Source organism: Helianthus annuus, chromosome 13, assembly GCF_002127325.2.
Source record: "Helianthus annuus cultivar XRQ/B chromosome 13, HanXRQr2.0-SUNRISE, whole genome shotgun sequence".
Taxonomy (NCBI): Eukaryota; Viridiplantae; Streptophyta; class Magnoliopsida; order Asterales; family Asteraceae; genus Helianthus; species Helianthus annuus.
Window position 1 is genome coordinate 157,000,405 of NC_035445.2, and position 72,089 is coordinate 157,072,493.

General features: G+C 40.2%; 3 protein-coding genes across 3 annotated transcripts; all 3 read right to left on the reverse strand.

Annotated features, from left to right (window-relative positions):
* Positions 1–13,256: 13,256 nt before the first annotated feature.
* Positions 13,257–18,441, reverse strand: LOC110899975 (putative disease resistance RPP13-like protein 1). The gene is made up of 2 exons (XM_022146873.2): positions 14,298–18,441; positions 13,257–13,533 (listed from the first exon to the last, which is right to left on the reverse strand). Exon 1 carries the CDS (start codon positions 18,277–18,279, stop codon positions 14,305–14,307), a length of 3,975 nt encoding a protein of 1,324 aa, XP_022002565.1. The 5' UTR covers positions 18,280–18,441; the 3' UTR covers positions 13,257–13,533; positions 14,298–14,304.
* A 798-nt stretch (positions 18,442–19,239) lies between these two features.
* LOC110899980 (casein kinase 1-like protein 11) lies at positions 19,240–24,676 on the reverse strand. Its single transcript, XM_022146877.2, has 9 exons — positions 24,605–24,676; positions 24,007–24,068; positions 23,826–23,889; positions 23,202–23,286; positions 22,968–23,094; positions 21,965–22,050; positions 21,815–21,875; positions 21,217–21,338; positions 19,240–19,781 (listed from the first exon to the last, which is right to left on the reverse strand). The coding sequence occupies exons 3-9, from the start codon at positions 23,843–23,845 to the stop codon at positions 19,500–19,502; spliced, it is 783 nt and encodes a 260-aa protein (XP_022002569.1). The 5' UTR covers positions 23,846–23,889; positions 24,007–24,068; positions 24,605–24,676; the 3' UTR covers positions 19,240–19,499.
* Positions 24,677–26,862: 2,186 nt separating this feature from the next.
* LOC110899976 (disease resistance protein RGA2-like) lies at positions 26,863–31,968 on the reverse strand. The gene is made up of 2 exons (XM_022146874.2): positions 27,911–31,968; positions 26,863–27,024 (listed from the first exon to the last, which is right to left on the reverse strand). The coding sequence occupies exon 1, from the start codon at positions 31,878–31,880 to the stop codon at positions 27,924–27,926; it is 3,957 nt and encodes a 1,318-aa protein (XP_022002566.1). The 5' UTR covers positions 31,881–31,968; the 3' UTR covers positions 26,863–27,024; positions 27,911–27,923.
* Between the last annotated feature and the right edge of the window lie 40,121 nt (positions 31,969–72,089).

Consider the following 72,089-nt stretch of genomic DNA (forward strand, 5'->3'; position numbering starts at 1 on the left):
TTCAGCGAGCACATCACCGTCGTTACCCCATTCGTTTGGGCCCCATTCAGAGAACGGGCCCCATGGTTCGCATGGATCATACATACCATTGCACCAGTCACCGCACCAGCATCCAGCGCCAGCCTACCAGGGTTTGTATAACCCTAATGCTTATGTGGAGGAGCCAGTGGGCCATAACCCACTTGGACAGGAGGACCACTTTCCTGGTGGTCACGAGATGGACGTAGACGAGGAGACGGACCCTTCGCTCCCACCATCAGGTACACCAAACCACCCGATTGAGATATCGGATGGGTCGCCATACACAGGATCACCATTTAATGGTGTGGACAGCTTCCAGGAGAGGTTTAAGCAGCATGATTGGTACTTCACCCCTAGCCACAACTCTCCGATGCTTCAATCACTCCATGGTACTCCGATGCTCCAATCGCTCCATGGTTCGCCGGTGCACTCGCAGCACCACTCGCAGCAGCAGCAGCTCCAGCAGCAGCCGCCTCTACCGCAGGACCTATCTGAGGCCCTGTGGCGTGACGTGATCACTCCGTCACCACCGCCGCCGCCAGTTTTACCTCCTCCGCCTCAGAGGCCTAGGAGGAATGCGCGCATGTCTACGCGCGGAGGGATTCGCATAGGCACCCCTCCACGTGTTAGTAGCAGCCGCTACACGTCTCTACCCGGGGAGTCCGAGACAGGGGAGTCTCAGCATCCCGTATCGGAGGTTACTTCTGTTCCGATCCCGCCTCTGCCGCCGCAGAATTTTGGAGAGCCGATTCCGGCTTATGCTAGTGCCGCTCAGTTCAACCCGTTCGAGCAAGTATTCCCTCAGGGTTATGATTACACGGGAGACCCTTATTGGCAAGCTGTGAACTACAGCTCACTCCCACATAGTGGTCCACTTGGAGACCCTTGGGCTGCTGGCCCATCTACTTTTGGTTACCCTCCGGGTTACCAGCAGCCACCACAGCCGCAGCCTTACCAGCCGCCGCAGCCGCAGCACTACCAGCCACCACCACCGGCGCCTATGATGTCGCCGCCGCAGGTTCAGGAGATCCTGCAGGGGATTGATAGCATGCGACGCGAGTTTCAGCACAATATGCGAGAGGATCGCCGACGCACCAGTGGCATGTTTAAGAAGGTATTCGATTTGCTCAAGGGTAAGAGCAAGAAGGATCGTTGAATCCTTCGATTATTATTTCATGTACTCATGTCCCTGCGTGGACATTTATTCCAGTACTCTACCCCTGCGTGGGTATATCTATCTTTCTCTACCCCTGTGTGGGTATGTTATCCTGTTAACCCCTGCGTGGGTTTGCTTTATTTTGTTTTGTTATTGTTGTTACTTGTTTAGCCCCTGCGCGGGCCTGTTATTCATGTTATCCATGTTATTTCAAAGTCCCGTTTAGGGCAAATATGTACTGGTATTTTATTTGAAATTTGAAATGGTTAATTTGAATTTCTCATTTTATTTATATGCATGAATATAATATTAGAATAATGGAAAATATCAATTTTTATTTGATTTGCCATTTTATAAGAATCTTAGTAAGGTATAACCTAGCTTGAATGCCTTATTAACAGGCCTGGCCATGATGGTAAAACCTGGTTGAAAGGATTCAACTCCCTGTTAACATCTGAGAACATGTTAACATTCTGGCTAAGCGTGATCTGTAGAATCACACAAGCCACCCTTTTTAATGAATTATCTACAGATTCTATCTGTATACAAGTCTATTAATGACTTGATACCTTCGGGTTATGACTATGTCATATAGTGGCAGTTGTGGTCTATGACTCCCTGCCTAGTAAAGAAATATCTACAGATTTTATCTGTACACAAGTCTGCTAACGGCTTGATACCTACGGGTTATAACTATGTTATATAATGACAGTTGTGGTTTATGACTCTCTGTCTAGTAAAGGATTATTTGTTTAATTATACAATTTATAGTCCTATAAAAATCTAAATTTATAATTTAGTAATTGTCCACGTGACTAGGCCTATGGTGCCAATATATATATTTTCATTCCTTGATTGCTAAAAAGAGCCTGAATGAAATTTATTAAATTAACTGCTAAGGTTTTTGATACCATGGTTAATAAATCGTCTAGGACGATAATACTGTTAGGTTCTGAATAAGACCTTGTCCTTTATTGTAGCTTAAAGCTACGATGGCCAAATCGGAAGAAACCAACAGTCATTCTGGGGAACGCTCAGATAATGCAAGGATTCACGTTACCGGTGCAGAATTGCAAGCACTGATTGATAATGCTGTAGCCAAGGCTATGGATAGGCAGTTCAAAGAATCTAGTGGTACTCAGAGTAGAACCCGCTCAGTGACGCATGTCAAGGCTAAGACTCATTCTGGGGCTCATAGTAAGCCGCCGTCTAAAAAGAGTGAGCCGAAGAAAGCTGAGGATGATAATCATTCCTCCAACCACAGCAGCGTCCCAAAGCAGGAGATTGAGCTGAAACGTGACACGTACAGCAGGTCCTGTACGTACAAGTACTTTGTATCCTGCAAGCCCAGAGATTTCACTGGGGAAAAAGGAGCCGTCGACTGCATGACGTGGATTGACGAGATGGACACTGTAGTTGATATCAGCGGATGTGCTGATAGGGACGTCGTGAAGTACGTGTCCCAGTCATTCAAAGGAGATGCGTTAGCATGGTGGAAGTCACTCCTACAAGCTGCCGGTAAGGCCACACTGTACGGTTTGTCATGGGAACAGTTTGTGGCCCTGATTAAAGAGAACTTCTGTCCGCAGCACGAGGTCGAGCGAATTGAATCGGATTTTGTATCCTTAGTCATGAAGAACCTCGATTGTCAAGCGTATCTTACTACGTTCAACACGCTGTCTCGTTTAGTGCCTTACTTGGTGACCCCGGAGCCGCGTAGGATTGCTCGATTCATTGGGGGTCTGGCACCGGAGATTAAAGCCAGCGTCAAAGCTTCAAGACCCACTACATTTAGATCCGTAGCAGATCTATCCCTCTCCCTCACTCAAGACGTGGTTAGATTGAGAGCCATGAAGAGCTCTGAGGAGAACAAACGGAAACGTGAGGATGACACCTCACGAAGATCTGAAAAGCGACATAGAGGGAACAACGACCACAGGAAAGGGTCGGGGTCTAGGAAAAGTGATCATCAGTCGGGTGAGAAACCCAGATGCAAGATCTGCAGGAGGCACCACTTTGGGAGGTGTCGGTTGGAAACGAAATCCCAGTCTTTCGAGAAACGTTGTGGGATCTGCAAGTCCACAGATCATAAAGCTGTGGATTGCAAGAAGATGAAGGATGCAACATGTTTTGGTTGCAACGAGAAAGGGCACATTCGGCCCAACTGTCCAAAGTTTGCGAAGAAGGCCGAGGAAGGGAAGAAGACTAATGCGAGAGTCTTCAAAATGGACGCAAAGGAAGCAGTCCTTGATGATAACGTCATTACCGGTACGTTTCTTGTAAATGATATATTTGCTAGAGTTTTGTTTGATTCGGGGGCTGATAAGTCGTTTGTAGATAATAAGTTTTGTAAACTGTTAAACCTTCCTGTTAAAACCTTAAGTGTGAAATATGAGGTGGAATTAGCTGATGGAACCATAGAAACCGCCTCAACTGTTCTAGATGGATGTGTTATATCCATTAGGAATCATTCCTTCCCGTTATCCTTGCTTCCCTTTAAGCTAGCTGGATTCGACATAGTGATAGGCATGGATTGGTTGTCGAGTAACCAAGCCCAGATTCTGTGCAACAAAAAGCAAGTAATAGTTAAGACTCCGTCTGGTGAGTTACTTACTATTCAAGGAGATACCCAGCATGGATTGCCCGAGCAAGTGTCCATGCTCAAGGCATCCAGATGCATGCAAAAGGGATGTGTCATTTATATGGCACAAGTTACCATTGATGAGCCGAAGCCGAAGATTGAAGATATTCCTGTTATCTCGGAATATCCTGAAGTATTTCCTGAAGAACTACCCGGATTGCCACCGGATAGACAAGTAGAGTTTCGGATAGATATCATTCCAGGCACTGCACCTGTAGCAAGAGCACCATACAGATTGGCACCAACGGAGATGAAGGAGTTGAGGACGCAGTTGGATGATCTATTAGCTAAAGGTTTTATTAGACCTAGCTCATCTCCTTGGGGAGCGCCAATCTTATTCGTTAAAAAGAAGGATGGTTCGATGCGTCTGTGCATCGATTACCGTGAGCTTAACAAGGTCACTATCAAGAATAGGTATCCGTTACCCAGGATCGACGATCTGTTCGACCAGTTGCAAGGAGCAAGCTATTTCTCCAAGATTGACCTGAGGTCAGGTTATCATCAGTTGAAGGTCAAGGAGGAAGATGTACACAAGACCGCGTTTAGGACTCGTTATGGACATTACGAGTTCCTAGTGATGCCGTTTGGGCTCACTAACGCACCAGCCGCGTTCATGGATCTCATGAATCGCGTCTGCAAACCTTACTTAGATAAGTTCGTCATAGTCTTTATTGATGACATTCTTATCTACTCGAAGAGCCAAGCTGACCATGAGAAACACCTTCGTTGTATTCTCAAACTTTTAAATCAAGAGAAGCTTTATGCCAAATTCTCGAAGTGTGAATTTTGGCTTCGTGAAGTCCAGTTCCTTGGACATGTTGTTAGCGAGCGTGGTATCCAAGTAGATCCCGCTAAAGTCGAAGCAATCATGAATTGGCAGGAGCCGAAGACTCCTACTGAGATTCGCAGTTTCCTCGGATTGGCAGGATATTATAGAAGATTCATCGAGAACTTCTCAAGGATTGCTGCGCCCCTAACCTCATTGACCCGTAAAAAGATTAAATTTGACTGGGGCCCTAAGCAGCAGGAATCCTTTGACATTTTGAAGCAGAAGCTGAGCAGTGCGCCAGTATTGACGTTGCCAGATGGTATAGATGAATTTGTGGTGTATTGTGATGCATCACATACTGGCATGGGTTGCGTACTCATGCAGAAAGGCAAAGTCATTGCCTACGCTTCTCGACAGCTCAAAGTGCACGAGAAGAACTACACCACCCACGATTTGGAATTGGGTGCGGTTGTATTTGCATTGAAGCTATGGAGACACTACTTGTATGGGACCAAGTGTATAATTTATTCGGATCACAAGAGTCTTCAGCATTTGTTCAATCAGAAGGAATTGAACATGCGTCAAAGGCGATGGATGGAAACTCTCAATGATTATGACTGTGAGATACGATACCATCCAGGCAAGGCAAATGTGGTTGCCGACGCCTTAAGCAGAAAAGAAAGGGTTAAACCAATCAGAATCAATGCCAAGCGCATTGAAATAAGAAATAATTTGAATGAAAGGGTGTTAGCTGCACAGAAGGAAGCTGTGCTGGAAGCTAACTATCCTGCAGAAAGGTTGGGAGTAACTGAGGAGCAGTTATCCCACGACAAAGATGGAATGCTACGCCTAAACGGACGAATATGGGTTCCAGTATATGGAGGACTTCGGGATGTTATCCTCCAGGAAGCCCACAGCTCTAAATACTCAGTTCATCCTGGAGCTGATAAGATGTACCAGGATTTGAAATCAAACTACTGGTGGATTGGTTTGAAAAAGTCCGTGGCCGAGTACGTGGCCAAATGTTTGACTTGTGCGCAAGTCAAGGCTGAGCATCAGAAGCCGTCAGGTTTGCTTCAGCAACCTGAAATTCCCGAATGGAAATGGGAAATGGTGACAATGGATTTTATCACCAAGTTGCCGAAGACGAAAAAGGGAAATGATACCATATGGGTCATTGTAGACAGACTGACTAAGTCAGCTCATTTTCTACCCATCAAAGAGACGTATAGCTCAGATATGTTGGCTCAATTATACGTCGATAAGATAGTAGCACTACATGGTATACCTATATCTATTATCTCTGATAGAGATACTAGATATACGTCGCATTTTTGGAAGAGTTTCCAACAGTCGTTGGGCACTCGTTTGAATTTTAGTACAGCTTACCATCCTCAGACTGATGGTCAGAGTGAGCGTACTATTCAAACTTTGGAAGACATGCTTCGAGCATGTGCGATCGACTTGGGTGGTAGTTGGGATAAGCACCTACCACTGATTGAATTCTCCTACAACAATAGCTACCATTCCAGCATAAAGGCTGCGCCTTTTGAGGCCCTATACGGTAGGAAGTGTAGATCGCCCATTTGTTGGGCAGAAGTTGGAGATGTCCAGTTGTCTGGACCGGATATCGTCTTTGAGACGACAGACAAGATCGTTCAGATCCGTGATCGTTTGAAAGCTGCCAGGGATAGGCAGAAAAGTTATGCGGATCCTAAGCGCAAAGATTTTCACTTCGATGTGGGTGAAAAAGTGTTGCTTAAGGTATCACCTTGGAAAGGTGTAATGCGATTTGGAAAGAAAGGCAAGCTAAGCCCGAGATATATAGGACCTTTCGAGATAATCGAACGTGTCGGGTCAGTCGCTTACAAGTTAAACTTGCCTGAAGAGCTTAGTGCTATTCATAATGTGTTCCACATCTGTAATTTGAAGAAGTGTTTCGCTGACGATTCACTGGTTATACCGCATACAGATATACACATAGACGAAAGTCTAAAATTTGTGGAAAAACCTTTGTCGATAGAGGATCGACAGGTAAAGAAGCTTCGAAGGAAGCACGTGCCTATTGTAAAGGTCAAATGGGATGCCCGTAGAGGTCCCGAATTCACGTGGGAAGTGGAATCCACGATGAAAGAAAAATATCCCCATTTGTTTGAATAAATCTCGGGGTCGAGATTTCTTTTAAGGGGGTGAGGATGTAACACCTCGAAAAATTTCGTCCAATAATGTCTTGACACGTGTCATAAGGTTCCGTTATGTGAAAACATACTTTAGAGGGACTAAAAGTGACAAACAGTGAAAACTATGGAACGTAAGGGTCCAAAGTGTCAACAATGGATAAATAGGCTCTATGATAACCCCACATAACGTTTATAACCTTTAACGGATGGTTCATGGATCATACGACGCGGAAATTGCACGAAAGTGAAGTATTTCAAACTATAGGGGCCAAAAGTGTCAACATGTTTAATTTATACCTCTGAGTGAACTTTTGGCAGACCCGAAGCTTTGTATAGATAAAATATACTCACTAGAATATGTGGTAAAAATTTCATGAAGTTTCGTCAACGTATGAGAAAGTTATGGCCAAAACCGTACTTAAGGGACTAGAAGCGTCAACGTCGAATTTCAGGGTTTTTCGGTTGAGCGCAAAGTTATCCGAGGGCATTACCATGTTGGTAAAAGTCCTAAGGTTCTTAGAAACCAAGTTTGGGGGTTTACGGGTCGAGAAAAGTAGCCGAAACGGCACGTTCAAGCTCAGGGACCAATTCTGTCAATACACGAAAGTTGTTTGGCTGAAACAGGGGTCAGGCGACCCGCCTGGGAAAGCCCAAGCGGGCCGCGTGGGTTGCCCAGCGACAGAAATCGTGTTTGGGTCAGATTTGGGTCCGATTTTGAGTTGCTAACAACTGGTCTTGCCTCCAATTGCACCAATTAAGAGCCATGCATGCCTACCATCAACAGTAAACCTCAGAATCTCAGCTTTAAATCCGAATTTAGCTCATTTCTTGAAATTTACAATAGTGAACAAGAACACCAAGACTTGCAAGAGCTCTCAAAGCTTCTCTGGAGATAATCTGAGCATCAAGGCCGACTTCTAGTGTCCACTAAACATCCTTAGGACCATTGTAAGCATTCAATTCGTTCTCTAATCCATTCTTGTTGTGATTATTAGTAAAAGTCAAACTGGGTGTTCATAACCTTTGACTTTCTGATTAAACGGATTTCTTTCAGTAATTTCTCGAATTGAAACTTGTTATAGATTGGTATTTATGTGGGAAATAAACCCTCTAAAGGGTACTAACTGATTCCCACTACATGCATGCTTAATGTCGAGTCAAACCTAATTCTAAAAAGTCAACAGAAGTGATTTTTGTGAAAAATGACATGATTAATGATATAGATGACATGCAAACTGATTGATCATTAAAAATGACTTGTAATACATATAAGAATGTGTTCTAATCATCATCAACTCGACGATCTATAGTATAGCCACGAATCGGAACCGAAAGTCTTGTAAAACGATTATTTCGTAGACTATCGATTCGGATTCGTACATGCATGTTCGAGATCTGTATTGGATAGCATTTTTGACTATTTTTATTTTAGTTAAACTTTCTGGAATTTTCTTTGATTGAGTCTATGCTTAGCCTATTCGAATGCTTGTTTCCGGTTTATGCATAAAGTTGACTATTTTGCCCTTTTTGATTTAAAACGGGATTTTTGGAAAAGTGAAAGGATAGAAATCTTTATTTTTATTATATAAACTTGCACCGAAAGTTTCGGATCAGTTGGTGGTCCAGATTATGAGTTATGGCCATTAGCGTAAAACTATATTGTAAATTTACATAAACGGTCCTTTTCGCGTAGAACCCGTTTCTGGCCACGTTTTGGTACAAAACTTTTTACCAACTGATTATATATAATATTCTGGGAATTTTGATGATTTTTAAGTAATTTTTGGCTGAACGGATCCTAGATCACCTAGTCATTTCGGCTTATGTCGGTTTGGACCATTTTAGCCATAAAATGAGTTTTACACCTTCTTTTGACCCGAAACCTTTTTCTACTGATTTGGTATGATGAATAAATTATTATAAGACTTCTGGAAATATAAAAATCTCAGATTTACTGTGAAAACCCGAAAACGCCCTTAAACCGTATTTTTAGCGTTTTTACGCATAGTAAAGTGTTATACTTGTTTTAAACACATAAGACCTATACCTACTAATGTAAATTACATATTTTCATATAATAACAGTAAGTATAATATTTTGAACCCAGGTTTCCAGTTTTGGCATTTTTAGCCCTTGTGAAATTACTAAATTGCCCCTACGGTGCATAGTTTGGTTTTAAATGATATATTTGATATATGGGTCATACCCTACTGATATAATATGTTATATTAAGTATATCTACTGTATGAACCAGACCCGAAACTCAGATTTCTAATTTTACCCTTTTATTAACTTTTAAATGACCAAAATGCCCTTCTAAGGCATAAATTGAGTTTAAAATTATTCCGGGCAATATAGAACATAACTTACTGATATAATATCATATTCTAAGCATATTAATTCAGGGAACTTGCATTTGAATCTTTTGGCTACCCGTATCGCCCTTTTATCGCGTTCGGTTCGGTTTACGTAACTAGTTTGCGTAAATTGACCAAAACGGGTCAAACGATATCATTTTTACTTCAAAATCCAGAATGTATTTAGTATACCCATATTATACAAGTATTCAAACTTGTCGGGTCTAAATCACATTCTATCCGGTCTTTCGCTTAATCGTGCGTAAACCGTATCATTCCTAAAACTAACCGGTCAAAGCTTAAGCTTAAATAAAAGGCCGTTAGGAATCTAATAGGTTAATTATAAACCTTTGTTCCAGATTAGGAAGCCCGGTAAAAGCTACCACCACTTATCGTTTGTGACTTATACTTGCTCAGGTAAATACATTTTGACTTATTTTCCCTATACGGGCTTGGGGTACGGTATTTAAAATACCGCTTGATCGGGCGCACAAGTCCTGCTCCTTATAGGTGTTCAGTCTTGAATAGCTTGTGCGACTTCGTTTAAACAGTTTTGTCTTACTTAAAAGGCTTTGGGGGGTTGTTGACCGTGTCCCGGATATCCTTGGCATTATCTTACGAGATGGCCACGACCAGAGCACGGGGTGTAGGCGTACACCCGTCGTGTATAACTCTTTAATGTGGTGTGTCAATTAAATCTCTAGCCCGGACAGTAGATCCCGGGCCACCAGAGATATAAGTGCATGTAATTCGTTCACAAGTTCATATTAAATGATTATCCCAAGTTAATAAAAATATTTATGCCTTGTGCATTTAAATAAATTTTCAATCATTTTCAAAATGAGTCAGTCGATTTGTATTTACCAGTGTAAACTGACGTATTTTTCCCAAAAGATTAAGTGCAGGTACTATACGGAAATAGGCTGGCTGTTTCCTAGAGAGCGTCCACAATAGTCTCGCAAACTCGGACGACATTTATCTGTTGAACTATTTATTTCTATTTTTTTTATTTGATCCGCCTGTGGATCCATTTCAACTACTGTGATATTTATTATTACACTTTATTTAAAAGTTGAAATGTTTCTATTCTGCTTCCGCTGTGCATTATTATATTGTGTTGATTGTCTATGACGATGCCAACTACGTCACTGTACCCCACACCGGGCCCACCGGTGACACGTGGAAATCGGGGTGTGACAGCAAGTTAGGTTTGCAAGGTTGTCGTGGTAGCATCCGCCAGATCTGAAGCCTTTCATCGACCTTCCAGGTTTGCAGGTTGTGGTGGAAGCAGTCGCCGGATCTAATGGTGATGTTGGTGGAGTGTAGTAGAGAATGTCGAGTGGTGGTGATGATGTCGGGCGATGGTGAGGCGGTGGGTGGTGGTGATTTCGGGTAGAGAATGTCAAACGGTGGTGTGTTGTGGCAGTGATGTGAGGTGGTAGTGGTGGTTGTTGGCAAGTAGCGGCTAGTGGTGATCAATGTTGGCCAGTGTTGGTGGTTTACAGAGAAGTTAGAGAGGTAGAGAAAAAAATGATGGGTTATAATTGGTATATAAATATCAGGGTTTGGAAATTTGGAAATGACAGATTTTCCCCTCACATGAGGGGCACATGATAGTCATTTAACAGCTGAAATAAACGGCTTTTGAGGCGGGGAGTATAATAGAGATAGCTTGCATAGATCAGGGAGTAAAATGTCCATTTTTAAAGGTTTGGAGCAAAAGCGTTAAAACCACCAAACCACAGGGAGCAAAATAGAAGTTTACTCTTGGAAATGACTAAAATGCCCCTCACATGAGGGGCACATGACAGTCATTTAACAGCTGAAATGAACGGCGTTTGAGGTGGGGAGCATAATAGAGATAGCTTGCATAGATCAGGGAGTAAATGTCCATTTTTAAAGGTTTGGGGCAAAAGCGTTAAAACCACCAAACCATAAGGAGCAAAATAGAAGTTTACTCTTTTTTTTAATTGAGTTAGTGGGTTGTATGAAAATGGAAAAAATGACAAAGTCATGGACTAAAATGGCAGAAAACAAAACTATTTGAACTAAAATGACAAGAAAAAAACTATTTGGACTAAAGTGGCAATTTTGGTCAAACCTCAGGGAATAAAATGGTAATTTACTCAAAAGTATATGTGGGGATGCGCCATGTACAAGACCCAAAGCACTAACATGAAACCGTTGGCAAATAGTAAATAGAGTAAACTTCTGTTTTGCTCCTTGTGGTTTGGTCACTCTAACGGTTTTGCCCCAAACCTTTAAAAATAGTCATTTTCCTCCAATAGTTTTCTATAGTTTTTCCATTTTGCTCCCTGCAGGGAGCAAAATGAAAAAACAGACAACTTAGATGGAGTTAGAAGCGGGGAGCAAAATGGAAAAACCATAGCAAACTATTGGAGGAAAATGACTATTTTTAAAGGTTTAGGGCAAAACCGTTAAAGTGACTAAACCACAGGAAGCAAAATGGAAGTTTACTCTAGTAAATAATACCCAGCTGAATAATTTCCATACTTTGATTTTGAATAAATACATACAGCCCCATTCATCTGGAGATTTCTTTTATAATTGATTGAATATTTGCTACTCGGATTTGAGCCTATGAGAAATGAAAATTTCTAGCATAAAGCCAAAAGTTAGTAAATATATTAGCGTTTAAAAATTAACGATAGCCCAATTGACTGGAAGGAAGCCTAAGGGGAGGGGGTGGTCACTGGTGATAAAATTTCATCACTCATAATATCCAATTATGTTACGCCATGTCAGCAAGCATTTTTCCATCACGCACAACTTTTTTTAGTGGGGGTGGTCATCACTCACCACCACACCCAACAATTTCCCCCCAACCAACAATTACCCTCACAATAAAACCCATCATGACGTTGAAAAAATAACGAAATCATCAAACCGTGATTGTATCACGCGTTATACACGAGGTGGGGGTGGGATTTTGTGAAGTTCCACGCGTTGAGCATTGTTTCAGTGATTGTATCACTGACCGCCCCCTCCCCCTAAATAAAATACAAGTATGGGCTTAATAGGAAAGTTACTAAAGTGCAGCGGGCTTGAACTAGGTGGAATATTATTAAAGTTATTATGGTCTGGGATTGGTGTGATAATTTTGGTCGAAACACATATAAAAAAAGTCAAAGGTGGCAAACTAGCAGTCAACAAAGGTGGCTTGGTCGAAACACATATGGTTGGTACCACTTGTGAGTTTTATTGGCTCAAGTTCACACTTAAGGATCTTAGTGTCCTCATTCGGATTTCATGTTACTTTATCTTGACGAGGGCCCAAACCCTTATGAAAGACGATGACTTGGACTTGAACCCGGCTTGAGAGTGGAGCCGGTTAAAGAATAGTCAAACTTCCTAACCTGTTACTATTACATATTTTTTTGCAAACGAACCGGGTAACTAATAAACTTTATGAGTGTAGTTAAGTTGATTCAAAATGTTTTGACATAAGAAAACTGTGAACACAAAATATGCCTTACGAACTGAGTTGACTTTGTTACAATGTGAAGGATGTCTTGCAGCAGCGTGCATCCGAGCTCCTGCAGCTCTCTGCAGCTGACCAAAGCGTTGTTTACTAAGCGACAATACCAGTTGTTCGGAAAACAAAATTGCATACAAATTTAAGAAAATCTTAGCATTTCTTAATATGGAGGTGTGGAAAGGTTAACATGGTTTGATACAGTGGCGAAGCTTGAGATTTCCGACGGGGGGTCGAAAACGTATATACCCAAAAATTTCTATAGAACCGGGGGGTCGAAAACGTATATACCCAAAATTTCTATACGACAGCTACATATATAACACTACTACGCGAAAAGTCCCCCCCCCCCCCCCCCCGGGGCCCTTCTAATGGTCATTTTTTGTTTGGGGTTTGACGGAGAGTCATCATGGTTTGATAAACAAATTCATGATAAAACATATCAATTGGTTAACACTTAATGGTAATTTTTTGTTTGGGGTTTGACGGAAATGGGTACGGGTCGAAACAGGGCCTTTTGAAACCCAAGTATATTTTAAGCAAACATCACAATTATGTTTCTATCCCTACATGAAGAACAAAATATATATAGACATTACAAATCTGTTTTACGATGCAGCAAGTGGACATAAAATAGAATATTGGTACACAGTCTGATGAATCATTCATTAGATGCAGAAACACAACTAAGATGCAGCAACACCTTACCAGCAAAATACATCCGATTCTTTTATAATAGAAGGTTGAAATCGTCACATCTACCATTAACAATGCATAAATCACTAATTGGTATCCACAAAAAGAAAAAAAAAAGTGAACCCAACAGCGTAATCTTTAAATCAAATCTAAGGTTTTGCTCCCTGTTGTGAGTGTTGATAAATCTCTTGTAGAATGCTTCCTATCACGATTGAGTCTGCAGCACCAAATCAGCGACAGTCAGTTTACTCATAGATCAACTTGTGATATTAAATATGAAAGCTAAAAGATCATAACAAAATTAAAGTAACTGGGACTGCCATAAGGGTACAAACATAATTCAAGTATTTCATAATTTCTACATATTAAAATGTTTGGAACTCTGCAGTTCAGAGTCGTAGGATGGGATATATAACTAAATAATAATTCGCTCATATGATGAAATTATTGAATAACGCGTTAAAAGAAATGAGTTCAGATTTTGTGTTACCAAATAAAGAAAGAGAATGAAGATAATCACATAATGAAATTTAATGTCAATAATCAACAGATGTTACATTTCCCCTTTTTATCCACTTTATCATACCACAGACCAACATGGGATAATATTAAATGCAAGTCTTATTAGATTTACAAAACTTTGTTCAAAATAGTATTTGATTAGTAATAAGTCTTGATTAAAATCAAATATTGTTCTAAAAATATATATTTTTTAATAAAATATTTAGATAAACAGATGCATATCATATTTCATGGAAATTCGATCGAATAAACCCATTTGAATTTAAACAGGTTCTACAAACATTATCATACCAGTACAAAGAATACTTACATATTAAAAGTTGAACAAATTAGTAGACAATTTTCACAAAAGAAAGCAGCACATATATGAGATACATTTAAAAGCGTTTGTTTGAAAAAAAAAAAAGCAAAATAAATAAGTTATTTAACTTTTAATCATAAAGTCAGAGGGAGAGATACCTTCGTTTTAACTTCCTAGTATGTAGATATAGGGGATATGGGAGATGAGGGGCCAGTAACTCCCCTTTTTACTGCATCTTTCTTTCAGTTTTGGGCAATCATCCCTGATGTTTAAACTCAAGAGTGAAGGCAACAGCAGTTCTGGTAGATCCATCATCTTTGGGCATCTGTAAAAAGTGAGATGGTGGAGGAAGGTGAGGTGTTGGGGATGTGAAGACACTTTCTTCAGATTAGGGCAATACCAAAAAGAGAGATCTTGGAGGTGATGGAGGTCCGTTGTAAATGATTCCAATTTCTCAAATCCATGTATTTGAAGAGAAGTAAGAGATGAATGAAGAAGATGAGAAAATTCACTACAACTACCAGCTCCATCTTCACCACCACCGTATAAGGATAGTTTCACAAGTGAAGTTGGGAATGTCTGTGGACCCCACTCTGAGAAGGGCTTCTTCAACTTTCCTATTTCTAAGGAACGCAAATTGGGAGGCCAAACCCAACTCAAAAAAGGAGAATCCATACTTGAACAATTGATTATACTTAGTTCCTCCAACGACCTCAAATTTTCACCAACAAAGGAAACATCCAATTTGGGACAATTTCTTATTACCAGTTTCTCTAACGACGTCAAATTGTTCGGAAATGACTCAAGACTCTCACAATCGTGTATAAACAATTCAGTGATGTGAACCAAGCAGTTCAATTCAACGATTGATTTCAGATTTGGCCAATCTCTTATCCATACATGTTCAAGCATGGGCATGCTGCTGCTTCTGTTGTTGTTCGTTTTTTGTCCTCCCCACTCCCACTCCTTTTCCAATAGGTTCCTGCAATTCCATATTGTAAGTGACCTGAGCTTCTCCTGTCCTCCTTTTGGAAATGACACAACTGTCATTGAACTACAACCCTCAACAGTCAACTCCTCAATGCCATCTGGACAGCTGCAACGCTCCATATTCTTACAATTATACACTATTAATATCCTAAGAGATGTTAGGAGGTTGCTCCTACAATTATCCTCCTCCTCCTCCTCTTTCTCTCCTACACTCACCAAATTATCACAATGCCACACAACCAGTTTCCTCAGCTTCACAAGAATCTTAGTTGCATCTGCATCTGATTTCACCACGTATCTTATTTCATTACATCTCTTTATGCTTAATTCTTCTACTGCCCCAAGATACTCTATAACACCTTGCCACACCACATCATTAAGCCCTGAAATACGTCTTATATCCAACTTGGTGACTGCTAATGCTACTTTAACCAGACTTCTTAACACACCACTATCGCATCCACATATGCTTAGATCATTCAATGAAGGCAGTGCTTCAAGTGTGACTTCAACCAAATTAGGACAATCTTTTATTTCAAGCTTTTGCAAGCGTGGAAACACAGCCCCTGACCATTTCTTCCACCCAGGCATATCATCAAAACTCAGAATTTCAAGTGAAGGAAATGCGCAACCAGCCCCAAATAACTCAAAACCCACAACTTCCACTCTATGTAAGCCTTCTATAACCAACTTCTTGAGAGACGGTAGCTGCCCAAGTGGCGGTAGAGATGTACATCTCTTACAACCCCTTATTGACACATGCTTCAAATGAAGAAACGAGGGATCCCCAACCCAATTTGGAAATTCTTTTCCCCCGTATGACCTGATTTGCAGTTGTATTAACTTATCATCACAAGGCTTCAACTCATTTAGGACCGCCTTTTCAAGCATTTCATTTCGTGAATCACGTAGCTCATCACTCCATATAAGCTCCAACTTACTAAGCTTCTTTTGTGAAAAGTTCGCCTCATATGCATAGGTTGCATTTTGCACTTTTTCCAAACCTACAACGAAAATTTTTTCATATAGATTCTTAAAGTCTTTAAGTTTGGCTATTTCACTTCCGCTTTCACTTTCGATTTTGATTTTCGAGAGAGTAATTTTTAGGCTTTCCATCTTGCCAATCTCTAACAGCATCTGAAACGAAAGCGGGGTGTCCCCAACATCAAGATGCCGTAGGTTTGTAAGCTTTCGGAAACTGTTGGGAAACTTAGTTAAGTTATTACAACCAAACAAGATCAATGTTTGTAAATTGTAGAGATTTCCAACAGTTTCCGGTAAATGATTGATCCAAGTACGAGATAGATTAAGATATCTCAAGTGCCTCAAAGTACCAATGGACTCCGGTAACTCACTTATTTGAAAGCCGCTCAAACTTAGAACCCTTAGTAGTGGTACCTCGGGAAGCAAGTCGGTGAGAATCTTATTGGATAAGTAGAAATCTCGCCAACTTTCTACCTCCCCAACAGACGTTACCAAGAATGTCCTCAAACTTTTGGCTCTTTCAAATGCCTCGAACTTCTTGTAAGCTACATATTCCTCACGAACAAATGACATGTGTCGGTACTTTTCCAACGTTTCCTTCCTAATATTCTTCTCGTGCTCATTGTCTAACCTTAAAAAAAACTCAGTAGAAACAGATGTTGCCAAGTCATTCATGAGGTCATGCATCACAAACAACGATTCATTATTAGGTGCATGTTGAAAAAATGACCTTGACAACAACTCGTCAAAGAATTCATGGCCCAAGTGTTCTTCTGTTGAATCACTTCGAGTTGGCTGGTGCAAGAACCCTTCTGCCATCCATAATATAACCAGCTCTTCCTTGTTAAACAGGAAGTCTTTGGGAAACAAGGAGCAGTATGCGAACAACTGCTTCAAAGGTCCCGAAAGATCATGGTAGCTTAGTCTTAGGGCGGGGATGATTTCATCTTCAACCGGTAATTTCCATATCTCACTTTCTAACACTTCCTTCCATGAATCTTCATCTTCTTTTGTCCTCAGTGATGTCCCAAGTGCGATCAATGCCAAAGGCAACCCATTACATTTTTTCACAATGCCTTCACCATGTGGTTTAAGTGACAAATGTGAATCAAAATTTCTTACGCCTAAAGCATGAACAGCAAACAAGGACAAAGCATCATCATATGACAGGCGCTCCAGTTGCTTGTTTAGAGGATGGAAACCCAGATTTTTGAGCAAGTTATCCTTCCGTGTTGTGATGATGATTTTACTTCCTGGAGAACATGCGTAAAATGGCCTGACGAGGGTTTCCCAATCCTCACGACTCTCGCTCCACACATCATCTAACACCAATAAAAACTTTTTTCTTGTTAGGTGATCTCTAAGAGCTTCTTGAAGCTTATTGAAATTTGTATGCTCCTCCTTTACCTCCCCTCCAAAAGCTATAAAGATCTCTTTGCTTCTAACAAAGATATCAAACTCATCCGATATGCAAACCCACACCTTGAGTTCGAAGTGATTCTGGACTTTTTTTTCATTATACAAAAGTCTAGCGAGAGTAGTTTTCCCAACCCCACCCATACCAACTATGGGAACAATGCTATAGTTTCGATCACATGGTTCTTCCGCCGGTAACAATAACTGTTGGAGCAATGCCTCTTTGTCAGCTTGGCGTCCAACAATACTAGATGGATCAACAACAGAGGATTGGAATCTTCTATTATTATTTTTTGGCTTAGTTTCCCCTCCCACACTCAAACCAAAATCATCTCTCTGCTTAACTAGACGTTCTAACTTGGCGTTAATACGATCTAACTTGTCATGCATCTTAATAGTTGGTGAGAAGTTTGTGCAACAACTTGGGATCAGCTTTCTTACCTTGCTGGTCATGCCTTCTGACTCGTGGGTGGTGAACTCACGATGCATAGCATCGGTTGCCCAACCATCGAGTACGTCATCGATGTCATAAGCCAAATGCTGGAGATCAGTCAGCCAACGTTTAACAGCTTGATTGCTTATCTCCTTCCGAGAAGCATCAGTAAGCACGTCTTGGATTAGTTTTAACGAGTCCTGACATTTCTCAATCTCGGCATCAATTCCCTTGTAGCGAGCAATGCCATTCGAAGTTTCAGAGACCAACTTCTCGATGAGCAAAGGGAGGACGACAGAAAGCACGGTTTCAGCCATTGATTATGATGAGATTGTTGAAATTGGTGTGGGTGAAATTGTTGTTAATTGTTGCGTTGCTGATAGTGGTAGTGGTTTCATTCATTCAATTGTTATCTCAAGGTTTGTATTATTGGGCCGTACCATGGAAATCAGCATTGACCAATAAGGAAGAGGGAGTAGTGGATAAGCTTATCTCTCCCATATGGATGTGGATGTGGATATTTTTATTTTATTTTCAGTTTTAATTTAATGGAAAAATCGTATGAAATAATGGGTTTGCATATAAACCTCTCAAACCAATCTTATCTAGATGGTTGGACCCCACCGGCTGCTAAGAGAATTCATTTGTCTCTTTAACTCTTTGTAATTCATGTAGTAATTAATCAATTAGTTATTTGAGTAATCATTAAGTGTGTTGTTATTAGATAATTGTTTGTTCAAACAAATTTTGTTTTCTAATTGCTACAACATTTTTTTTTAATTTTGACTTTTAAGGAAAATTTTCACTACATATAAAATAGGGAAAATTACTAAAATGTTGGTTGACCAAGAGGGTTTTCAATTTTGTCACTCTCCTGCGTCCTTGGAAGGACCACCGAGCATGGGATGAGTCGGCGTATCATGTTGAAGAGTCCATGTATCACGCTCCTTCGGAAGAGTCACCGACTCTTCCCATAAACATGTGGGACACGTGTCAGCTTCTAGGGACATGGACGCATCAACATAACATGCGGACTCTTCCCAAGCTCAGTGGTTCTTCCAAGAACGCAGGAGAGGGACAAAATTGAAAACTCTCTTGGTCAACCAAAAATTTCGTAATTTTCCCTATAAAATATGATGAACAATCTTAGCCAACTAAAAACAATATGACCTGTTTTTATTGAAAAAAAAAAGTAAAGTACTTCAATTTTGACATGAAACCTCTACAAATGCTATAATATAGGCACTCTCATAAGATATCAAACACAATAAAAAGAAAAAAAAAAAAGAGTATGTTCATATTTTTCAAATGTAATTCATAAAATACAGGTCTGACATAATTGCAGGTTGATTAGACATATCCAGTTTCAATGATTCTTCAACATAAACATTTTGACAGTATATGAACATTCACCCTAAAGTGAGATACAATCTCTTTCTTCAGGACTACAAGATCCAAGATGAATCTTTAAAAGATTTTGTTGTAAATGAGACACAATGGTTATTCATGAGGGTCCCACAACGAAAAAACCGGCTTCTTATTTCCTCTTGCCTATAGTTAGCAGTTCAAAGCTTCTTAGGGCGTCATCCCGACCACCTCTTGATGAGGGTACAACCCGTGTGAAAGATGATGACTTGGACTCAAACCCGGGTTGAGAGTGGAGCCTTTGAGTGGTTGATATGCGACCGCTGCCTGAACCCAGCCGGTTTGACCGGTTCTCACTGGGCTCACCAGATGAGCTTGGTCTGCTGCTTGATACGACTGCTCTTTTTGAAGTACTACTGGTTCGTGTGATGCGAGTTCTATCTGAGTCACCTTGCTGAAAATAAATATAAATATAAATATAAAAAATATAATTCTATGCATAAAAGATAAGACCAAAAAACCACCATCAAATGATAACTACACTATTTTCATCCAAAATTGATACAACTAAATCAGTCACAATTTAGAAGATTAACAAACTTTTGGTTTTGTCCCTGTTCTCTTGTATGAAGTATACCATTTATGTAGGTATATTTGATTAAACTAGTGGGTTACCACCCATGCTCCTCAGCGGGTTGGAAACGTAGATAAAAAAATAAGCAAATCACGAAAGTTAAAGTTGTTTTGATGTTTTAGTTAAGAGGCTAAACATGTTATTATTAAAGTTGAGAAACAAAACATGTCATTATTGAAGTTGAGTGGCTAAAGTTGTTTATTATCAAAGTTGAGGGGCTAATGTTGTTTATTATCAATATTAAGGGGCTAAACTTGTTTATTATTCTAGTTGAGGGACTAAAGTTGTTTTAGTTAAGGGGCTAAACATGGCATTATTAAAGTTGAGGGACTAAAGTTGTTTATTATTAAAGTTGAGGGACAAAAGTTGTTTTAGGTAAGAGACTAAGCATGTCAGCACCAAAGTTGAGAGGCTAAAAATGACATCATTAAAGTTGAGGGGCTAAAGTTGCTTGTTATAAAGTCGTGGGGCCAAAGTTGGTTCATCTGATAAAATAGCATATTTTTAATATATATATGAGTAAATTACGATTTTGACCCCTGTAGTTATATTACTTTTACCCTTTTAGCCCAAAAAAGATTTTTTTAACATTTGAGCCCCCAACGTCTTTTTTTCTAACCCTTTTGGCCCCTAACATTAACCCCATCCATTAAATGACAGGGGCCAAAAGGGTTAGAAAAAAAGACGTTGGGGGCTCAGATGTTAAAAAATTCTTTTTGGCCTAAAAGGGTAAAAGTGATATAACGGCTAAAATCGTAATTTACTCTATATATAAATACAATGTGGACACAGAATGCAAAGGATACAGGATACTACAGGTCAGAATTCCCACCAATTTACTTACTAGTGAATCGATTTAGGTTGCGATTTATCTCAAACAAGTCAAGTAAATATAATACGCGTAAAAAGAAAGGAGTTAGTCAAGCAGGTCAAAAGTTACACAGTCTATTTTTTAAAGCAAACAACCTGCCAAATTGTTTTATTCAACAAATAAGACTATTATTGTAATAACCATAACTAACGCATAACATTTTTGTTAAAAATTTAAAATACAGAATTGTGTGCGAGTCAAACCTACCTAACCCGTTCCAACTCGTACTAAAATGACCCATTGTGAGCATTAGCATGTGGCTCACAAATTCTTTTCTCATGTAACTATAATATTGTACGAAAGATGTAAATGACCACTTATATGTATTTTACCAAAAGATCGATGACATGTCATCAGAGAAAGTTGTGAATTAGGACAACTCACCATTTCTTTAGATGGTGTTGCGTGTTCTGAAGATCGGTGTCTTGAGTATTCTCCATGCAAACCGGTACGCCTAGCAAATGACTCCACTGTGCCTGAGAATCTATCTCTAACCTCGGGTTTCACTAAAACATATACATATATATATTATCACCAAAATTTCCAGCCTACTTTGCCAATATATCATTATAAAAAGAGTTAATTACTGTTTTTGTCCCTGTGGTTTGTCAAAAATCACTATTTCAGTCCATTAGTTTAAAAATTGCGATTTCAGTCCCTGTGGTTTCACTTTCGTAACCATTTCAGTCCCTGTGGTTTCACTTTCGTAACTATTTCAATCCATTTATTATGTTAGTACAGGGACTGAAATGGTTACGAGGTGGACTGAAATGGTTACAAAAGTGAAACCACAGGGACTGAAATCGCAATTTTTAAACTAATGGACTGAAATAGTGATTTTTGACAAACCACAGGGACGAAAACAGTAATTAACTCTTATAAAAAACATACCATAAAGAATCTTGACATGGTATACATACTCCTACAGACAGTTACACATGCACGTAAAAAAGTAGAGTAGAAAATAAAGAGAAAAGCATACCTGGGGTTTTATCCACTCTTTCTGCTGAAGGCCCGGGATTCAGTGGTAACTTACCAACCGTCTGATTTTGTAGTAAATGTTTATAATTAGAGGAAGCAAATCCTAAAAGAAAAATAGAGAGTATGTAATTAGAGCAGAATAAATACTTACCCGCCCTCTAGAACTGGAACTGGAACCTGAACCAACTTGGGGATACTTCAAAACGGTCCAGTCAAACACATAGTCAAACTGATAACCTGAAACACAAACACAGCACATAGATAAATCTATTTCAAAAGAATAAAAGATAATAACAATGGCAATGGTGGTGAGTGACAATACTGACATCCACTGTTAGGGATGAGCATTTGGTTCCTGGTACCAATACCCAATTTCCGGTACCGAAATTTTTTTGGTACCGATTTGGTACACACTTTTTGGCGTTTTCAGTAACGGTATTTACGGTTCGGTATCGGTCCGAATTTTACATACAAATACCATTCTGTACCGAATATTTCGGTACCGGTACCGATAATTGCCGATTTTCGGTACCGGTACCGACCACATCCCTATATAAATACAAAACAGCGTATTTTGGTCAAATACACATATAAGATGCTTCTAAAATTTTCTTCTAGTGTATTGCAAAAAATAAATAAGCGCCTGCTATTTCATTGCTATCGCTACGTAGCGTATAGATAGCGTGTTGCTATCGTTTACTATTTGTTGTTAACGACTATGGTGACATCATATAAATGAAGAAGAAAAAAAACAAAACCATGGTTTTAAAAAACGGTTGAGGCATGTACCTCGAGGTGCGCCTCAAGGCGAAACGCCCAAAAAACAATTCTGAGGCAGGCCTCAGGGGTTTCTATTGTATGTGAGCGTCAGAGGGGCTGAGGCGCTAAAAAAGCTGCGCCTCAGGTGTTTCTGATATTTGTTTTTGTTGTTTTTGACTTTGTGTGTCAATGTCAAGCAATTTATGTCATTTTTTATGTGTGTTTTTGATGAATTTAGTTAGTATTATTATTTTTATAAGATATATAATTTTAGATTTATTTTTTAATTCCACCTCAGGCTTACGCCTCGTGAGGCGAAGGGAAAACACCTCGAAACTCGTTTCCGTTTTTTTAAACCTTGAACAAAACTATATAAAACATATTCAGGTTTTCACCTTCTCGAATGAAAAGGTCCCGGAAAAGCCTTTTCAGGTATGAATAATCTGGTTTGTCATCAAACCGCAATGATCGACAATAATGAAAATACGATGTGAACTCAGTTGGATAAGACTTGCAAAGCACCTGCAGATTTCGTTCATTTAAAAATCACTTCATTAAGAGGTTAACAATAAATTCAAGTCATTTAATTATAACAACGAACTGCTTATAATGTTAGATCTTAAGAACACCTCTATAGGAGTAAGCATTTTCTTTTCACTAATTTTATCATATTTTTGCTTCTTAGTGCCCGCTTTCAGCCCCTGCCAAGGAAGGCTACAACCACATAAATACAAGAACAAAGTTAGTGAATAACTTTAAAAAGTTAACAAAAAACAAATAGTAAACTGCCAAAAATGGTCCCTAAGGTTTGGTCACTTTTGCCACTTTAATCCAAAACTCAAACCTTTTGAATCTGAGTCCCTGTGGTTTCAATTTTGTTGCCATTTTCATCCAAAAGCAAAATCTGGTATGATTTTTCAGTTAACATCCCATTTTTTTGTCCTTTTCCTCCCTTTTAATGAAAGACAAAATGGTCAGATATTTTTTATTTGTTATAATAAAACGTTAAAAGACCATTTTGCCCTTCGTTAAAAGGGAAGAAAAAAGACAAAAAAAAGCTGGATGTTGACTGAAAAATCTGACCAGATTTTGATTTTGGATGAAAATGGCAACAAAATTGAAACCACAGGGACCCAGATTCAAAGGGTTAGAGTTTTGGACTAAAGTGACAAAAGTGACCAAACCTCAAGGACCATTTTGGCAGTTTACCCAAAAACAAACAAACAATTAAATAAAGTAGTGAAATATTCAACCTTCCTCTCAAGAAATACATGAGCACATAACCAAGAGACTCCAGATCATCCCTCCTACTTTGCTCTACAATTAATAAAAAAAACATGATTAACCAAATTAATTACATATAATTTTAGCTAGTGGGAACTATTACAGAAAAAATTTCATCATGAAATATTCCCAACAGGCATAATTACTTACCAACCCCAAGATGGGTATTAACACTAGCATAACGGGCAGTACCAGTGAGATTTTTGTTTTCCCTGAAACGAAAATTTGCAGGAACATATCGGTTGTGAAACCGAAACAGCAAGCAAGATAGCAAAAAGAATAAAATGTCATTTTCGTCCTTGACGTTTTGCCAGTTTTGTGACTTTCACCCAAAGGTATGTTTTTCGCATCTCGATCCAAAAAGTTTGAAGTTTTGCTATTTTAACTTCATCCATTTTTCTCCGTTAAGTCAGGGGTACTTTCGTATTTCTCTGTTATCTTAAAGGGCAATTCAGTCTTTTAAATACCCGTATACTATGCTTGATGATTGTACATAAAATGAAAAAGACCGAATTTCCCTTTAAGTTAACCAAAAAGACGGAAATACCTAACGGAAGAAAAGGATGGAGTTAACGAGCCGGATGAAAATGGCAAGATTTCAAACCTTTTGGATCCAAATGCGGAAAAACAAACCTTTGGACGAAAGTCGCAAAACTGGCCAAACCTCAGAGACGAAAATGGCATTTTACTTTAGAAAAAAAAAATAATATCATTTCCACACGAGTTTTGGCATAATCAACTCCAATACCTGTATGGTATATGCTTGTGTGTCTGGGCATCCCTATACTTTTTTGCAAGACCATAATCTATAATGTAAACCTGTTTTCAAATAAAAAAAAGCAGGAATATGTCGAAAATCAGAATCTTTCAAGAAAAAAAAAAAGAAGGCAGATGAACATAGCAGAACCCATGTTAGGATGAAAGCTAATTACATAGTTTAATTAAAGATGCAATTAAATTCATACACTGATACACATCACATACTACCTTTTTAACAGAAAGATTAACTAAAAGAGTAAAATAAAGGAATAGTCCCTGTGGTTTTTCAAAATTTTGGATTTGGTCATTAGCTTTCCAAAAGTACACGAACAGACCCAGTGGTTTGCACTTTGTAACGCAATTAGTCCCCAACCAGCAAACTTAAAAGTTTTCGGAGGTCCAAGTTAGAGACTAAATGCGTTACAAAGTGCAAACCACAGGGACCATCCATGTACTCTTGGCAAAAATTAGGAACTAAATGCGTCACAAAGTGCAAACCACATGGACCATCCGTGTACTTTTGGAAAGATAGGGACCAAATTCAAAATTTTGAAAAACCACATGGACTAACTGTGTACATTACTCTAAACTAAATAAATACTCCGAATATTAAACTAATTAAGTTTAAACACAAAAATATCCAAATTAAGCATCGCAATGAAGGCTACATTATAAAGGTCATAACTTGTAAAAGTTATCTGGTTTTATATCACGGTGAAGAAAACCTCTTGAATGCATATACTCAACTCTATTTATCTGCATAAAGCAATAAAAAAGGTGTAAATGACTAAACGTTGAAACCATAGTCACATGGATCGTGGTACGCTCCGATACTTTTGGGCCACATATGCAATTGATAATTTGATAGACAGCAGAAGGTGGCTTGGTAGCAGAAGGTGGCTTGGTCGAAACACATATAAAAAAAGGTCAAAGGTGGCAAACTAGCAGTCAACAAAGGTGGCTTGGTCGAAACACATATAATAAAGTCAACAAGTCTCCAATACCAATTTGAACTTTTCACACGTGGCTTGTTTGAGCTATGCTTTGGGTTGTGTATTTTTTTTTTCCATTGTAAATTGTCCATTCCCTTTCTTGGGCTATTCAAAAGCCCAAAACTAATAATAAGAATGAGACGTATAGATGTTGGGTCAGTCGGTCGGGTATCAACCCCATTTGTATTGGACCCGTTTGAGTAGGTGGAGTGTGGGTTTGGGCTCAACTACAGGGAATGTCCTAAGTTTATGTTCCATTTATTCATTGTATTTTTTTCATTAAATTTATAAAATTTACCAACTAGGCTACATATTTCATATGGTTGGCACCACTTGTGAGTTTTATTGGCTCAAGTTCCCACTTAATGATCTTAGTGTCCTCATTCGGGTTTCATGTTACTTTATCTTGACGAGGGCCCAAACCCTTATGAAAGACGATGACTTGGACTTGAATCTGGCTTGAGAGTGGAGCCGGTAAAAGAATAGTCAAACTTCCTAACCTGTTACTATTACACATTTTTTTGCAAACGAACCGGGTAACTAATAAACTTTATGAGTGTAGTTAAATTGATTCAAAATGTTTTGACATAAGAAAACTGTGAACACAAAATATACCTTACGAACTGAGTTGACTTTGTTACAATGTGAAGGATGTCTTGCAGCAGTGTGCATTCGAGCTCGTGCAGCTCTATCTGCAGCTGACCAAAGCGTTGTTTACTAGGCGACAAGACCAATTGTTCAGAAAACAAAATGACATACACTTTTAAGAAAAATCTTACCATTTCTTGATATGGAGATGTGGAGAGGTTAACATGGTTTTATACAGTGGCGAAGCTTGAGATTTCCGACGGGGGGTCGAAAACGTATATACCCAAAAATTTCTATAGAATCGAGGGGTCGAAAACGTATATACCCAAAATTTCTATACGACAGCTACATACATAACACTACTGAGCGAAAAGTTCGCCCCCCCCCCCCGGCCCCATTCTAACCTGCACCCCTGGTTTGGTACAGGCTAATGGAGAGTCATCATGGTTTGATAAACAAATTCAGGATAAAACATATCATTTGGTTAACACTTGATGGTCATTTTTTGTTCGGGTTTTGACAAAAATGGGTACCGGTCGAAACAGGGCCTTTTGAGATCTTTTAAGCAAACATCACAATTATGTTTCTATCCCTACATGAAGAACAAAATATATATATAGACAATCATCAATTGAAGTCAATTTTGTATACATAAACATTACAAATCTGTTTTACGATGCAGCAAGTGGATATAAAATAAAATATTGGTACACAGTCTGATGAATCATTCATTAGATGCAGAACACAACTAAGATGCAGCAACACTTTACCAGCAAAATACATCCGATTCCTTTATAATAGAATAGAATGCTTCCTGTCACAATTGAGTCTGCAGCACCAAATGAGCGATGGTCAGTTTACTCATAGATCAACTTGTGATATTAAATATGAAAGCTAAAAAATCATAACAAAATTAAAGTATTAGACTACAGAGAAACAAAATAGTAACTGGGATTGCCGTAAGGGTACAAACATAATTCAAGTGTTTCATAATTTCTACATATTAAAATATTTGGAACTCTGCAGTTCAGAGTCACAGGATGGGATATATAAAACCAGATAATAATTCGCGGCTCATTTGATGAAATTATTGAATAAAGTGTTAAAAGAAATGAGTTCAGATTTTGTTTTACGAAATAAAGAAAGAGAATGAAGATAATCACATAAACTCATAAAACAAATGCTACATGCTCCCTTTTCTATCTGAAATGGACTCTAAAAAAATAACGAAATTTAATGTCAATAATCAACAGATGTTACATTTCCCCTTTTTATCCACTTTATCATACCACAGACCAAGATGGGATAATATTAAATGCAAGTCTTGTTAGATTTACAAAACTTTGTTCAAAATAGTATTTGATTAGTAATAAGTCTTGATTAAAATCAAATATTGTTCAAAAAAATATATTTTTTAATATCTTTAGATAAACAGATGCTTAAAATGGATCATATTTCATACAAATTCGATCCAATAAACCCATTTGAATTTAAAGAGGTTATACAAACATTACGATACCATCATTAAACAGCATTAGTATACCAGTACAAACAATACTTACATACTAAGTTGAAAAATTAGTAGACCATTTTCACAAAAGAAAGCAGTAAAGCACATATATGAGATACATTTAAAAGCGTTTGTTTGAAAAAAAAAAAAAAGCAAAATAAATAAGTTATTTAACTTTTAATCATAAAGTCAGAGGGAGAGATACCTTCGTTTTAACTTCATAGTATGTTGATATAGGGGATATGGGAGATGAGGGGCCAGTAACTCCCCTTTTTACTGCATCTTTCTTTCAGACCTGGGCAATTACCCCAGATGTATAAACTCAAGAGTGAAGGCAACAACATTTCTGGTAGATCCTTCATCTTAGGGCAATCTTGAAAAGAGAGATGGTGGAGGGAGGTGAGGTGTTGGGGATGCGAAGACGCTTTCTTCAGATTAGCGCAATTGGAAAAAGAGAGAGATTGGAGGTGTTGGAGGTCCATTGTAAATGATTCCAATTTCTCAAATCGATGTATTTGAAGAGAAGTAAGAGATGAATGAAGAAGATGAGAAAATTCACTACAACTACGACCACCGTATAAGGATAGTTTCACAAGTGAAGTTGGGAATGTCTGTGGACCCCACTCTGAGAAGGGCTTCTTCAACTTTCCTATTTCTAAGGAACACAAATTGGGAGGCCAAACCCAACTTAAAAAAGGAGAATCCATACTTAAACAATTGGTTATGCTTAGTTCCTCCAACGAGGTCAAATTTTCACCAAGAAAGGAAACTTCCAATCTGGGACAATTCTCTATTTCCAGTTTCACTAACGTCGTCAAATTGTTCGGAAATGACTCAAGTCTCTCACAATGGTATATAAACAATTGAGTGAGGTGAACAAAGTCATTCAGCTCAATTATTGATTTCAGATTTGGCCAATCACGTATAGATACATGTTCAAGCATGGGCATGTTGCTGCTTCTGTTGTTTTTCGTTTTTTGTCCTCCCCACTCCCACTCCTTTTCCAATAGGTTCCTGCAATTCCATATTTTAAGTGACCTGAGCTTCACCTGTCCTCCTTTTGGAAATGACACAACTGTCATTGAACTACAACCCTCAACAGTCAACTCCTCAATGCCATCTGGACAGCTGCAACGCTCCATATTCTTACAATAAGACACATACAACGTCCTAAGAGATGTTAGGAGGTTGCTCCTCCAATTATCCTCCTCCTCCTCCTCTTTCTCTCCTACACTCACCAAATTATCACAATACCACATTTCCAGTTTCCTCAGCCTCACAAGAATCTTACTTGCATCTGCATCTGATTTCACCACGTATCTTATTTCATTACATACTGACATCTTTAATTCTTCCACTCCCCCAAGAGACTCTATAACACCTCCCCACACCTCATCATTAAGCCCTGAAATATCCCTTATTCTCAACTTGGTGACTGCTGAAGCTACTTCAACCAGACTTCTCAACACACCACTATCACAGTTACCTAAATCTAGATCATTCAATGAAGGCAGTGCTTCAAGTGTGACTTCAACCAATTTACGACACTCTTTTATTTCAAGCTTTTGCAAGCGTGGAAACACAGCCCCTGACCATTTCTTCCACCCATACATATCTTTAAAACTCAGAATTTCAAGTGAAGGAAATGTGCGACCAGTCCCAAATAACTCAAAATCCACAACTTCCACCCTATCCAAGCCTTTAATAAACAACTCCTTAAGTGATGGTAGCTGCCCAAGTGGCGGTAGAGATGTACATCTCTTACAACCCATTATTGACACATGCTTCAAATTAATAAACGAGGGATCCCCAACCCAATTTGGAAATGCTAGTCCCCCGTATGACCAGATTTGCAGTTGTATTAACTTATCATCACAAGGCTTCAACTCATTTAGGACCGCCTTTTCAAGCATTTCATTTCGTGAATCATGTAGCGCATCACTCCAAACAAGCTCTAACTCACTAAGCTTCTTTTGTGAAAAGTTCGCCTCGTGCACATAGGTTGTGTTTTGCACTTTTCCCAAACCTACAACGGAAATTTTTTCATATAGAGTCTTAAAGTCTTTAAGTTTGGCTATTTCAATTCCACTTTCACATTCGATATTGATTTTTGAGAGAGTAATTTCTAGGCTTTTCAACCTGCTAATCTCTAAAAGCATCTCAAACAAAAGCGGGGTGTCCCTAACATCAAGATGCCGCAAGTTTTTGAGTTGTAGGAAGCTTTTGGGCAATTTAGTTATTTCACAACAACCGGATAGGATCAATGATTGTAAGTTATAGAGATTGCAAACAGTTTCCGGTAAATGTGTGATACGAGTTCGAGATAGATTAAGATATCTCAAGTGCCTCAAAGTACCAATGGACTCCGGTAACTCACTTATTTGAAAGCCACTTAAACTTAGAACCCTTAGTAGTGGTACCTCAGGAAGCAAGTCGGTGAGAATCTTCTGGGATAAGTAGAAATGTCGCCAGCTTTCTACCTCCCCAACATACGTTACCAAGAATGTCCTCAAACTTTTGGCTCTTTCAAATGCCTCGAACTTCTTGTAAGTTACATATTCCTCACGAACAAATGACATGTGTCGGTACTTTTCCAACATTTCCTTCCTAATATTCTTCTCGTTCTCATTATCTAACCTTAAAAAAAACTCAACAGAAACAGATGTTGCCAAATCATTCATGAGGTCATGCATCACAAACAACGATTCATCATTTGGTGCATGTTGAAAAAATGACCTTGACAACAACTCATCAAAGAATTCATGACCCAGGTGTTCTTCTGTTGAATCACTTAGAGTTGGCTGGTGCAAGAAACCTTCTGCCATCCATAACTTAACCAGCTCCTCCTTGTCAAACAGGAAATCCTTGGGAAACAAGGAGCAGTATGCAAACAACTGCTTCAAAGGTCCCGAAAGATCATGGTAGCTTAGTCTTAGGGCAGGGATGATTTCATCTTCAACCGGTAATTTCCATATCTCACTTTCTAACACTTCCTTCCATGAATCTTCATCTTCTTTTGTCCTCAGTGATGTCCCAAGTGCGATCAATGCCAAAGGCAACCCATTACATTTTTTCACAATGCCTTCACCATGTGGTTTAAGTGACAAATGTGAATCAAAATTTCTTACGCCTAAAGCATGAACCGCAAACAAGGACAAAGCATCATCATATAAAAGCCTCCCCAGCTGCTTGTTTGGAGTACTGTAACCCAGTTTTTTTAGCAATATATCCTTCCGTGATGTTATGATGATTTTGCTTCCGGGCGCACATGTATAAAATGGCCTGATGAGGGTTTCCCAATCATCACGCCTCTCACTCCACACATCATCTAACACTAATAAGAAGACTTTCCCTTTTAGTTGATCTTGAAGAGCTACTTGAAGCAAATTCATATCTGTAAAATCCTCCTTTACCAATGGTGCCACAGCTTTAAAGATATGTTTGCTTATCCCAAAGCTATCAAAGTCATCCGAAACACAAACCCATGCCCTGAGTTTGAAGTGATCTTTGACTTGCTGGTCATCATACAAAAGTCTTGCCATAGTAGTTTTCCCAACCCCACCCATACCTACTATTGGAACTATGCTATAGTTTCGATCAGATGGTTCAACCTCCAATAACCTTTGGACCAACTCCTCTTTCTCAGCTTGGCGTCCCACAATACTAGATGGATCAAAAACACAGGTTTGCAAGCTTCTATTGATATTTTTTGTCCTAGTTGCCTCTTTCACAATCAAACCAAGATCGTCTTTTTTCCCTAATAAATCTTGTAATCTGGTGGTAATTTCATCTATCTTGTTCTTCATCGACCTAGTCCATGATGAACGCTTTGAGAAAGGAATTGATGATAAGATCTTTCTTACCTTGCTGGTGTGGGTTTCTGCTTCGTCGCTCAGGTGCATAGCATCGGTTGCTAAATCGTCAAGTAGGTCATCTGTGTCGTAAGCCAAGTGCTGGAGATCATTGAGCCATAGTTTCACGGAACGATTGGTTATCTCCTTCTGAGAAGCATCAAGAAGCAGATCTTGGATCTGGATCAGTGACCGCTGCAATTTCTCTATCTCAGAAGGATCAATTTCATTGTAAGGAGCAAGTTTTTCTAAGCTGGCAGAGGCAGCAGATGCCAGCTTATCAGAGATCATAGAGAAGATGGCAGAAAGCACGATTTCAGACATTGATTTTGATGAGATTGGTGTTGAAATTGGTGTAGATGAAATGGGTGAAGTTGTTTATGGTTGTTTCAGTCGTTTGATTTGTTATGGCGTAAGTCTTGGTCAACAATGCAAATCCTCATCGGCCAATCAGAAAATAGATAAGGTTATCTCTTTTGTCTAGGTGTGGATGGACAATTACCGGGGTTTTATAAAGTCTTTTCATATTGTTATGGGTAAATTACATTTTTCATCCTTTATTTTTATATTATATTGTAATAGATACCTTTTAACTTTAATAATTACAGTTAGAGTCTTTTATTTGTAAAACTCATTACACATTGTGTCCTTTAGCACTAACCCAGTTTAAATTTCAAGTTAAGTTTGGTTATGTGCACATCATGTGAGAGCATTTATGTCAAAAAAATAAATAAATAAATACCATACACATCTACTCTCTAGAACCCCTATGATTTGTGTGGATTCAATCTTTCACACCTCCCTCCCTCTAAACAGCATTTATTTCTTCAGTTCTTGCTAATCCATCATCAAATCAATATGATTGATCCAGTAAACATTAAATTCACACCTCCCTCCCTCTAAACAGCATAAACATATAGGTGTTCCTTGTTGAACAAAGTGGATAAGTAAGTAGACACACTACTCTTGACTGGAACACAGTATCTCAACAAAGACACACTCAATGTTTGTGAAAGCTTTTCTGATTATATTGAACTGATACAATTACAAAGGAAACAAAGCAATATAAATACTAAACTTTAAAAACAAACCCACTAAGGCACTAAGCCATGACCCCACTACTTTTGCATAAAATAAGGAACTACCTAACCATTACTAAATAGAAATAAACATGTGACAAAAGTAAACTTGTGCAGCAAACTTTGACTCAGCAACAACAGGGAAATAGGATTTGACCATTTAACACTCCATCTCAACATCCAATTTCCCCAAACCCATATCTCTGCAGAAGCCCAACAACTTAGGACCTGACAAACTCTTAGTAAAAGCATCCGTGACCTGTTTAGTAGTATCCACCTGCACCAGCTTGAATTCACCCTTCAGCACCTTTTCACGAATGAAATGATAGTGTACCTCTATATGTTTAGTACGTGCATGAAAGACTTCAGCTAACTTAATTGCAGAGCTGCTGTCACAAAACATCTTCACTTGATAGTTCACTATTTGATGCAAATCTTGCATCAACCTGATTAACCAAACACCTTCTTGTGCTGCCATTGCAGCTGCACGATACTCTGCTTCAGTGGTAGACAACGACACAGTTGGCTGTCGTTTGCTACACCATGAGACTGGACTTGACCCATACATAAAGATGTAACCAGTAGTTGATCTCCTTGTATGCAAATCACCTGCGTAATCAGCATCGCAGTATCCAAATAACTTGGGCTCATGCTCCCTCTTGAACCATACACCTTGACCCAAAGTAAACTTCACATACCTTAAAACTCTCCGAAGAGCAATGAGGTGAGGCTTTCTCGGGCACTACATGTACCTACTCAGAACCCCTACTGCAAATGAAATGTCGGGTCTAGACAGAGTGAGGTAGATCAAACTCCCCATCATTTTTCTGTATTCCGATGGATCTTCAATCTCCTTTCCTTGACCAACATATAATCTGATACTAGATTCAGTAAGAAATTATCACCAGCATAGGTTAATTCCAAACCAAGAAAATGAATCAACCTGCCAAGATCCTTCATCTTGAACCAAACACACAGATTGGTGTTGAGTTGACTAATCTCTTCTTCATCATCTCCTGTAATGATCAAATCATCAACATAAACTAGCACAATCACAACTTTGTTACCGATTTTCTTGACAAACACACTGGCATCAGCATTGGTTATTTCAAAACGATTTTTCTCAAGAAACTCCCCAATTTTACCGAACCAGGCTCGTGGTGATTGTTTTAGAACGTAAATAGCCTTCTTCAATTTGCACACATACTCGGGATGTTCTTCACTCTCAAAGCCCAAAGGCTGGTCCATAAGTATGACATGATCAAGATCTCCGTACAGGAACGCGTTGTTGACGTCCATTTGCCATAGCTTCCATCGTTTGCTGACTGCAATTGCAAGCAGGACCCTTATAGTAGTCAACTTAGCCACTGGACTGAATGTATCCTCAAAGTCCACACCATAAGTTTGTGAAAACCCCCGAGCCACTAGGCGAGCCTTATACCTTTTAATTGACCCGTCGGCTTTTTGCTTTAGTTTGTAGACCCATTTACACGAAACTGGAATTGCATCAGTAGGCTTTGGTATAAGCTCCCATGTCTGGTTCTTTTGAAGGGCATCCATCTCTTCTCTCATAGCCTGGACCCACTCTTCTTTTACACAAGCCTCTTCATACCTTTCTGGTTCACACAACTTATCCTCAACAATAGCAACATTTGCATATTTAGGATTAGGTTAACGTACCCTTTATGACCTTCTTAGGCTCGGTTCTGATACAGTAGTATCTTCATTGTTCTGAACAGGTGCATCCTCTACCTCTGTCACAGGTTCTTCACTAGTAAGTTTTAACTTAACTATCGACTCCTCAAGACTTTCTTTAAGCTGATCGGTATCAGGTAGAACCTTGCTATCCTCTGACCACCATGAGGAACTTTCATAAAAAATAACACTTCGTGACACATAAATTTTTTCGGTGTTTGGATCACAACAACGCCATCCTTTTCTTTCTGGGTCATAACCTACAAACACACACCAAACTGCCTTCTTCTCCATTTTGTGACGGAGATGACTCGGAACAAAAACATAACAAACACACCCAAACACGCGAAAGTAACTCATGTTTGGTTTTGTTTGAGTCATCTTTTCAAATGGAGAGAGATAGTTAAGATTCTATGATGGTAATCGATTGATTACGTACCCGGCTGTTCGCATTGCTTCTGCCCAAAATCGCCCAGGATGATTCTTTCCATGTATAAGACTCCTTGTCACTTCCCCGAGATGTCTGTTCTTACGTTTTGAAACTCCATTCTACTGTGGCGTATTCGGGCAAGTCAGTTGACGCCTAATTCGTTTTTGCTTCAGATAATTACAGAACTCGGTGGCCATGTATTCTCCTCCATTGTCTCATCGAAGGCACTTAATCTGGTAACCTGTCATCTTCTCTACATCTGCTTCAAACTCCTTAAAGTTGGAAAACACCTCCGATTTTTCTTTCATAAAATAGGTCCATACAAATCTTGAATAATCATCAATGAATGTAACCATAAATCGCATACCTTTCATTGACGATTGTTTAACAGGTCCAAAGACATCAGAGTGTACGAGTTCGAGTGGAGCAGAAGCCTGGTAATCGGATTTCTAGAACGGAAATTGAGTGGCTTTCCCATATTGACACCCTGAGCAAACAATTTCTTTATTTACCTCTAACTTGGGCAGCCCACTTACAAGCTCCTTATCCATCATCAGGCCCACTTTTTCAAGCCTTACATGACCTAGCCGCTGATGCCACAAGTCGGCGTTTTGGTTACCTTTTGCCTTTCCTACATACGCTGATTCGGCATTCAACACATACACCGTCTTTGTTTTGTGACCTTCAAGAACTGGAGTCGATTTGGTTTCAAAATGCTTGTAGATTTTGACCTCTTTGGGACCAAACACCACATAGTGACCCTCATCAGTCATCTGAGGCCCCGATATCAGGTTCTTCTTCATCATTGGGACATGGTACACGCCCTTTAGGGTTAAATCTTGTTTGTTGTTTTCTGCAAAAAAACACAACATCTCCAATGTGGGTGATGGAATGCTTGGAGTTATCAGCAATAACTACTACTTGATTGCCTCCATACTTATCTGGATTTTGAAGCCGACCTTTGTCTCCGGTCATGTGATTGGAACAACCCGAGTCCATGATCCAATCATCTAACTTGTTACTCTTACATTCAACAGATGCAGTAAAAGAACATACCTCTTCAGTTTGAGCAACAAATGCCTCAACATCCCATCCCTCTTCGATTTGAGCAGTCGCTACATTACCCTCTTCATTTGATTTTCCTTGACAGTTCTTGGCTATGTGACCTCTTTGCCCACAACTGTGACAAAAGTAAACTTGTGCAGCAAACTTTGACTCAGCAACAACAGGGAAATAGGATTTGACCATTTTAACATTCCCCAATCTGAAACACCCACAAATCTAAGAATTGAAAAAAAAACCATTGGATTTGAACATCTCAAGTCAACTTCAACACTCTGCACCCATTTATAAAACCAAGCACCCAAGATTAAAACCATATCCTCTAAACTAAAAAAAACCATATCCCGTGAACTAAATTAATAATCAAGAAGAAAGTTTGTTTATTTGGCTCACTCGATTCCGGGGAAAGACGAGGATAATACAGAAAATTCATGTGTAGCAACGTACAAGAAACTTACCAATTTTAGTCAATAGTTAACCCTCAATAGAAAGCCCATCATCATATATAGAGTAAATCAGTGTTTTTCAATAATAATATCCCACCATCATTCATCTCAGTCAACCACCGGCAATGGCCACCGTGCGCCACCTCTCCCTCCTCACCTTCATCACTCTCATCTTATCAGTTAAATCCAGATTAATCCTCGAACCAACCGACCACGAAGCTCTGTTAATACTCCACAAAGCCCTAGGTATCTCAACTAACTCCACCAGAATCGTCCTTAACCACCGCCGCCTGAGAGGCTTCATCTCGCCATCGATCGGAAAACTGTCGGAGCTCAAAGAACTCGTTCTCTCCAACAACCACCTTGTAAACCAAATTCCGGTTCAAATTTCCAGTTGTCGGAGAAAGAGTGAGACTGGGAGGTGACAATAATGGTGGTGGTGATGGGTTTTATACTTTTATTGTGTTTTTATTTTTGTTATTTTTTTAAGTTATTTTTTAATTTACAAAATATTAATATACTTTAAAATAAATGATAGGGTAAAATGACTGAAATACCCTCATGTGCCTTGCACATAACCACACTTAACTGATAATTTTAGCTGGGTTAGTACTGAAGGACGAAAGGTGTAATGAGTTTTCCAAATAAAGGACTGTAACTGTAATTATTAAAGTTAAAGGGTATCCATTGCAATATGATATAAACATAAGGGACGAAAAATGTAATTTACCCTATTTCTATTTGTTTTTGGAATCGCTACTTTCTATACTCTCCAAATTGGAGAGACCCATTGCCACACCCCCATTGTTTTAATCAGACCCATGCTACCTTCAGAGTTTGGTTTAAACGTTCTCCCAGTAAAAACCATCCTGTCGCCTGCCAGTCTGCCACTTGTGCCGCCATCATATTTTTTTATTTATTTTTCAATTTTGATATTTCATTTAATTTTAGACACTTTAGTTTATTTATATAATCTTTTCTCTAGACGATTTGTTGAAACCTCCCTTACTTATAAACCAAACAAAAGTTGTAATAAAAAATATCTTTTAAACTAACACATTCTATGTTATTTATATGATCTTGTTCGTGACCGGTACCGGTTTGATACGGTATCGGCATTTTGGTTGATTTATCGGGAAATACCGGTCGTATCGGTACCTGTTATTGTCATTTTTCAGTACTGGTACTTGTTGGTATTGATCCGGTATGCTTATCCCTACATACAACCCCAGTCATCGGGCCTATGAGAAATGGAAAAAGTCTCTGTTTTAATAAAGGGAATAAGATAAAGCCCGAAGTTCAATAATGGAGTAATTGATTCTGGCCTTCTGAGCTATAGAAAATTTACATATATGGATCAAGTTCAGTATTTGTTAGACCTGGAAAACGGGTTGGGTCGGGCCGGGTCGGGTCATGGGTCAAAACGGGTTAGGGTCGAAACGGGTTCGGGTCAAAACGGGTTCGAGTCGGAACGGGTTTCGGGTCGGGTCGGAACGGGTTTCGGGTCGGGTCGAAACTGGTTTCAGGTCGGGTTGGAGCGGGTTTCAGGTCGGGTTGGTTAAAGAAAATGTTTTTTTTAGAAAATTAATATACATGTGTGTGAGTTGTAAGTGTGTTTGTGTAACGTTTGATTGAAAATAAAAAAAATGAAATAAAATTTAACAAAGTTGATGTAAAGATAAGCAGTTATTCAACATAAAAGTCAAAAAGCTGTGAAAACTAATTGAATATTTAATTAATAAAAAATTAATAGAAAGATGCAAATTGTATGGTTCCCATATATTGTCACAGTATATTTTTAGACTTGCCACTTTTCTTTTAGACCATGGAGTATGGTGGGGCTTGTGTTAGGGGCGTGAGTTGACACGTGGAAAACAAACTCAAATCCACGTCTGTGGGGTATGGTGAGGCTTGGGTTGGGGACATGTGATTGGCTAGTTTGGTTTGGCCATTGAGAGCCCGCCATGTCACCTTGCTAGCCCGCCCCACGTCCGGCTTCAAACTCACGCCTCTTGGGCCACACCCCAACCCACGCCCCCGGGGGTGGTGGCTTGGGTGTTTTCAGCCAACCCACGCCCCAACCCAAGCCCATACCCCATAGCCTTAGTCTTCTCCTCCCTCTCTCTTTCTCTCTCATACGTAGAAATTGTGAAGAACCAAAAAGAGTTATGTAAATTTTTGTTGGCGATTGATTCAAAACGAGTTAACGCTACCCACGCGTTACGGCGGAATGTTGATTATCAAAGTTTGTAGTATCAAATGCGAAAATACTTTTAGAAAATTACGGGGCACATGCATAAACAATGATAAAGTTGAAATAATGTTGAGGGATCCTTTGTCAAATCTCCTAGTAATACACATTCAATCTCCTAGCACCAAAGAAAATTAAAGAATTGTCTTTTCTAAGTAAGGAGATTTGAAAAAATGGATTAAGTAGGCGTAGAAAATTGTATTTAAACACATACAAACACATAAAAACACACCATGTTGTCCAAGTGAACAATTTAACAATATAAATCCTCAATTAAAACGGTTATTACACATTAGAGTGAAGTGTCACTTCATCCCCATTCAATTATAGTTTTAATATCAAGTAGAGAAGTGTCAATTGTTCCCTGTTCAATTATAGCTTTAATATGAATTATGCATGTAGAACATATTTGGAGTGGTTTTACTTGAGTGGAAAAAATGACATTCATATTAAGGATCCTTTGTTCTCGTTCAATTTTCTATTGAAACAAAATCAATTTAGACCAAAAGAAATCCATGGGCACTTGTGGCTACTTTGATTTATTTATGTTTATAATAATAATGCATAATAACAAACTAAATAGTGTGACTAAAATATAAGTCAACATATTAACCAATTATGTGTAAAACTTTCATTGTTAGTTTCTTATAATTGAAAAATTAGTACACATCATTGGTTAAGATAGCTAACATTTATCATTAATTTATATATTTAGAAATTACCTACTCTGATTCATCCAATGTATATGCTGATAAACCAAAAAAAGCCCATATAAAAACAACAAAGCCAAATATAGAATCAACAAAGACATAGAGATTAATTTCTCATTAAAATGACCCTAGCAAAACATCAAGCCAACTTTATAATAAACATTTTAGATGAAATTTCGGCATTGATTTGTTGCAATTAAAAAAAGGTTACATCAACCATGAAAAAGATAAGTATACATTAAAAGGGCATCTTAGCTAACCCACTGATTTCAAACCGTGTAAACCAAAAGAATTAAATCAGATGGTGTTATAAATTTCTAGGTAGGGTTTTGGCATTTAATGAGCAACATGAATGAAAAAAATATAATGGAAAGAATATCACTGATGTCATGAAAAAACCTAAAGCACAACAAACCTTTTAGTTTCTGACAAATAAATAACATATGTTTTCTACATATAATTAATGTACAAAGAATAGCCACAGGTCCAAGGATCGAAACCTGGCTCTGATACCAATCTGTCACACCCCAACCGATGGCGGAATCATAGGGGCGCGACACTGAGCGAAACAGATTGTCCAGAAGTTTCCACAACAACTATTATTACAAATTCAGTTAAGTGATACGTCTCATACCGTATCCCAAATAAATAAACAAGTTATCATAGGATACAACTAAACAAATAGTATTGTTTCAACAACTCAGATTCAATTTATTACAAACCAAATGTTTAAAATACTGCCCAGAGTCATTAAAACTCATCTGGACAAGATCTACAGACAGCTAATGCCATAGATGCTTGATCAGACAACTCCAACGGCTCCATGTCAATTGTTTATCTGCTTCTAGAGACCCCTAGGTAGGCTACGACCTACAACTGCTAGATGGGCTCTAAAGCTTTATTATTGCCTCGCTTTCCTAGCAAGATAACACCTTAAACACCTGTCACATACGTTAAAATAAAGTCAATACATAAAATGTAAAGGTGAGCACACAAGTTTGATAATAGCATATAGAGTTTGAATAGTTTACGCATAACCAGGCACGTACACAGAGGAAAACGATGCATGTTAATTATCGACATGGGACCATCGGTACCAACGACTGCGGATTGACTGTCCGAGATAGTTCGCAATACATGAATACCACCGTAATCCATGCAAGTAATTGTCCTTAACAACCCCCGTGTGAACGGGTGCGGAGTCCAAACTATAGTACTATGTTGCTAAGGCAGGTAGATAGCACTCCACGTGTAAACATAATAAACAGCATTCATTTAGTCAAATAGCACATGCAAATCGGTTAGTGTTCAAATAGTTTGTGTTTGAATGTGATTTGATAGATAACATATGTAACACCCAAAAGTGCTAAAGCAAAAAAGGAATCGAGTATACTCACAGTGATTGATTATGGATTGAAGGGAGCGCTGAGAGTAGGTTAGCCTGAATAGTTCGATAGCATAACGATGAGTAACGCGGAAATGCAAACAATTGATATTGGATCGATTAGTCCGGTCGATCGGACAACAGGTTCGATCGGACGGGCCGTTCGTTCGGTTTGAAAGTCCGTTTGAACAGTCCAGTTCGATTGGCCGGTAGGCTCGATCGGCTGGTCCTTTCGAGTGGATTGTTTGAAAACATTGAAGTATCCTTTAGTTGCAGTATTTGAAAACATTGAAGTATCCTTACCTTTCAAGTCGGTCGATCGAACGGACCATTCATTCGGTTAACCTAACCGATCGGTAAGTCACCTCAGAGTAATCATTTGGCAGAGTGTCACTCGATCGGGTGGCATGCTCGATCGGGTGGCACTCCAATACTTTGGACAAATTGAAAAATGGTTAAGTGTTGAAGCGTAGTATCTCATGATCCGAAGTGTAATGTTACCAATCGAGTGGTAGGTTCGATCGAACATCACCTCGTCAATACCATACTTCTTGAATATGTGAATAGTTGTGGGCCATGTGTCAGCCGATCGGTTGACCCGGTCGATCGGCTGGGAAGTCCGTTCGGTTGGGTTGTTCGTTCGGACAGTCTAACCGTTCGGCCAGCATTTCTGACCTGGTTGGCCTATCGTCTAACACTTGGCTGTTTTGATTACCTTGGTATGATTTCGAGGTATTTTGACAACGAGTTAAACAATAGAACTTAGGTTCTTACTTGTTTTACTAGTTCGGGCAGGAATCACCCAAGTCCGGCCAGTAAATTGTTCGGAACGGTAGTTTAGTGTTCAACCGATATCGGGTTAACCTCGTAGCTAGAATCCGAACCTTGAACCATGTGATAGCTAGAATGATTTGTGAGTTGGTTCAAGCTCCGTTTCTACCGGTTTTAGTGTGTTGAGTGTAAAAGAGTTGAAAGATGGTTGAAAAATCCGTCTTTCAATCTTTCCCACCGTGAAATGTTAAGATCTTTGATAGATTTTAGTTTGTTTATGTGGAAATCGGCTAGATCTAAGCTTATCATGGTTGAATGATGCCAAAACATGATGTTCTTGAAGAACACCATGATGACATCACCCAAGAACACCTAAATCTTGGTGATTTCACGGTTAGAATCCAAGTTTTGAAAGATAGAAAGGTGTAGAATCATTAAATGAACAAGATCGTACAAGATTTAGAGTGAAAACTTACCGAATCGCAAAGAAATCTGAGAAAAGGTGAAGAATAGGAGCTGGCCGGTCAGAACTTTCCAAAAATGGAAATGAAGACAAGGACAGCCCTATTTATAGGCTTCCAAAAGGGGAAAGGTGTGTCCGATCGGCCAGGCTGCACTGGTCGAACGGGCTGGCCGATCGAACAGCATGTTTGATCGGTTGGTCTGTTCGATCAGGTTGCCCTGTTCGATTGGCACAAACCTTTGAGCGTTTCGCGACAATTTTTGATATTTCGATTTCGATGAACGATGATTTGAGTATGATAGAGTTCCTAATCAATTTACTTTTAATTCCAACCACTATATCTAACATATAAGCATCCTGATTTCACAATTTGGGTTCGATTTCGATTAAGTTCGATTGCCTTTCGAGTTTCGATTTGATTCGATTGATTCACCACACATAACAACGTAAAGTAAACATGCATAAGTAACCCATAAGGCACACACACATATAGAAGTACCAAAATTCGCGTAATTCGAGATTCGATTTCGATGATTGATTCGATTAGCTTGATTATTGATTGATTAACTTTATTGCATTGTTACTTCCTACCATTCAAGGTCGATTAACGATTCGCATTCGCTTTAACATTCGATTCATTTTGATTATAGACTAATTTAAAATAGACTAATTACAATCAAAGTCAACATTTGACTTTGAATTTGACATTTGGAAAACACGGGGTGTTACAGCCAATCTGTCACACCCCAACCGATGGCGGAATCATCGGGGCGCGGCACTGAGCGAAACAGATTGTCTAGAAGTTTCCACAACAACTATTATTACAAATTCAGTTAAGTGATACGTCCCATACCGTATCCCAAATAAATAAACAAGTTATCATAGGATACAATTAAACAAATAGTACTGTTTCGACAACTCAGATTGAATTTATTACAAACCAAATGTTTAAAATACTGCCCAGAGTCATTAAAACTCATATGGACAAGATCTACAGACAGCTAATGTCATAGATGCTTGATCAGACAACTCCAACGGCTCCATGTCAATTGTTTATCTGCTTCTAGAGACCCCTAGGTAGGCTACGACCTACAACTGCTAGATGGGCTCTAAAGCTTTATTATTGCCTCGCTTTCCTAGCAAGATAACACCTTAAACACCTGTCACATACGTTAAAATAAAGTCAATACATAAAATGTAAAAGTGAGCACACAAGTTTGATCATAGCATATAGAGTTTGAATAGTTTACGCATAACCAGGCACGTACACAGAGGAAAACGATGCATGTTAATTATCGACATGGGACCATCGGTACCAACGACTGCGGATTGACTGTCCGAGACAGTTCGCAATACATGAATACCACCGTAATCCATGCAAGTAATTGTCCTTAACAACCCCCGTGTGAACGGGTGCTGAATCCAAACTATAGTACTATGTTGCTAAGGCAGGTAGATAGCACTCCACGTGTAAACATAATAAACAGCATTCATTTAGTCAAATAGCACATGCAAAATCGGTTAGCGTTCAAATTGTTTGTGTTTGAATGTGATTTGATAGATAACGTATGTAACACCCAAAAGTGCTAAAGCAAAAAGGGATCGAGTATACTCACAGTGATTGATTATGGATTGAAGGGAGCGCTGAGAGTAGGTTAGCCTGAACAGTTCGATAGCATAACGATGAGTAACGCGGAAATGCAAACAATTGATATTGGATCGATTAGTCCGGTCGATCGGACAACAGGTTCGATCGGACGGGTCGTTCGTTCGGTTTGAAAGTCCGTTTGAACAGTCCAGTTCGATCGGCCGGTAGGCTCGATCGGCTGGTCCTTTCGAGTGGATTGTTTCTTCCTTTAGGAAAGGATGTGTTTGTGTATGATGGTTTGAACTTTTGAAGTTTTAGTTGCAGTATTTGAAAACATTGAAGTATCCTTACCTTTCAAGTCGGTCGATCGAACGGACCGTTCGATCGGTTAGCCCAACCGATCGGTTAGTCACCTCAGAGTAATCATTTGGCAGAGTGTCACTCGATCGGGTCGCATGCTCGATCGGGTGGCACTCCAATACTTTGGACAAATTGAAAAATGGTTTAGTGTTGAAGCATAGTATCTCATGATCCGAAGAGTAATGTTACCAATCGAGTGGTAGGTTCGATCGAACATCACCTCGTCAATACCATACTTCTTGAATATGTGAATAGTTGTGGGCCATGTGTCAGCCGATCGGTTGACCCGGTCGATCGGCTGGGAAGTCCGTTCGGTTGGGCTGTTCGTTCGAACAGTCTAACCGTTCGGCCAGCATTTCTGACCTGGTTGGCCTATCGTCAACACTTGGCTGTTTTGATTACCTTGGTATGATTTCGAGGTATTTTGACAACGAGTTAAACCATAGAACTTAGGTTCTTACTTGTTTTACTGGTTCGGGCAGGAATCACCCAAGTCCGGTCAGTAAACTGTTCGGAACGGTAGTTTAGTGTTCAACCGATATCGGGTTAACCTCGTAGCTAGAATCCGAACCTTGAACCATGTGATAGCTAGAATGATTTGTGAGTTGGTTCAAGCTCCGTTTCTACCGGTTTTAGTGTGTTGAGTGTAAAAGAGTTGAAAGATGGTTGAAAAATCCGTCTTTCAATCTTTCCCACCGTGAAATGTTACGATCTTTGATAGATTTTAGTTTGTTTATGTGGAAATCGGCTAGATCTAAGCTAATCATGGTTGAATGATGCCAAAACATGATGTTCTTGAAGAACACCATGATGACATCACCCAAGAACACCTAGATCTTGGTGATTTCACGGTTAGAATCCAAGTTTTGAAAGATAGAAAGGTGTAGAATCATTAAATGAACAAGATCGTACAAGATTTAGAGTGAAAACTTACCGAATCGGAGAGAAATCTGAGAAAAGGTGAAGAATAGGAGCTGGCCGGTCAGAACTTTCCCAAAATGGAAATGAAGACAAGGACAGCCCTATTTATAGGCTTCCAAAAGGGGAAAGGTGTGTCCGATCGGCCAGGCTGCACTGGTCGAATGGGTTGGCCGATCGAACAGCATGTTCGATCGGCTGGCCTGTTCGATCAGGTTGCCCTGTTCGATTGGCACAATCCTTTGAGCGTTTCGCGACGATTTTTGACATTTCGATTTCGATGAACGAGGATTTGAGTATGATAGAGTTCCTAATCAATTTACTTTTAATTCCAACCACTATATCTAACATATAAGCATCCTGATTTCACAATTTGGGTTCGATTTCGATTGAGTTCGATTGCCTTTCGAGTTTCGATTTGATTCGATTGATTCACCACACATAACAACGTAAAGTAAGCATGCACAAGTAACACATAAGGCACACACACACATATAAAAGTACCAAAATTCGCGTAATTCGAGATTCGAGTTCGATGATTGATTCGATTAGCTTGATTATTGATTGATTAACTTTATTGCGTTGTTACTTCCTACCATTCAAGGTCGATTAACGATTCTCATTCGCTTTAACATTCGATTCATTTTGATTATACAACACTCACTCCACATAATACCAAATTTAAAATAGACTAATTACAATCAAAGTCAACATTTGACTTTGAATTTGACATTTGGAAAACACGGGGTGTTACAGCCAATCTGTCACACCCCAACCGATGGCGGAATCATCGGGGCGCGGCACTGAGCGAAACAGATTGTCTAGAAGTTTCCACAACAACTATTATTACAAATTCAGTTAAGTGATACGTCCCATACCGTATCCCAAATAAATAAACAAGTTATCATAGGATACAACTAAACAAATAGTACTGTTTCGACAACTCAGATTCAATTTATTACAAACCAAATGTTTAAAATACTGCCCAGAGTCATTAAAACTCATATGGACAAGATATACGGACAGCTAATGCCATAGATGTTTGATCAGACAACTCCAACGGCTCCATGGCAATTGTTTATCTGCTTCTAGAGACCCCTAGGTAGGCTACGACCTACAACTGCTAGATGGGCTCTAAAGCTTTATTATTGCCTCGCTTTCCTAGCAAGATAACACCTTAAACACCTGTCACATACGTTAAAATAAAGTTAATACATAAAATGTAAAGGTGAGCACACAAGTTTGATAATAGCATATAGAGTTTGAATAGTTTACGCATAACCAGGCACGTACACAGAGGAAAACGATGCATGTTAATTATCGACATGGGACCATCGGTACCAACGACTGCGGATTGACTGTCCGAGACAGTTCGCAATACATGAATACCACCGTAATCCATGCAAGTAATTGTCCTTAACAACCCCCGTGTGAACGGGTGCTGAGTCCAATCTATAGTACTATGTTGCTAAGGCAGGTAGATAGCACTCCACGTGTAAACATAATAAACAGCATTCATTTAGTCAAATAGCACATGCAAAATCGGTTAGCGTTCAAATAGTTTGTGTTTGAATGTGATTTGATAGATAACGTATGTAACACCCAAAAGTGCTAAAGCAAAAAGGGATCGAGTATACTCACAGTGATTGATTATGGATTGAAGGGAGGGCTGAGAGTAGGTTAGCCTGAATAGTTCGATAGCATAACGATGAGTAACGCGGAAATGCAAACAATTGATATTGGATCGATTAGTCCGGTCGATCGGACAACAGGTTCGATCGGACGGGCCGTTCGTTCGGTTTGAAAGTCCGTTTGAACAGTCCAGTTCGATCGGCCGGTAGGCTCGATCGGCTGGTCCTTTCGAGTGGATTGTTTATTCCTTTAGGAAAGGATGTGTTTGTGTATGATGGTTTGAACTTTTGAAGTTTTAGTTGCAGTATTTGAAAACATTGAAGTATCCTTACCTTTCAAGTCGGTCGATCGAACGGACCGTTCGATCGGTTAGCCCAACCGATCGGTTAGTCACCTCAGAGTTATCATTTGGCAGAGTGTCACTCGATAGGGTGGCATGCTCGATCGGGTGGCACTCCAATACTTTGGACAAATTGAAAAATGGTTAAATGTTAAAGCATAGTATCTCATGATCCGAAGAGTAATGTTACCAAACGAGTGGTAGATTCGATCGAACATCACCTCGTCAATACCATACTTCTTGAATATGTGAATAGTTATGGGCCATGTGTCAGCCGATTGGTTGACCCGGTCGATCGGCTGGGAAGTCCGTTCGGTTGGGCTGTTCGTTCGAACAGTCTAACCATTCGGCCAGAATTTCTGACCTGGTTGGCCTATCGTCTAACACTTGGCTGTTTTGATTACCTTGGAATGATTTCGAGGTATTTTGACAACGAGTTAAACCATAGAACTTAGGTTCTTACTTGTTTTACTGGTTCGGGCAGGAATCACCCAAGTTCGGCCAGTAAACTGTTCGGAACGGTAGTTTAGTGTTCAACCGATATCGGGTTAACCTCGTAGCTAGAATCCGAACCTTGAACCATATGATAGCTAGAATGATTTGTGAGTTGGTTCAAGCTCCGTTTCTACCGGTTTTAGTGTGTTGAGTGTAAAAGAGTTGAAAGATAGTTGAAAAATCCGTCTTTCAATCTTTCCCACCGTGAAATGTTAAGATCTTTGATAGATTTAAGTTTGTTTATGTGGAAATCGGCTAGATCTAAGCTAATCATAGTTGAATGATGCCAAAACATGGTGTTCTTGAGGAACACCATGATGACATCACCCAAGAACACCTAGATCTTGTGATTTCACGGTTAGAATCCAAGTTTTGAAAGATAGAAAGGTGTAGAATCATTAAATGAACAAGATCGTACAAGATTTAGAGTGAAAACTTACCGAATCGAAGAGAAATCTGAGAAAAGGTGAAGAATAGGAGCTGACCGGTCAGAACTTTCCAAAAATGGAAATGAAGACAAGGACAACCCTATTTATAGGCTTCCAAAAGGGGAAAGGTGTGTCCGATCGGCCAGGCTGCACTGGTCGAATGGGCTGGCCGATCGAACAGCATGTTCGATCGGTTGGCCTGTTCGATCAGGTTGCCCTGTTCGATTGGCACAACCCTTTGAGCGTTTCGCAACGATTTTTGATATTTCGATTTCGATGAACGATGATTTGAGTATGATAGAGTTCCTAATCAATTTACTTTTAATTCCAACCACTATATCTAACATATAAGCATCCTGATTTCACAATTTGGGTTCGATTTCGATTGAGTTCGATTGCCTTTCGAGTTTCGATTTGATTCGACTGATTCACCACACATAACAACGTAAAGTAAACATGCACAAGTAACACATAAGGCACACACACACATATAAAAGTACCAAAATTCGCATAATTCGAGATTCGAGTTTGATGATTGATTCGATTAGCTTGATTATTGATTGATTAACTTTATTGCATTGTTACTTCCTACCATTCAAGGTCGATTAACGATTCGCATTCGCTTTAACATTCGATTCATTTTGATTGTACAACACTTACTCCACATAATACCAAATTTAAAATAGACTAATTACAATCAAAGTAAACATTTGACTTTGACATTTGGAAAACAGAGGTGTTACAGCCTCCCCTTGTTTAGGGAATTTCGTCCCGAAACTAAGCTGAAGGCCATACATCACCGTGATTTTTACCAATTTGATGCTTCAGATCTATCTGAACAACTGCGGGTACTTGGCCTTCATGTCACTTTCGAGTTCCCAAGTGAACTCCGCGCCTCGTTTGCCTTCCCATCGGACTTTCACGATCGGAATGCGAGAGCGTCTGAGTTGCTTGGTTTGGTGATCCATGATTTCGACAGGCTTTTCCACAAAGTGCAACGTTTCGTTGACCTTAATTTCGGCGGTTGTTCGAGTAAGCCAGAAGGTCTTTGATGTTCAGCCTTAACTCTTGCACAGGTTAAGCAACTACCAACATAGAGAGCGATATCCCGTTTCATTCCCGGCCACCAGTGCTTGTAACGAAGATCCTGGTACATTTTGTTAGCACCGGGATGAATGGAGTATCAGGATTTGTGGGCTTCGTTCATGATAATTTCGCAAATCGGTCCTCCTCGGGATCCAAATTCGGTCCAGATAGTAGAATATCCCATCGGATTTGCTTACAAGCTGAGCTCCATCATGATGAATCCTCTCTTTCTTCAACGTACGCTCGTTAAAGCAAGCATGTTGAGCTTCGCGGATGAGGGTTTCGAGGTTATGCTGCGCTTGGGTATTTCGGACACTGAGCACGTAATTCTTCCTGCTGAGCGTGTCGGCAACTACATTCGCCTTGCCTGGGTGGTAACGAATCTCACAGTCATAATCGTTGAGGAGTTCTACCCATCGGCGTTGACGCATATTGAGTTCTCTCTGATCGAATATATGTTGTAAACTCCTGTGATCGGTGAAGATCGTACACTTGGTACCATACAGGTAGTGTCGCCAAATCTTTAATGCAAAGACAACTGCGTCTAGCTCGAGGTCATGGGTTGTATAGTTCTTCTCGTGGATCTTGAGCTGTCGAGATGCGTAAGCTATAAGCTTGTCTCGTTGCATAAGGACACAGCCAAGACCAAGGTTTGAAGCATCACAATAGAAAGTACCTTGCAGCTGGTCAAATACTGGAACGTAGGTCGATCTTCGAGAAACACTAGGCACCTTGCAGCTGGTCAAATAAGTCGTCGATTCGGGGCAAGGGGTATCTGTTCTTGATAGTCATCTTATTCAACTCCCGATAGTCGATGCACATCCGGAACGACCCATCCTTCTTTTTGACGAAAAAGACTGGCGCGCCCCAAGGAGAAGTGCTTGGGCGAATAAAGCCTTTTTCAAGTAATTCCTGGAGTTGGTTCGATAGTTCCCGCATTTCGGATGGAGAGAGTCGATAAGGGGCTTTGGCAACAGGATTAGCTCTAGAAATAAGGTCGATGCGAAAGTCGATATCACGACTTGGAGGTAATCCAGGGAGGTCATCAGGGAACACCTGAGGAAACTCACGGACCACTGGGACGTCTTTGACTTCAACTTTCTTTTTCTTTTCCTTCTCCGCTACTACAATGTTGGCCAAGAAGGCTCGGTATTCCTTGCGGAGATACTTGCTGGCTTGAATACACGACATGAGTTTGAGACCCTTCGATGCTGTTTCACCGTACACACATAGGAGTTCACCATTGGCGAGCGAGAATCGAATCATCTTATCATAACACACAACTTCAGCATGGTTTTCGTGAAGAAAGTCCATGCCTACTATGACGTCAAAACTTCCGAGTTGCATCGGAATAAGGTCGATTGGGAAGATGTGATTGTTGAGCTCGAGAGTACAATCACGGAGTACAGAATTAACGGCGACAGTTCTTTCGGTAGCGACTTCGACTTCGAATGACGACGAAAGATAAGAGCGCTTACGACTAAGGAGCTTCTCGAATTCAAACGACACAAAGCAGTTATCGGATCCAGTATCAAACAAACATGATGCATATATACCATTCACAAGGAACGTACCATTGACCACATTGTTGTCAGCTTGAGCCTGACGGGCGTTGATGTTGAAGGTTCTGGCATGGGCTGCTTGCTGCTGTTGCTGAGGCTGCTGTTGTTGTTGCTGCTGGGGCTCTTGCTTGACTATCCTGTTTGGGCATCGGTTTGCAAAGTGGTTAGGATCACCACATGCAAAGCAGACTCGAGCATTGACGGCTGGTGCTTGAGCTGCTGGTTGGCCTTGAGGGGCAGGGAGCAGAGCTTGGTTGACAACGGCTTGAGGGGGACCATAGCGACAGTTCGCAGTGAAATGCCCGTAAAGGTTGCAGTGAGCGCAGAATCGACAAGCCAAACCCACTGGATGATGATAAGAGCACGTCGGGCAGAGTGGATGAGGGCCTGTGTATGCACGCTTCGCTGGCGGTGCATTGATCACTGGAGCTGGATGATGATAAGCGTCTAAGTCTTGGTCAACAAAGCAAATCCTCATCGGCCAATCAGAAAATAGATAAGGTTATCTCTTTTGTCTAGGTGTGGATGGACAATTACCGGGGTTTTATGAAAGTCTTTTCATATTGTTATGGGCAAATTACATTTTTCATCCTTTATTTTTATATTATATTGCAATAGATACTCTTTAACTTTAATAATTACAATTAGAGTCTTTTATTTGTAAAACTCATTACACATTTTGTCCTTTAGCACCAACCCAGTTTAAATTTCAAGTTAAGTTTGGTCATTTGCACATCATGTGAGGGCATTTATGTCAAAAAAAAAATTTAAATAAATACCATACACATCTACTCTCTAGAACCCCTATGTTTGTGTGGATTCAATCTTTCTTCTGTTCTTGCTAATCCATCATCAAATCAATATGATTGATCCCGTAAACATTAAATTCACACCTCTCTCCCTCCCTCTAAACAACATAAACATATAGGTTTCCCCCAATCTGAAACACCCACAAATCTAAGAATTGAAAAAGAAAACCATTGGATTTGAACATCTCAAGTCAACTTCAACAATCTACACCCATTTATAAAAGGGTGTACCTATTTACACACCATTTTGCCTATTTACACACCAAAAAAGGTGTTTTTGTCCTTATGTTCACACCGTGCAGTGTCGAACTATGGCTAAAACGCAGCGTTTTGGTCCGGTTAACCAGACAAAGACTGACGGGTTTCTGACAGGTCTGTTGACCGGACCAAAACACCGAGCTTTGGCCGTGTTTTGGTCCTATCAACCAGACAAAAGACTGACACCCGGTCTGGTTGACAGGACCAAAACGCAGCCAAAGCTCGGCGTTTTGGTCCGGTCAACAGACCCATCAGACACCCGTCAGTCTTTGTCTGGTTAACCGGACCAAAACGCCGTGTTTTAGCCACAGTTTGACACTGTAAGGTGTGCATATAAGGACAAAAAACACCTTTTAAGGGTGACTATCTACGGCCCTTTATAAAACCAAGCACCCAAGATTAAAACCATATCCTCTAAACTAAAAAAAAACCATATCCTCTAAACTAAAAAAACGATATCCTCTGAACTAAAATAATAATCAAGAACAAAGTGTGTTTATTTGGCTCACTCTATCCAGGGAAAGACGAGGATAATACAGAAAATTCATGTGTAGCAACGTACAAGAAACTTACCAATTTTAGTCAATAGTTAACCCTCAATAGAAAGCCCATCATCATATATAGAGTAAATCAGTGTTTTTCAATAATAATATCCCACCATCATTCATCTCACTCAACCATCGGCAATGGCCACTGTGCGCCACCTCTCCCTCCTCACCTTCATCACTCTCATCTTATCAGTTCAATCCAGATTAATCCTCGAACCAACCGAGTAACCGACCACAAAGCTCTGTTAACACTCCACAAAGCCCTAGGTATCTCAACTAACTCCACCAGAATCGTCCTCAACCACCGCAGCCTGAGAGGCTCCATCTCGCCAACGATCGGAAAACTATCGGAGCTCAAAGAACTCGTTCTCTCCAACAACCACCTTGTGAACCAAATTCCGATTCAAATTTCCAGTTGTCGGAGAAAGAGTGAGACTGGGAGGTGACAGTAATGGTGGTGGTGATGGGTTTGTGGTGGTGGCTGGTGAAGAAGAACAATAGGTAGGGTTTTATACTTTTATTGTGCTTTTATTTTTGTTGTTTTTAAGTTGTTTTTTAATTTATAAATATTAATATACTTTAAAATAAACGATAAGGTAAATTGACTGAAATACCCTCATGTGTCTTGCACATAACCACACTTAACTAATAATTTTAGCTGGGTTAATACTGAAGGACGAAAGGTGTAATGAGTTTTCCAAATAAAGGACTGTAACTGTAATTATTAAAGTTAAAGGGTATCCATTGCAATATGATATAAACATAAAGGACGAAAAATGTAATTTACCCTATTTTTATTTGTTTTTGGAATCGCTACTTTCTATACTCTCCAAATTGGAGAGACCCGTTGCCACACCCCCATTGTTTTAATCAGACTCATGCTCACTTCAGAGTTTGGCTTAGACGTTCTCCCGGAAAAACCATCCTGTCGCCTGCCACTTGTGCCGCCATCATATTTTTTTATTTAGTTTGATATTTCGTTTAATTTTACACTTTAGTTTATTTATATAATCTTTTCTCTAGACAATTTGTTGAAACCTCCCTTACTTTTGAACCAAACAAATGTTGTGAAAACAGTTTATAAAAAATATCTTTTAAACTAACACATTCTATGTTATTTATATGATCTTGTTCGTGACCGGTACCGGTTTGATACGATATCGGCATTTTGATTGATTTATCAGGAAATACAGGTCGTATCGGTACCTGTTATTGCCATTTTTCGATACTGGTACTTGTTGGTAATGATCCGGTACATGCTTATCCCTACATACAACCCCATTCATCGGGCCTATGAGAAATGGAAAAGGTCATAAAGGGGATAAGATAAAGCCCGAAGTTCAAAAATGGACTAATTGATTCTGGCCTTCTGAGCTATAGAAAATTTACGTATATGGATCAAGTTCAGTATTTGTATTGGGCTGGAATTTTATTTTGTTTGGGATTACTAAGCTTTGGAATGGCGACAACCAGTGGCGGACCTAGAAGAAAAATTGAGGGGTATTCTCAAATTTTTTCACCTACGGCCGTCCTTGAGAATTAAAGAGTCACCCGTTTATATCCATCTCCACTAGGCATAATGTCTACACTAGAGTAAATTCCCTTTTATTGCTATTTTGATCACTTTGCCTAACTCCATCTAAAAATCCAGTTACTCTTTTCAATTTAAATCTTTTCAGTTACCATTTTGATCCAATTCTTAAAAAAACAAAAAAAAAATATATAATATTAATAATGATTATTATTTTATTATATATAATAATATATATCATATATACACATACATCTATATAAATCCAGTTACTCTTCAATCAAATCTCTGCAACCAAACCCTAGTACACAATGACACCATCTGCACTCTCTCTTACCTCTGGCGACCGGAGAGACTCCGGCCGTTTTTCCGGCCACACCCCAACCACACCTACCCACCGCTCATCCCCGTTTCCCCTCAAACAAACGGCCGGAAACCGCGTTATGGTGGCGGCGCACCGCAGTGATGGCAGACGAGAGAGAGAGAGAGGGGGAGACGCAGAGACGAGAGAGAAAGGTAGACGGAAGGTTGCCGTCTCCGGCGACCAGAGATGCCGCTACGGCGGCGGCGGAGGTGGTGGATGACGATGATGACGATGAGCGGTGATGATGATGACGACGATGACGATGATGATGATACTGGTGGCCGACGACGGCGTTGGCCGCGGGAGCCACGGCGGCTGCAGTGGAGGTGGTTATTTGGTTCAGATTTCGGGAGTTGCTCGGTTCAGATTCGGGTGTTCGGGTCGGTCTTAGTTCACGTTCGGTTCGGGAACAGTGGTGGTGGAAGGTGGTAGGTGTTGATGGTGGTGGGTGTAAGATGCACAGATAGAGAGAAAAAGAGAGATGTATGTGTACTGATGTATGTATGTTAGAGATGTATCTGTAAATATGATATATATTATTATATATAATAAAATAATAATCATTAGTAATGTTATATTTTTTTTTTGTTTTTGTTTTTTTTAAGAATCGGATCAAAATGGCAACTGAAAAGATTTAAATTGAAAATTCCTAAAATACCCCTGGTTATAACTGGATTTTTAGATGGAGTTAGGCAAAGTGATCAAAATGGCAATAAAAGGGAAAAGTCAGGGACCTAGATGTTAAAAAAAAACTATTTGGATCAAAATGGCAAATTTGGACAAAACTCAGGGACTAAAATGACAATTTACTCTCTACACTAATTTAGAAGGAAACCCAATAAATATGGAAGAACTCCCCTTTGTGGGAATTGAACCCAGAACCTATTGGTCCCAAAGGCTTATCTCACCCCGAATATGCCACTAGGCTATAAAACAATGGTCACACGAGAAGGTTATAAATTGTTTTTATTAAAATTTAAATGTTATTAAAAAGTTTTATAAATATATTTAGTCTCTAATAAAAATAGCTTAAAAAAAGAACCAAAATTATAATAAAGTAAATCTAATGCTTAATAAATAAATAAAAGGATTAATAAAGAAGTTAAGACAAATTGTTTACAGTAACAAATATAATATACTAAATAAATGGTTAAATATTAATTAAAGTAAATTGTTTTTTCTTTTATATATTTATATATTTGCTTCTCTTGTAGACTTTTTTGGTTTTAGTAATATTGGCTTATAAAAAAATTAAACTAAATGGTTAAATCTAAATACAATAGGAAATCAAATAAAATTTGACCATTGACTCTAAGGGTGAAGGGGGCATCCCCTAATGAGGTGAGGGGAAACTTTTTGTAACACAATCATACGTTGCCATGTCATTTCCCCTCTATAACTTCCCTCTTGTCCAAATAAGGCTGCTGACTATTATAATACTATTATACCATACTTCATCTTCTCTGTAAACAATTTCTACGCAACTCAATCAGAAATTCCGTCGATTATAAATTTTGTTTTATCTCATCTTCCCTTACATTCAGGGGTATCCCAATATTTGTCAAAGAGTATCCGCGATACATAAAACCGAGTTTGAAAGAAAAAATTGCACTTCTTCAAAGGAGTTGAGAGGTATCCCAGGCAACCCCTGTACTCCAAATAGATCCGCCCTTGGCGACAACTGTTCCACCGTAAAATGAAGAGCTATTGTAAAAGAGAAAGGTACAATAGTAATATCTGGGCCTGTTGAAAAGTTAATGATAGCCCAGTTGACTGAAAATAAGCCCAAAAGAGATGAGGCAACTGGATCAAGTTGAACATGGTATAAGTATGGGCTGAATAGGAATATTAATAGAGTGCAGTGGGCTTGGGCTAAGTGGGATATTATATGGGCCAATAATAATCGGGGTAGTTATCTTATGGTTTGGGATTAGAGAATAAGTTGGGCCAACATATGCTAGTGAATTTAATAAAGATAATTAATGGTTAGAATACACAGCACCAATCAAACCTGTTTTTTTAAGTTAAACTGGTTTTGAACCCAATCAAAGTCGATTTGAGTGGGTTGGAATTTTCAACTCTAAATCGGTTTTTAACCTGAACTGGTATGGGCAAAGCTACTTTGAGCCAAAGGTTAAAAAACAGACTGGCTTACAACTCGAAACGGTCAAGGCCCAACCTGGATTTTGTACACCTGTATAGTTTGGTTAGTTAAACGGTTTGAGAGTGGCACATGGGAGTAGGGATGAACATTTAGTACCGGTACCCATTTTTCTCATTTTTCAGTATGGTACCGTATTTACCGGTAATACCGCTACCGTACCAGTTATATTCGGTACCCGTACTAGTACTGGTGCTTATTTTTCCTGTTTTCCGGTACTTTTGGTACTGGTACTTGCTCATCCCTACATGGGAGTCAAAGCCTCAAAGGTGGGAGTCATCAAAGGTGGCTTGGTCAAAACGCTTATAATAAAGTAAACAGGGCCTCCAATTCCATTTGAAATGCTTGTTCGGCCTAGGTGTTGGGATGTGTATTTTTTTCATTGGTAATAAAGTCTATACGTGGTCGTTTCTCCTGGGCTATTCAAAAGCCCAAATTGAATAATAAGAATAAGATGTATAGATGTTGGGTCAACCGGTCACGTATCAACCCCCTTTGAGTACGTGGAGTGTGAGTTTGGGCTTGAATGTGCTAAGTCTAAATTCCATTTGTACTTGTTATTCTTTCATAAAATTTGCCAGTCTATTATCCCCTTTACCAAAAAAATAATAACAATAATGAAAGGGTCATAACCAGGCTCGTACAGTCGTACCTCATAGGTAGGTTGGTAGTACCTCATAGGTAGGTTGGTACTACTTAGTGAGTTTCATTGGCTCAAGCTTACACTTAAGGATCTTAGTGTCCACATTCGGGGTTTCATGTTATTTTATCTTGATGAGGGTACAGCCCGTGTGAAAGAAGATGACTTAGACTCGAACGCAGGTTGAAAGTGGAGCGTTTGAGTGAATGATCTGCCATCGTTGCCGGAACCTAGCCGGTTTGACCGGCTCTCGCTGGGCTCGCCAGATGAGCTTGGTCTGTTGCTTGATATAACTGCTCTTTTTGAAGTACTACTGGTTCGTGTGATGCCAGCTCTATCTGAGCCACCATCGAACATTCTCTACACTTTTGTCAGATTCCTGAAAAAAATTGGGTGGCCTCCTTATGTAGTATCCCTTATGATAACTACACTATTTTCATCCAATATTGATAGAGCTAACTGAAGAAACACTGACCTAAGCAGCACCTACGGCTTCAATGATTAGTGACCCGAACGCTTGGCTGCAAAACAGAAACACCGTTAGGACTCGTTACAGGAATGGGGTTATTCCTGTAACCACCCTCCGGCGTGAGAATAAATATTGGTTTATGAAAGAAGTTTTGGAGAAGAAGATGTATGAGAACAAGATGATCATACCTTATACGTTTACCTCTATTTATAGGTTTTCCATTAGGGTTTCCTTTAACCTAGGATGTATTCCGATAAGTTAGAGATTTACACGATCTTCCCGAAAAGTTGGAGATTTGGTTGTGCACCTTCCATGTAGATATGGAAAGTTCTAGAATAATCGTTTGTATTTATATTAATATAATAGGTTGTAACCGGGTCGGGTTGACCGATGCGGGTCACATCTCGTCATGTCCCCCCAGTCCGAGCTCATGGAAAGAAATCCATTAGGTCAGACTAAGAGAAAAAAGAAAAAGTTAGTGTATTATGGTTGTTACTACGGTTTTGGGAAATGACGGCGAAAATATAGGATGTGACAGTTGGGTCATCATATCAGTGACAACTGTTTTTACCCCATATGGACACGTATTTCCGTTCGTACATCTTTTTGAATTTGAAAAGTTGCCTTTGCGTATAAATAACGACTCCTTATGTAGGAGTTCAAATCCCTTCCCCCAAATCATTCCTTCGTCGTTCTTTCTAATCAATGGCTTCGAAAACCAACGAATCGTCTTCCACCGCTGCCGCCCCTACAGACATACTGTTTTGTAAGTGGGGCGTAACATCCTTCAACAACCTTGTTCATGATTATGGTATTAGGGCCGAATGGAACCCCGTTTTGCCGTCCAAAACCGACACTGCATTCCCCTTGAAGGTGGGTAAAATCACTTTGTTCAGTGATTTTTTCAAATTCTGCAATTTCCGGCTACCCATCACCAAATTTTTGAAATCGGTGCTTGATTTTTACCGTATCCACATTTCTCAAATACATCCCCTTGGTTTAGTGAAACTTCGGCAATTTGAGTATGCCTGCATAGCACTGGGCCATATCCCAGAACTGGTTGTCTTTAGGGCTTTCTTTGTGCTTGTGTGGAAATCCCCTTTCTTTACTTTCGACCGGAGGGATACTGACGTGTCGTGCCTAAGGGATATTCCTACCAGTTCGAGGGACAAAGATTGGAAGAAGAAATTCTTCTATCTTGATGCCGCTGTTATCCCTGAGGAAATGCACTGGAGAGAGAAAGGGCCAAAGGATAAAGTGAAAGACGATGCTCCTCCTGAGGATGCGTACGCGTCAAATGTTCTGTACATAAAGCTGTGTGTCCGCCCCTTCGAGTGCACAATTATCCCAGAAGGTGCGTTGGTGATGGCCGGCATGAGTTTGTTGTGGCCTGATATTAAGCGTTATCCCTCATTTCAAAGGGACGATGCAGGTATGTTTACACCATCATGCATTGCTATTTTTGCAGTGTTTTTTTTAACTCCCCATATGTCACACAGGGGAGTGGGGTATGTTTGACTTTATTGATCCTCCTCGGCATCTCGCGTTGAAGCCTGCCGACCGCGTGTTGGACGAAGGACAACCAGATGTGCTAAGGGTGCATCTTGAGCAGTTTCTTCTACCCGCTGTACCGGCGGACCCCACAGCATACGTCACCCCGTTGTCAGGTGTGGCAACTACCGCCTTGTCAGTGTCGGAGAAAAAACCTACCCGGATAAAGCTTACCGGGAAGAAACACACAGCAATCCATGGGGGTGTGCCCTCCGTGGAGGAAACTTCCAGTGTTGGGCGTGATGTTCCCTTGGTCACCGATCTGACCAGTCCAGGTCGTGCTTCTAAGAAAAGAAAAACCTTTGTCGTACCTACTCTAAGTGCCTTTGAAGCGGTACAGGCTGCTTGTGCTTTCCCAACAGGTACCTATTGCTGACTACCACTGTAGCATACTAGCGTTCATGTTGCTAAAGCCCCGCTACGTTTATTGTGCAGGTACCTCTGTGGGAGTGCCATCTGGAGTTGTTACACCAACACTTGTGCCAACCGTGGCGTTGTCATGCCCTGGTTCCAGTGTTAGTATGCCCACAGTCCCCAAGACCTCGGCTTCTGCTACTGCCGCTGTGAGCTGTGTCATGCCCCTCCCTATTCCTACGTTATCAGTAGCTGTAACTGTTGATCCGCTATCCTCACTTCGGACAGGCGGTCTTGATACACCTGTGATTGACTCGCCCAGAGGCATTTTTGCTGATGTGGATAAAGATGCTACTACCATGTCAGCGGCACAGGAGGTAACCAGCATGGGTGGTGGCGAAACTCGAGGATCGAGCAGCGGTATTGCTGATGACGGTGTCCGTCTGATTGACGACCTGTTTATACCAACTGTTCGTTGGGACCCCAATGCTCAAGATAAACGCTACCAGCCTCACTGGAAAATCGCTGAATCCTCAAGGCTGATTTTCCCCCCTGTGGTTCAACACTGGGTCGAGCGAGCGTATCCCCCTGCCGAAGCGGCGTACGTAGAGGGTTTGAACAATGAAGATCTGATGAATTCTTCAATATCTGACTCTGTGAGCCTACCACGAAGGTTGGTTGAAATCCGTCACAGGTTGATGCATGATAACACCCAACTCCACCAGGCTCGAGCAACTATTCAAGAATTGAGGGACGACAAGCACCGCTTAGAAAGTCAACTTCAGACTGTGGGATTAAGGGAGGCCAGATTCTTGTCGGAGAAAAACAAAGCTGAGGAAGATTTGCGGAGGGTGACTAACCATCTTGCTGAAGAACGGATCTTGTGGGCCCGCGACATGGCGGAAAAAGATCGAGTGTTGGCTCAGGCCAAGAATATACAGGAGGAGTTGGAACGTAAGGCCATAGCGGAGGCTCAGAAGGTGAGACTCGAGTTAACGGCCCAATTGGAAAAATTTCATGTTGACACTGATTTTGTGTCTCAGGTTCAGGAGCGGTACCAAAGCTTGACAACTGAAATAGAAGCCTCCCATACCAAAATCCGGCTTATGCAGGCAGAGCTGGAGGAACGGGAAGGAAAGGTCAAGGAGTTGCAGGACCATTGCGATTCACTTGTCACTCAAAACAACAAACTTGCTGTATCGTCGTCCTCTAAACTAAAAGAAGTGGAAAATGCTCTGGCACAATCCAACGCAGAAGTCGATGATTTGACCAGCCAGCTAGCGGCTATGCGGGGAGACAGGAATTGGTTGATAACTAATGGGCTTGTGGGGGCGTTTGAGTATCTGCGTGAATCGCCCCATTTTACTAGCTTGGTTGATCGTCTTTCCGCGGCTGCTTACCAATCCGGGCATCATGATGGTGTGTATAAGGGCTATATGGATTGCCATCAGTTGGATAGGGTATCGCCGGATTTTCATGCTGTCAAGGGTAAGCTGCAAACTGATATGGCGAGCGCCCTTGAAGCGGCGTATACCGAGCCGCTGCCCTGTTATGGCGACTTAATGGACAAAGTCAATGAGGATGGGATAGAATCGCTGCGTCTGATGCTGGACCCCGCGGAGGAGTCTGAAGAAGAATGACAACTTCTCTTTTCTTTTTGTTGCTTGTTATGTACTCTTATTGCTTTGCTAATGACACTGTTTGAATTGGGTTTAGTGCCCATTTCTGTTTTGATTTGACAACTATATTAATGCAAATGTCATGATTTCTGACACCGCCGAATTTTTAAAATATGGCTCTGTGACGTGTGATGATTATTTTCCATTAATGCACCCGACGTCACCACTGTCAAAACTTTTTACTCCTGCTACAAATTTACCTTTCGTTTCCTTATTTGGTTGTTTGGACATGATGGAAAGAAAACGATATAGGCAAAGACTCTCCGAGATCTTCCGGGTTCTTGATGCTGCTGATGGCTTGCTCCAGCTGGTGGTCGGCCGAGGAGGCAGCAGGTGGATGGCTCAGGTACGGTGGTTCCGATGGTTGATGGTTCATCTGACAATTTGGCCATCGATCCAGTTGTAGTTGTGGGTGATGAGGTGGTGGTGCATACCCCTGCAGTGGTGATGGCACCCAACCTTCCTCAATAGGTGTTTTGAACATGTTCTGTATTTTGGTTCCCATATGTTTGGTTTTTAGTGACAGGGACAAGTACTTGGTTTTTTTGAGATAGGTTATGTACATGTAGTGATGCCTATACGTTTTGGGGCGGTGTATGTATCTATTACCAAGATACCCGCCGTAAGCGCTTGTTATTGTTAACCCTATGACTTATATGAATGAAAAATATTTCGTGTTTAAGGGTGTTGTTTGTGTTTTTACCGTTTTATGCATTCATCGTGCGATGGTAACTTTTGTAACAAATAAACTTAAGTCTTTATTAAACTTGCATGGAGTAATAAAAGAAAAGCAGAAAAACCCCAACACGGGTTACAAATGTGAATTGAGAAGATAATTAACTCTTGCTGTTAGGAGCAAGGTTTTACAGGTAGCATTTCCTCAACTGGGCGATGTTCCAACTGCGCGGTATTGGCGTGCCATCTAGTCGGGATAGGCGATAGGCCCCTTTACCCAGATCTTCTTGGATGATATAAGGGCCTTCCCAGTTTGGGCCCAGTTTTCCTGAGGGTTCCATTCTACTTGCTTCGTTGTCACGCATGACGTAATCACCCGCCTTGAAACTTTGTTTAGCCACCCGTTTGTTATAATACTTTTCCAACGCTTTCTTGTATCGTGCTTCGCTGATGGCGGCTGCCTCACACCTTTCTTCCAACAAATCCAAGCCTTCTCTCAGAGATTGGTCGTTGTCATTTCCTATGTTGAGACGACGTAACGACGGTAACCCTGCTTCAGCAGGTATCATTGCCTCCATTCCGTAGGTAAGGCTAAATGGGGTTTCGTTGTTGCTAGTTTTGGGCATTGTTCTATGTGCCCAAAGGACATGTTGCAATTCTTCCACCCACGAGCTTCCCTCGTGCCCCAGTCGTTTTTTGATGCCCTCTAGCAAACTCCTGTTCGTCCGCTCCACCTGTCCGTTACCTTGGGGGTGTGCTACCGACGTAAAAATCTGCTGGATGTGGAGATCAGTGCACCATTCCTGGAAAATTCTATCCGTGAACTGTGTCCCGTTGTCACTCACCAGGTAAAGCGGTAACCCGAACCTGCACACTATGTGCTCCCAGAGGAATTTTTTGGCATTTTCCGCCGTTATCTTAGCCAAGGGTTTTGCTTCCACCCATTTGGTGAAGTAATCAACCGTCACAATTAGGTACTTCAACTTTCCGGGGGCCGGCGGGAAAGGTTCTACGATATCCACGGCCCATTTCTGGAAAGACCACGCTGCTGTCACCGGTACCAGGCTGTTCTTGGGCCGTATTGTCTGAGGAGCGAACTTCTGGCAACTGCGGCATTTTCGTAGTTCCGTTACAGCGTCTTCATGCATCCCAGGCCAGTGATATCCCGCGCTATGGATTTTGGCCACCACTGCTCGAGGTCCGGCGTGTATGCCGCATAGACCCGCGTGAATTTCGCTGATGAGGTACTTTGCCTCTACTGGGGAAACGCATCGCAGCAACGGACCCAAGTAAGATTTTCGGTATAGGACACCATCATTGACCTCATATTGTAGCGCTTTCGTTTGTATCTTCTGTGCCTCGCCCTTGGCGGGAGGTAGCTCACCCGTTTCGAGGAAGCGTAGAATCGGAGTATACCAGCAAGGTTCTTCCATTGTGATGGCGGAAACACTCCGTGGTTCGATTGAGGGTGTTTGTAACGTTTCGACTTTGACTTCCTTTTCCATGCCTGAGGTGGCGAGTTTGCTTAGGGCGTCTGCTATTTGATTCTTTCCTCTATGTACATGGTTGAGTGTGACCTTGTCGAAGGAATCCATGAGTTCTTTAGTTTTTGCCAGGTATTTCGCCATTGACTCGTCTTTAGCTTCATACGTTTCGTTTACCTGATTGTTAACCAGCAACGAGTCGACGTATGCGTCTACCCTGGCTGCCCCCATGGATTTTGCCATCCGTAAACCTGCCAATAATGCCTCGTACTCCGCTTCATTATTAGAACATTCAAAGTCGAAACGTAAGGCGTACATTAGTCTGATTTGATCTGGACTTATTAGCATTAGGCCTGCACCGGACCCCTTTCCGCTAGATGATCCATCAGTGTATAGTTTCCAAGTCTGCCTTGTAGTGCTGGACTCTGGTATATCTTGGACGACTGGGTCCGTAATGACTTCTCCTTCCGGTATTTCAGCTAAAAAATCAGCAATCACTTGCCCTTTAACCGCTGTTCGCTTCTGATATTCAATATCTAAAGCCCCCAGCTCAATGGCCCATTTAGCCAACCTGCCCGAAACCTCTGGCTTATGTAAAACTTGCTGTAGCGGGTAATTGGTTAAGATTTGTACACGGTGTGCCTGAAAGTATCTTCTTAGTCGCCTTGTGGCGTGTACTAATGCTAAAACTAGCTTTTCCAGTGTAGGATAGCGCGTTTCAGGCCCCGCTAGCACCCGGCTTATGTAGTATATTGGTGTCTGTTTCCCTTCTCGTTCAACCATGAGCACGGCGCTCACCGCCTTATGAGCGGCCGCTAAATACATCTTTAGTATTTCACTGGGTCTGGGCGCTGTCAGCGTAGGTAACCCTTCTATAAAACGTTTCATTTCTTGTAGAGCCTGCTCCGCTTCGCTGGTCCATTTGAAATTCTTCTTGTTGAGGCAATCTTTTAATGTTTTTATGAAAGGAAATGACTTTTCGGCGTGCCTTGCTAAGAACCTGTTGATTGCTACCAGTCGTCCATTTAGGGCTTGAGCTTCTTTCAGCGTTCGGGGAGAAGGCATCGCGCTATGGCGGCTACCTTTTCCGGGTTAGCTTTAAAACCGTCTCGGGTGACTACTACCCCCAGGAACTTCCCCTCTTCCACCCCAAACGAACACTTCTTTGGATTTAATTTTATGTTGTACTCTCTGAGCCGCTGGAAAGTTTCCTCGATATCTGCCAACATCTGTTTTTCTTCGCTGCTTTTAATTACGAGGTCGTCTACATAGACTTCCAAATTTCGCCCGATCTGTGCCTCAAACACCTTGTCCATGAGCCTCTGATAGGTAGCTCCTGCGTTTCGTAGCCCAAAAGGCATCTTGGTGTAACAAAAGATGCCCACGTCGGTATGAAACGCTGTTTTTTCTTCATCTTCCTTGGACATCTTAATCTGGTGGTACCCTTTATACGCGTCTAGGAAACATTTGAATCGATAGGGTACCAGGGAGTCGACCTTTAAATCAATCTCGGGTAACGGGTACGCATCTTTTGGGCACGCCTTGTTTAAGTCTTTGAAATCGATGCACATTCGCCACGTGCCATCTGGTTTTTTCACCATGACCGGGTTGGATACCCATGTATGGTATTGCGTTTCCCTGAGAATTCCAGCTTCCACTAACTTTCGTACTTCTTTAACGACCGCCGCCCGGCGGTCCGGGGCCATGCTGCGCTTACCCTGAGCAACCGGCTTGACGCCTGGAAGTGTGGCGAGCCTGTGTTCCGCTTTGTCACGGGGGACTCCCGTCATATCGGAGTGCTCGAAAGCGAAAATGTCCGTGTTTCTTTTTAACAATTGCTTCAAGTCGCTTACAACTTCCGGGGACAGAGTGTCCCCAATTGTGACCATTTGGTCTGGATGGCGCGTGCTTAATACCCATCTTTCTGGTCCCGTGGCCCCGGCGGGCCCCTGGCGACATCGTTTGGTATTTAGTACTTCCCCGGTTTTATCGCGAAATACGGTGGCGATACCTTGCGGTGTTGGGAACTTCATAAAACCCCTTGCCGTGGAGACTATGGCGTCCAATTTTCCTAGGGTGAATCTTCCGATTATCACATTGTGGTATGACTCAGCGCGGACTACAAGGAAAGTTAGTAGTATGGTTCTTTCTTTGGGTGATTGCCCGAAGGTTACCGGGAAAGTGATTTGACCAATAGGGTCAACCTTTTCCCCTGTGAAACCTTTGATAGGGGCGTGTACTGATTCAAGCAACTTCCTATCCTCTGGTTGCATTCTGTTAAAGCAATGTTCATAGATGATGTCTTCTGAGCTTCCGGTGTCGACTAGGATTCGCCTCATGCGGTAATCTCCTACTGCGGCGGAGATGATCAGGGCGTCTGTGGTAAGATGCAAATCCTCCATTCGCGGTTCTATAGTCATTGTTGCCAACATCCAAGGCTCGAGCGTGGAGAAACTCCGCTTCGCCCCCTTTCCCATGTCAGCGTGAACCATGTTCAATTCGCGCGGCCTTTTTCCTGCCGCTTTATCATTCTCCTCCTTGACCACAGGTGGGCCTTGCTTGATATCTCGCACTAGGTGTGCCAACTTACCCGACTTCACGAAGTATTCGATCTGTTTTTTAAGCTGAAAACAGTCGTTGGTGTCATGCCCGCTCCCCTTGTGGTACTCGCAGTATTTACTCGTATCCTTGTTAGGGTTGTCTTTCAACGGCTTTGGTGGATTAAGCCTGAGGTTTTCTTAGGCAAGAATTTCAGCCGGGGTCTTGCTTAAGTTGGGATATTCAGACCGAGGTTTTGACGTCTCGTTCCTTGAATAGGAGCTTCGGTGTCTGTCATATCGCGAGTCTTTGTCGTTTCTCTGATATCGGTCTCCCCTATGCTTGCTTTTGGACCCCCGGTGATCTTTTTCCTCCTGATTTTTTAGGGCTTCTTTCTTTCTATTGGCTGCGTGACTGGCCGCTACCGCTTTTTCTTGTATAACATATACTTTGGCTATTCGCAGTATTTCATCTATGGTTGGGGGTACACCATCCCTTCCATGCAGCGTTCTTAGTAGCTCGTCATCGTTGACTCCTTGGAGGAATGCTCCACATGCCAGATCGTTGGTGACGCCTGGTATCGCCAGGCTTTCTTTGTTGAATCTGATGATAAGTTTTCTATCGTCTCATTGTCTCGACGGCGAATATGAAGGAGTTCGTTCCTATCTTTCGTATGTCGGCGCTGCTGACTAAACTGTAGGATAAACTTTGATTCCAAATCTTCAAAGCTGTCTATCTCGCCTGTGGGCAGGCTGTCCCACCATACTCGTGCCGCTCCCACTAGAGTTTGTACGAACATTTTGCACCATAGGGGCATGGGTCAGCAGGCCACTTCACCGGCGCTCTTAAATAAATTGAGATGGTCGTCAGGGTCGGTGAGGCCATCGTACTTACCGACCGTTTGGGGCATTTTGGGTTTTTCCTTAATAGGAGCTTCGGCGATCCTACGAGTGAATTTGGACCGGAACGTCGCGTCTACCGGCTTGTATGGTTTGGTTAGTTCATCTTCTTCCACATTTACGGGTTGTGCAGGTGGAACGTTCGTACCCGGGGCAGGTCCTGCCATTAGGTTGGAGTTTTCCAAAGGGGTTACCCGGGGTTTGACCGCATTTCCTCTGTCGTGCACAGGCTCAGTTGGCGCTTGGGTATACATTGGTTGTGGAGTTGGAAAATTCCACCATGGCGGCATGTAAGCCGCGTACGGCGATTGAGAGCTTCCTTGCGCTGTTCCCTGAAACGGGTACGCTGAACCCCCGTATGAGGGTAAATATCCGTAAGGGGGTGCATAGCAATACCCCGGGAAATACATCTGATTTCCTGGTGTGACAGGGGCATTCATTACTCCAGCTGGCATGATGACCGGCTGATGAGGTGGTGTAGATAACGCCGCCGTGAGCGCTGCTGAGTATAGTGGCGGCATTGGGTTGGAAACCAACGGCTGGTAGTATTGAGGCGTACTGATTTCTGACACTATGGTACTGGGCTCGCCGAGGTAATAACAGGGGTGGAGTAGAGGCGTGAAGCCTGTGAAAAAATAGTTGTCACCGGGGTGAATGTGTTACTGCTAGTCCCCCCCAACCTCCTTGGTGGTATTTGTGAGGGCATATAGAGGAAAGGGCTTGTAACCACGGTCTGGGAAGAGACGGTGGTGATGTTGTCAAAACCTGGAGGTGGTCCTTCTGCCTCGAACTCTGGATCTAACGACCTCGTGACGGCTGGGGAAGACTGTGGAACGGTACTAGTTTCCGCCCCTAACGCCAAATTATTATCTGCCAACGTTTGACCAGCCATGTTCTGATCACTTGCCATGAGGTTCTTGTCGCTAAATAGGTCCCACGGATGGCGCCAATGAAGAAACACTGACCTAAGCAGCACCTACGGCTTCAATGATTAGTGACCCGAACGCTTGGCTGCAAAACAGAAACACCGTTAGGACTCGTTACAGGAATGGGGTTATTCCTGTAACCACCCTCCGGCGTGAGAATAAGTATTGGTTTATGAAAGAAGTTTTGGAGAAGAAGATGTATGAGAACAAGATGATCATACCTTATACGTTTACCTCTATTTATAGGTTTTCCATTAGGGTTTCCTTTAATCTAGGATGTATTCCGATAAGTTAGAGATTTACACGATCTTCCTGAAAAGTTAGAGATTTGGTTGTGCACCTTCCATGTAGATATGGAAAGTTCTAGAATAATCGTTTGTATTTATATTAATATAATAGGTTGTAACCGGGTCGGGTTGACCGATGCGGGTCACACCTCGTCACTAACTAACCTAGATCATCCATCAGTCACGGATTAGAAGATTAACGTATTTTTGGTTTGTCCATGTTCTCTTGTATTTTTTGTTTGTCCCCGTTCTCTTGTCTTACTGAAGTATACCATTTTAGGTACGTAAATTTGATTAAATTAGGGATATTAGAGTTCGGGATTCCCACCAATTTACTTATTAGTGTATCAATTTAGGTTGTGATTTATATCAAACAGGTCAAGAAATAAGTTAGATGGGTCAAGCAAGTAAAAAGTTGCACAAAGTCTACAGGGCAAACCATAGTTATCGGTAGTTAATAATGGACGATAGTTATAATAGTTTATTATGATATTTACTTTTATTAGTATTTTTAATTTGTTTTCCTTTTTCAAATCATATATTTTCTTTACCATTTTTTAATAATCTCTTATTCTTTTTTTAGAACATATATTAATTTATCAGTTAAATTAATTTGATACTTCTTTAATAATTTACGTTTGTAACTTTTTTCTAAAAGTTTAAGTACGTAGTTGTGCTTAATTTTTCCCTTGACATTCTGTTATAAGTTTTGTTAAAAACGAAGTTGTACTTAAAATAAAGTATTTATTTGCTATGTAAAACGGTACGAAGATAAAATAAACCGTTCTAATGGTGTGGCTTTGTAAACATGTTTTATTTTCAAACCACGTTTGTTTTACATTGTCATTTGCTCGGTTTCGCCGTAACGCATGACGTAAAAAAAACTAGTGCAGGTTATAATTTGATTGATAGCAGAAGGTGGCTTGGTCGAAACAGTGGCGAAGCTTGAGATTTCTGACCGCGGGGTGGGTGGGTGGGGGGGGGGGGGGCGAAAACGTATATACCCAAAAATTTCTATACAAAAAGCTCTCCACTATTGAGCGAAAAGTTCAAGGAGTCGACCGCCCCTTAAAAACTTCGCTCATGGATCGAAACACATATAATAAAGTCAACAAGTCTCCAATACCATTTGACTTTCACACGTGGCTTGTTTGAGCCATGCTTTAAGATTTTTTTTATTTTTTATTTTTGCATTGTAATACAATGCATAAGTATTTTCCATTATCTTGGGCTATTCAAAAGCCCAAAATGAATGATAAGAATGAGACGTATAGCTATTGGGTCAGTCGGTCAGGTATCAACCCCATTTGTATAGGACCTGTTTGAGTAGGGGGAGTGTGGGTTTGGGCTAACTAGAGGGAATGTCCTAAGTAAGTTTAAATTACATTTGTACTTTGTAATTTTTTCATTAATTTTAAAAAAATTACCTGGGTATTGTCCCCTTAAACAAAAAAAAAAGGTCATATTGTCATAACTTGGCTCAAGTTCACACTTAAGGATTTTAGTGTCCTCATTTGGGTTTCATGTTACTTTATCTTGATGAGGGCCCAAACCCTTATGAAAGATCATGACTTGGACTTGAACCCGGCTTGAGAGTGGAGCCTTTGAGTGTAGTTAAATTGATTCAAAATGTTTTTTTACTACTTTACTTTTTCTATTTTTAACATTTATTTGTTTATTTATTTATTCTATGTTTAGTATTTATTTTTTATGAACAATAAGAAAACTCTGAACACAAAATATACCTTAAGAATTGAGTTGACTTTGTTACAATGTGAAGGATGTCTTGCAGCAGCATGCATCCGAGCTCGTACCGCTTTATCGTTTTAGAAAAGTTCTATAATAAATACTTTAAAAAAACATTTTTAAGTATCGTATCGTATGGTATAAGTCTCGTATAGACCTCGTATAGGCCTATGGATGTAGTATCGTATCGTATCGTATCGTATAGTGTTGTATAAGTCTCGTATATGCCTATAGGTGTATTATAGTATCATATCTTATCGTATCGAATAATGTATCATAAGTATCGTATAGGTCCCATATAGGTATTGTATATACCTATAGGCCTATACGGGTGTTTATGGCATCTTACAGTATCGTATCGTATAGTGTCGCATCGAATAGTGTCGTATCGTATAGTGTCGTATCGTATCGTATCGAATAGTGTAGTGTAGTGTAGTGTAGTGTCGTGTCGTGCCGTGTCGTGTAGTGTAGACCTATACGGGACCGAAACTATACATATAGTCCTATACGTGACTTATACTACACCATATGATATGATACGATACTGTACCTATAGGCCTATACGAGATGATACTACACATATATGCCTATACATGACTTATACCACACTATACGATACGATACAATGCGATATGATAAGATACAATTTTATATTACACGTATATGCCTCTATGAGATTTGCACTACACTATATGATATGATACTACAACCATAGGCCGATACGAGACCTATATTATACTATACGATATAATACTTAACAATGTTTTTTACTACACTATACGCTACGATACGATAGGATACAATATTATATTACACGTATAAGCCTATACGAGATTTATACTACACTATATATGATACGATACTACATCCATAGGCCTATACGAGGCCTATATTTATATGATAGAATACTTAACAATGTTTTTTTATTTATCTATTTTTAAAAACTACTTATTATAAAAGTTTGCTAAAACGATAAATAATGTATAACAATGTTTCTTAAAAAAGCGCCCTTTATATATGTTGTGTATAGGCCTATACATTACGTATATAAAGGGACAAATTCCCACATCATATCAAGATTCTATTGGAAATTGAAAAATGTGGCTATATGTCGCGCATAGACCTATACGCGGCGTATATAAAGCTAGGGTTTGGTGTGTACAAATAGTCATTTTGGTGTGCAAATATGTACACCCTAATTCAAAGAGTGGTGGTATAAGTTATGTTTAAGAAAACCATCACCACATCTATCATCCCTCACGTACATATATATTTTGAAAAAAAAATCTATACATATAATAAAAGAAACTAATTGATGGACACGGTGTCGATACGAGAGGCATCTTCTTTTTAATTTTTTTTGCCATATATCTATGTTTATTTTTATCTTAAAAATTACAAGTTTTAAAATAATTTATTAAGTTATCCTATATTTTAAGTCGATGTTTATCTATAACTATATCCATATATTTATATTTATCTTTTATATAATCTTTATACTTATCTTTATTTTATTATTTTGAGAGTAAATTGCACAAAACGTCCTTTATATTTCCTCAAACTTGTAGGTTCCAACCTTAATGTTTAAAACTTGCTAAAAACATCTTTAAGTTTATTTTTCTTGTCGGTTTAATCCTTTATGACTAACCAAGTTAATTATCTCAGTTTATTTCCCTCACATGCGTAACATGTGAGGATCCCACTATCTTTGATGACCGGCATCAACTGACTCGTAAAATGGAACGGAGATGTGGTGCAAACGCAAAACTGGCTGAAACCCAAGTAAAATTGCCTCTGTTTTCATCTGAGATGTAGTCCAAACATGTAACGCTCCGCATTTTTCCGCACTTCTTGTTTTAGCAAGTCATGTTGTACTTTCCATATTTAGACACTTGTACTCTCTTTGTAATCTACTTTCGTTTCATTTGTAATTCGAGACTATTGGTCATAATGAAAACGAAACTATTTTATTCATGTTTGTGTTAGACTTATGTGCAATGTTCACGTTTGAACGATATATTATCATAGACTCCCAATTCGTTATTACGCTCAATGCTCGTTAAACAAGTTGAAACTCGTAAAATAGTGAAACTTGAAAGTTTCGTGAAATGAATAATCGTTTAAAGATTTTTATTCGTTATAAATAATTATTCAAATTATTTAAATTAATTAAATTGATTAATTTTGGTTATTTAAAAAGTTTATTTTTTTTATAGTAATCTAGTTAGACTCGTTAGATTTTAAAGTTTGTAAACTAACCTAGTTAGTTTAAACTATATAGTTCTTTTTTTTTTAATAAAACAGAACTTGATTAGTTTAAGTTAAGGGGTTATTTGAGTAAATAACTTAAACTTCAACTAGAGGGACTGTTTTATAATATTCTGAAAGTATATATACTTGTAGGGACTATTTGTGTCATTCCTGGAAGTTTCATGTACTGAAACAAAAAGTAATTAATTCAAAAAAAAAATAGATGTTGACTACGAGACTCGAACCCGGGTCACTCAACTCACACACGCAAGTGTTAACCAACTGAGCTACGCCTTCCTTTCAAACATAACCCGGCCCAAAATTGATTTAAGCACTCATTTAAACTACCAGATCAGCGTAAACAGCCTTGAACAGACGCGAATTTAGGCGCGATTTTTGTGTTTTTCTTATGTTTAAACTCACTTTTAATATTAATTAACCAACCACTAACTAACCTAAACCCTCTCCTATAAATACACACCCCTTCCAAGCATTTTTACACTTTCACAACTCTCTACGACTCACAAATTCACTCTCAAATCAGTTGCAAATCTGTATTTTCGGACAGATTCATACTCTTGCACTAAAGTGAGTATAACTTGCTCATTTCTCAACGAAATTACTTGATTCTTCTTCCTACTTGCTTGGATAATCATGGGGTTCG

Excerpts from the sequence above, each read along its gene's own strand:
- LOC110899975 (XM_022146873.2), bottom strand. The coding sequence starts at position 18,279 with ATGGCTGAAACCGTGCTTTCTGTCGTCCTCCCTTTGCTCATCGAGAAG.
- LOC110899980 (XM_022146877.2), bottom strand. The coding sequence starts at position 23,845 with ATGTATTTCTTGAGAGGAAG. Across the intron at positions 23,095-23,201 it reads AAATGCTTACTCCTATAGAG|GTGCTTTGCAAGTCTTATCC; the intron begins GTGTTCTTAAGA and ends CGAAATCTGCAG. Across the intron at positions 21,876-21,964 it reads GTTCCAGTTCTAGAGGGCGG|ACGGTTGGTAAGTTACCACT; the intron begins GTAAGTATTTAT and ends CTACAAAATCAG.
- LOC110899976 (XM_022146874.2), bottom strand. The coding sequence starts at position 31,880 with ATGTCTGAAATCGTGCTTTCTGCCATCTTCTCTATGATCTCTGATAAG.